Source organism: Papaver somniferum, chromosome 6 (assembly GCF_003573695.1).
Source record: "Papaver somniferum cultivar HN1 chromosome 6, ASM357369v1, whole genome shotgun sequence".
Taxonomy (NCBI): domain Eukaryota; kingdom Viridiplantae; phylum Streptophyta; class Magnoliopsida; order Ranunculales; family Papaveraceae; genus Papaver; species Papaver somniferum.
In genome coordinates this window covers 81,643,921-81,711,065 of record NC_039363.1, presented here as the reverse complement: position 1 = coordinate 81,711,065, position 67,145 = coordinate 81,643,921, and the positions used below count along the sequence as shown (strand labels likewise).

At 37.9% G+C, this 67,145-nt stretch overlaps 1 protein-coding gene across 1 annotated transcript; it reads left to right on the top strand.

Moving 5' to 3' along the window:
* Window positions 1-14,665: 14,665 nt before the first annotated feature.
* LOC113288160 (skin secretory protein xP2-like) lies at window positions 14,666-16,258 on the top strand. Its single transcript, XM_026537120.1, has 3 exons — window positions 14,666-14,807; window positions 15,167-15,251; window positions 15,353-16,258. The coding sequence occupies exons 1-3, from the start codon at window positions 14,796-14,798 to the stop codon at window positions 16,036-16,038; spliced, it is 783 nt and encodes a 260-aa protein (XP_026392905.1). The 5' UTR covers window positions 14,666-14,795; the 3' UTR covers window positions 16,039-16,258.
* The last annotated feature ends 50,887 nt before the right edge of the window (window positions 16,259-67,145 follow it).

The following is a 67,145-nucleotide window of genomic DNA, read 5'->3' as shown; positions in this document are numbered from 1 at the left end:
CTCTTGGATGTACTTTTCTTAAGATTGAATTTGATTGTCTAGTTGATTTTCTTGAAAGTGTATTGGAGTTAGTACATACAGATAGTTAAGCGATATATTGGGTGTGGTTGTTAGACCCCCGATTTTTCAATTGGTATCAGAGCAGACAAACACGTTTAAGACCTCAAAAGTCTGTGTTTGCAGCGATCTGACTATGGACGATAATGTCTCAGATAACGCATCACCGGCTCAGAAACTTTTTGATTTGGTCCAAAGCCTTGTGTCTCCTGAAACTGTGTATAACTAGGAATCACACCTAGATGAACAGTTGGATGATCTTTCAGATGGAAGTGATTCAGATGATGGAGAAGATGTTAATGAGGAATTCTCCCAATACTTTAATCTTTTTGACCATCTCATAAAAAATAAAAAGTAAACATCTTGTTTGGCTGAGTTTCTGGATCCTCTCTGTCAAGAAAACAAGAAGATGAGAAAACTCTTCAAGGGTTATGATTGTGGGTATACTATTCTTCAGTAACTTCTTAAAGATCATGATGAAGATGTGCGTTGTAAGAATTTGGAATGTGAAAATCTTTGTAGAAATATCTTCATGTTGAAAGAAGAACTTGTTGAATCTGAAGCTAAGTTTGTCTCTCAACAAAGTTGTTTTAACGATACAGAAAGTGTTTTTCTCTCTAGAGAAAAATAGTTTGAGGCTGATTTAGCCGCTGCTCTTGATAAAATCAAGATGTTGGAGGATGACTTGAAAAAGTTCAATACTAGTTCAAGCAAATTAACCACTATGCTAGGAGCAAGTAAATAATCGTGATACACGAGGATTGGGCTATAAGGGAATAGATGCTCCAAGTACTAGCAAAGAGGTAAAATTTGTCAAGGCCACTTATTCTTCTCAACAAAAAGTTTCCAATGATGAAAACAGTGAAATTCCTTCACCGGCAGTTAGGCTCGAAATAACAAAGTATATCAACCTCGAAAAACAACACACATGAATCCGGGTAAGAACATTCCTTATATTTGTCATTATTGCAGAAATAAAGGTCATCTGGAAAGGAGATGTCGTTTCGTATAAGGAATGATAAACTTCATGATGTTCTTGTTTCGGCATCAAAAGAAGTTGTGAAACCAAGATATTATGTTAAGGATAATCCCCTTAACATTACAGGTTGTAACTATCCAACCTTTAGGCAAAGGAATCGATGTTGTGATAAACCTAGATTTGCCTATAAACGTCATACGAATCCTTTTCACAATCGTAATGGTTATCAAGTCTTATGTCAAGGATAATCCCCTTTCGATCTAACAGTTGAAAGATATTAGCTTGAGTCTAATTAGGTTTTCATCTAACGGTGAATATTGAATGCTTTGTTACCAAGGTAACATTGATTGCAAACCCTGATTTGAAGACTATATAAGGGAGAACTCTAGCAATTGGGAAACCTAATCGTCACACCTCCTATGTGATACTATTTATGATTAAGATGATTGTGAGGTGATTGATATTACTAGGTTGTTCTTCAGGAATATAAGTCAGTTGTATCAATTGGTTCGAGTTCACCTTGATTTATCGAAAGACGGAACAAAACTCGTAGGTATATCTGTGGGAGACAATTTATCTATTCAATAGACATTTCTGTATGAGACAGATTGGTTTATCAAGTCTTCGACTTTTGGTCGTAGCAGCTCTTAGTTGTGGGTGAGATCAGCTAAGGGAATCAAGTGAGCAGAATCCGGCGTGGTTCTAGAGGCGTAAGGAACGCGACCGTACCTTGATCGGTGTGAGATTGGTTAGGGCTCAACTGCAGTCCAGTCCGAAGTTAACTTGGAGTGGGATAGTGTCTTTAGCGGCTTAATACAATGTGGTGTTCAAATCTGGATTAGGTCCCGCGGTTTTTTGCATTTGCAGTTTCCTCGTTAACAAAATTTCTGGTGTTTGTGGTATTTCTTTTCCGCAGTATATTTGTTTATATAATCGAAATATCACAGGTTGTGCATAAGTTCAATCAATTGTGAATCCAACCTTTGGTTGTTGATTATATTGATTGACACTTGGATATTGGTTTTTGATACCGTCCAAGTTATTTCTTATATTCAATCGGGCTCGCAAATTCCCATTTGTTTGATTGCAGATTAAATTGAGAAATTGAGATATAACTCTTGGATATACTTTTCTTAAGATTGAGTCTGACTGTCTAGTTGATTCTCTTGAAAGTATATTGGAGTTAGTCCATACAGATTGCTAAGCGAAATATTAGGTGTCGTTGTTAGACCTCCGTTTTTTCAAGTTGTCTTTTCTTAAAGCCTCCTTGAAGCCCATGTTATAGGCTGCCACATATCACGTCATGCACCAGAGGGTACGGGTGGTTACGGTGTCATCAATGAGACCGCTTTTCCTATATATATATGATTTACAGTTTCCGATTCGGCCGTCTCTTTCATATTTAACCTTTTCTCATGTAATCCTCCCATCGTCGACACCTCGCCTAGATGGCTCATTCTCTTCATTGTTATGTGTTAACTTTAGCAATCGTCCCCGCGTTAGCCACTACGTTGTTTAAACATCATGAATTAGCTCGGTTGTTGCTAGTGAAGGCTGCAAATACGAGGGTACCCAAATATACCTCAATCAAAAAAATTTCCACCTATAAGTCCTTTCTCCGAAATTGATTGTCTATGGACTGAGTCGAGACAATACAACTAATCGGTTCACACTTCGTGTGATCGTCTATGGATACGAGATCGAGAAAATACGACAACATGATAACTTGTGTGATTGACTATAGATACAAGATCGAGACAATGCAACAACGAAGTATGTTTACTGATAAATCCAGGACCTTGTCAAGAATTGAACACTCTCAGGATTAAGCCGCTATACAAAATCTAAACAAACTTCGTATAATTGAGACCAAGCAATTAAGCCTATAGTTCACCTAGTTCCGTATGTATCCCTGTGCCTCCAACTTGCAATAAGTCACGCACTTGGAATAATTCCTTTGGTTCGTATTCCAAACAGTAAAGGAACAACAAATCTGTTCGGTAACAACTCTTTTCAAACAACGTGATATGAGTTTGACAAAAGGCTCTTCTGTTTATCCCAATAAACTACTTTGTCAGGTCCTTAGATCTATCAAATAACAACTACCAAAGTAATGTCAATATTTTGCAATCAATACTCTGAATCACAAAGAAACGTATTGATGCCGATATACTCAACTAATCAATCAAACCTATCACATTTCCATCCGAAACAAGTTTTCTGCACACCAAAGATTATGAACCCAAATATATTTTTTGTCTTCAAATCTTCTTTGATCTTCAATAAACACCTGCACACAAACAACTTGAATCTCTTGTGATCAATCTCACATAGAACGGAGTCTATTAACAATGGATAATCACAAGACGTCTTTAGAACTAAAAACAGTCTAAAGATCCCCGTCAAAACTTGGATTTAGTTTGAGTGAATCTTATATCAGAAGAGAAGATTCTCAAGCATAAACAAACTAGGTGCAATCAAAGTTCAACAACCGTTAATCAATCAAATCAATCGAAAACTAATAATAAACTGCAATTATCTAGTTTCCCACCAACAGTTTTCGTAGAGCTTCCCAATCCCAAAGAAGTTTTTAAAACGAGCAGTCGTAAGAGATTTCACCTAATTAGGGTACTTTCCTCTCCGAATAGACGGCTCCACCAGTAACAACACAACTAGGAAGTTTTGCTGGCTGTGAGGATTAGTTTGCTAGAAATGCAGACTTCAATATTTATAGACAAGGAAGTTTGGACACCAAGGAATTTCCAAAACCGAATATTCTCAAAGATATGCAATAAAGGCAACGGTTTTCATAATTCCTAGAAATGCTTTGTCCAAATATTGACCGAAATCTCAGTAGAAAATCTCCAACTAGTAAACGCACATTACTAATTTTTATTTTCTAATGATATGCATTTTAACTGCTGGATATTAAAAGCATATAAAACTAAAAACCTTAATTAAAAGATTCTCAATTTAATTCAATCCGGGATTCTCCTTTAGCTATTAAGGATTATCTTTGAACAATAAAAGATAAGAATTACTGCACATGTTCAAAGTATGTCGATATCTTTACTTTGTAAATCCTTTTTCATACTTACAATCTTGGAACCGATTTGCCACACTTCCAAACAAGTTTAGAATTGGTTCATCTGACTTCCAAGAACTATGTGATTGATTATCCTATCAAATCACCATTAATGGGTTTCACGGTTCTACCTCAATGTAAATTTTCGGCTCTACTTCCAAGTGGGTACTAGGATCGGTTACACTAGTTACCATAAAATGGCTAACTAAGTACTAGGATCGATTACCACTTCTTATGGTAAACCTTGTGATTGGTTGACCAAGTTATAGGATCGATTACACCAACTTACTAAAACTTGTTAAACCTCTTACAAGGATCGATTACACTCTTTCTTGTGATCAGACACACCTCTTACTAGGATCGGTTACCCAATGGATAGTATTTAGTTACACCAATTTCAAGATATTGATATTACCATCTCAGGTGATTATTTAAGATCAATTTCACTAATAAAAGTCATATCAATACAAAAGTCAGGCCTTGTGAATAGTTTTACCAAGATACATAAACAAGTTATGAGCGTTATACTAAACACACATATTGGTAATTCAAAATATTTGCAATGAATAACAATACCAATAAGCCTAGCGATCTACCTTTTGATTCACAAAACAAGTTTATGAATTTACTTCCTTTAAACGAATGTAAAACATTGTTTCCTAGGACGAAATATTCACCCATACCCATACATAATCACAATAACATTCATACGATTATGTCGATGTCTTATATACAAAGTTCAAAATATAAGCATTATAATTTGTATTGTATTCCTTAATACTATGTCTAACTAGAGTATAATATTCACAGCTTCGCAGTTATGTTTTCAATATGCACGACTTGAAAGATACGTTAGAGAATGAAACAGTTCAAGTCAAATATTACTAACCTCAAGTGGAAGGATGGTGTCGTCGTTGTAGCTCCTTACTTATTCACATTCTTCAAGTCTTCACGTAATACTTGTAATGTCTCATATCCTAATACTTTCAAGCTAACCTATACGAAGTTGACTCTAGTAAATAATAAAGCGACTCTTTAAATGAGTTTTGGTTCACTAACATATGACATACCAACGCTTGGTGAGTTCAACCGAGCTATGCTCTAACAATCTCCCCCTTTGTCAATTTTAGTGACAAAACTCTTACATCATATGGATAAAGAAATTACAAGAATTCATTACACATACGCTTGATTCCCAAATTCAACAACACAATAACCTGTATGCATTCAATTCATAAATTCCGCTGTTGACATTATAATAACAAAGCTAATACTCCCCCTAAAGGTAAGATAGGTAGATTTTCAATCCGCGCGTCTTTGTTATTTCCTTTGTAGTCCATGTAACTACAAGTCGTTATGATATGCTAATCCCCCTTAGTCTATGCTTTACTCTTTCGTTAGATATCACGTTTAAGTACCATTGTCCTTTCCCTTAGTGATACCAAATCAATACAGATCAATATCAATATCACTTTTTTACTCCATATATTTCTCCCCTTTTTTGTCATAAAATGACAAAGGTACGAGCAAATAAAGGACAAACCGAAAGGATCTTACAAATCTCAAAAGACTTGCAACCTATAAGAGTTAAGCATGAGGGTTCCACACACCATTTTTGATAACCAATATCAAAACCGAAACTACAAAGTAATTTTGTTTTGATATGTTACCAAGGAAACAATTGGCCGAAGTAATTTTCCCTAATATTTTAGCAAACCAAACATCGACTAATCACTTTAGTTCCTTTGTTAAACAGATTGTACAAATACAATCGCTTGTTCGATAAGACCAAAATAAAGATCAGAATTAACTCTATTTTTCTCATCAGGCTCTAGTTATTCTCATCAATAACTTAGACCTTTCACTTTTAAACAAGACAGGTACTAGGTTAGTTAACTAGCATTTCTTGTTAAGGCATTCGATTAGACTTGAATAACCGAAACCTCCACTTTGATAAGTCTAACTAAGATCAGAATTATATTAGTTTCTCTTATTCGGAATCGAATTGGACTAAACAATTCATCCCGAAAATATTTTCTTTTTGTTAATCCATAAAAAATTCGTACAAACCAAATGAATCAACTTGTATAATTATTTATCTCAACCGGAAGCAATTGAAACAACATAGACATTAAAGTACCGCAATTGCACCAAAATTTTGTAAGCCTAAACAATTGATACCAAACAATAAAGCAAGATAACAATAGTTTTTCTTAACCGGAAACAATTGAATCACACACACATCCATACACAAATAACAGAATAAACATCAATTGTACTGAAATTTTTGTTAAGCAAAAGCAATAAATATATGCAATGAAATCAGGCTTTTCTTAAACAGGAATACGATTAACTAACAAATTCGTTACCTCAAATTCCGCATCCTCTTCTCCTTTTTCTTCATATCTTTCAGGGGAGAACTATCATCATGTTGTCATCCTCTCGCTATAACAAAAGAACAACAACAACCAACCTTTACCAGAGAAAGGTTGAAAACCGGTTTTAACTAATGCAATGCAAAAGTTGAAACCCCGAAACACATACGTTTTTAAGCTAAACCAAAACGATTCAACATATCGTGACTTTTTCACATATTGTTTCAATCGGAACCCCTCATGATCCTTTTTTTATAAAGCCCACCAACATGGGCTAGAACTCAATCTAGCTAAATCAAAAAGTCACTCAAACCATAAGGGTTCACACCATATGAGATCGAATATTAAGGTTATGAAACCGAAATCAAACATCCCATAAACATACATAGCAATAATATAAAGCATTCAAGCACAGACTATGTAATCAAAAACTATCACAAGAAAAATTATAAAATAATAATTTTATTCATAAATACTAAGAAAGTTTTATTCAAAATAGACCTTATACAATTATTGAAGGAAATCAAAAACTAATGTCTATTTTTCTGGATTAAGTATGACAGCATATAACTTAATCTCTAGTGGTGCTCTTGTTGTTCACTGAGGTTTCTTCAGTGTTCAAACTTTTGAAGCATGTCTCAAGAGACTTGTCTACAACCACTTCTTGTTTCTCAAGTTTTTCAACTTGAACCTTCATATCAGCCAGATCGGCTTTTGTCTCCTCAATTTTATCTATAAGCCAATCTTGATTTCGAACCGTCATTACAAGGTTGGTTCTTAGTTCTTCAAAACCTTGGACATGCTCAATCATACTATCAAAACGAATCCACATGGTTTTGGTTGGATCTTGTAAATTGTAATCCAACAGACATGACTCATCTTGTGATCCAACTGAACTATCAGAATCTTAATCAAACATGATTTTTGATATGTTTTTCTTCTTACTTTATGTATTGATTCCTTGAAAATCGTTAACATTTTGAGCTTCCTTCTTATTAGCCTTTGAGACACTGCGAGTTACTGGAGGCATGCTCGGTTATTTAAATAGGGATTAATCAGGGTTTCAGAATACATGCAAGAGATAGTTTCTCTTTAAGAAGAGACAACTTTTGGACCGAAAAATATCAGGAAATTCCAAAAATATAAAAAGAATATATTTTATTTCCTTTGTCCGAACTTCTCATGCTAGAAGGTTTATTAAAATTCGAAATTCTAAATAAAACCTATTTTTGGAAGATCATGTTAAACATGAACCAATTTTTAGACAGACATGGATTTGCAGTTATCCATAAAATGTCACAGATTTTTCTGATAAACAAACACAAAGAAAATGTGCTCTCATTTTATTGTGCTTTTCTCATCCGTAATTAAGAGCACGGAGCTGGATGAGAGCGCACAATTTTGATACAACTAAGTTGTATCGAGGTAAGATTTTTCTAGCTTATAGCGAGTATCAAAGACATAGTTCATGTTTATCTTTGGGAACGTCTGCCCAAAATATTTTCTCCCAGGATAATGATCTTTTCTAGCTCTAGAGATATGATCATGTGGAGAAGATGTATTGATGTGAGAATTTTCACAGATAGATAAATCTCTCTTAATTCTGTCAATGAGATTTTCATAAAATTTTCTCATTCTAAGGATTTCCTTATGATGCACATCAGCATGATTATCTGAAACAATTATGGGAAATTCCTGATTGTTTCCTTTGGCAGAGATTCTCTCTTTCCCTTTCTTCTGGAATCGTTCTTCATTAAAATTACAATTGTTTGGATATGGGAGGGGAGGAACCTTTTTACAGAAGCGATTATCAACTCTTTCTTCTGATTCTTTTGAGTTGATCTTATCGGGTAGTGGTATATTCTGTCTTTCTACTGAGGAATGGTCTTTCAGTTTTTTAAGACAAGAAACTTCTTTCAATATCTTTACCACCATGTTTTGAAGAAGTATAAGTTTCCTGTCAAGTGACTGAAAGTTGTATTCCTTAAGATCACGTTCACGGAATCGGTTCAAAGTTTCCTTTGGACAAGATTTCTTCTGATCATTAGTAGATGTAGGAGATGGTTTCTCACCCTCTTCTGACTTGATGTAGTTAGGCAAACTATCTTCACTTTGATCTATTTCAGATGTGACTAAACCGGTTTTATCACAGTCTGTAAAATTCGAGCAATGACTTTTAGTTTCCTCAACATCAGAAGAAATCACAACATCATCATTAGTCAGAGTCATTAGGACGCGTCTCTTTATCTTGAGTAAGAGATTTACCAAGAGATTCTAATTTGATAGTGAGATCCATATTATCTTTGGCTATTCAGTTGAATGTCTTTATATCTGATCTCATTCTTAAGAAGATTTGACTCTGTTTTTAATATCAACACTTTTGTAGACAGAGATTTTATAGGCTTTAGGAGTTTTACCAACTCTTTATCAACATCTTCTTTTCCATCAGAGCACGATACAGATGTTTTCGCAACTCCTGGATCATGAGTTAACGAAGTGGTAACATTTTCAACTTTTGAGTATTCATACTCTCGCATAACGTTAACTGAATCAAACATAGATTCAACATCTTATAGGTTGGATCGCACCAAACACAGATTATTATATCTTTTCGTGTTTTCCTGCTCTGATACCAATTAAAAATACGAGGGTACCCAAGTATACCTCAATCTAAAAGTTTTCCACCTATAAGTCCTTTCTTCGAAAGTGATTGTCTATAGACTGAGTGGAGACAATACAACTAATCGGTTCACACTTCGTGTGATCGTCTATGGATACGATATTGAAACAATACGACTACAAGATAACTTGTGTGATTGACAATGGATACAAGATCGAGACGATATAATAACGAAGTATGTTTACTTGATAATAAGTTCGGACTTAAACAAACACAATAGGATTGCTATCAGGGAAATATGAATTAACGTTTGTGTATTTTACTTCTAATTATAATAAAAACAATTATAATTGTGGAAATAGAAAAGTAAAAGAAACTGCAAGATTTTGTTAACGAGGAAACCGCAAATGCAGAAAAACCCGGGACCTTGTCCATAATTGAATACTCCCAGGATTAAGCCGCTATACAAAATCTAAACCAACTTCGTATAGTTGAGACCAAGCAACTAAGCCTATAGTTCACCTAGTTTCGTCTGTATCCCTGCGCCTCCAACTTGCAATAAGTCAAGCACTTGGAACAATTCCTTTGGTTCGTATTCCAAACATTAAAGGAACAACAAATCTGTTCGGTAACGATTCTTTTCAAACAACATGATATGAGTTTGACAAAAGGCTCTTCCGTTTATCCCAATAAACTCCTTTTTCAGGTCGTTAGATCTATCCAATAATAACTACCAAAGTAATTTTCAAGATTTTGCAATCAATACTTTGAATCACAAAGAAACGTATTGATGCCGATCTACTCAACTAATCAATCAAATCTATCACAAAGATAAACCGATTATAGTTGGATCTTTTTCCAGCCGAAACAAGTTTTGTGCACACCATAGATTATGAACCCAAATATCTTCTTTGTCTTCAAATTTTCTTTCATCTTCAATAAACACCTGCACACAAAAAACTTGAATCTCTTGTTATCAATCATACACAGAACGGAGTCTATTAACAATGGATTATCACAAGATTTCTTTATAACTACAAACAGTCTAAAGATCCCCGTCGAAACTTCGATCTAGTTTGAGTGAATCTTATATCAGAAGAGAATATTCTCAAGCATAAACAAACTAGGTGCAATCAAAGTTCAACAACCGTTAATCAATCAAATCAATCGAAAACTAATAATAAACTGCAAATATCTAGTTTCCGACCAACGGTACTCGTAGAGCTTCCCAATCCCAAAGAAGTCTTTAAAACGACCGGTCGTAAGAGATTTCTCCTAATTAGGGTACTTTCCTCTCCGAATAGACGGCTCCACCAGTAACAACACAACTAGGAAGTTTTGCTGGCTGTGAGTATTAGTTTGCTAGAAATGCAAACTTCAGTATTTATAGACAAGAAAGTTTGGACTCCAAGGAATTTCCAAAACCGAATATTCTCAAAGATATGCAATAAGGGCAAAAATGGTTTTCATAATTCCTGGAAATGCTTTGTCCAAATATTGACCGAAATCTCAGTAGAAAATCTCCAACTATTAAATGCACATTACTAATTTTTATTTTCTAAAGATATGCATTTTAATTGCTGGAAATTAAAAGCATATAAAAACTAACAACCTTAATTAAAAGATTCTCAATTTATTTCGATACGGGATTGTCCTTTAGCTATTAAGGAATATATTTGAACAGTTAAAGATAAGAGTTACTGCACATGTTCAAAGTATGTCGACATCTTTACTTTGTAAATCCTTTTTCATATTTACAATCTTGGAACCGATTTGCCACACTTCCAAACAAGTTTAGAATTGGTTCATCTAACTTCCAAGAACTATGTGATTGATTATCCTATCAATCACCATTATTCACGGTTCTACCTCAACATAAAGTTTCGGTTCTACCTCCAAGTGGGTACTAGGATCGGTTACACCAGTTACCATAAAATGGATAACTAAGTACTAGGATTGGTTACCACTTCTTATGGTAAAACTTGTGATCGGTTGACCAAGTTATAGGATCGGTTGCACCAACTTACTAAAACTTGTTAAACCTCTTACAAGGATTGATTACACTCTCTCTTATGATCGGTCACACGTCTTACTAGGATCGGTTACCCAATGGCTAGTATTTAGTTACACCAATTTCAATATATCGATCTTACCATCTCAGGTGATTACTTAAGATCGGTTTCACTAATAAAAGTCATACCAATACAAAAGTCAGGCCTTGTGAATAGTTTTACCAAGATACATAAACAAGTTATGAGCGGTTATACTAAACATACATATTGATAATTCAAAAGATTTGCAATGAATAACAATACCAATAAGCCTAGCGATTTCCTTTTCGATTCACAAAACAAGTTTATGAATTTACTTCTTTTTAACGAATGTAAAACATTGTTTCGGAGGACGAAATCTTCACCCATACCCATACATAATCACAATATCATTCATACGATTATGTCGATGTATTATATACGAAGTTCAAAAGATAAGCGTTACACTTCGTATTGTATTCCTTAATACTATGTCTAACTAAAGTATAATATTCACAACTTCGCAGTTATGTTTTCAATATGCACGACTTGAAAGATACGTTAGGGAATGAAACAGTTCAATTCAAATATTATTAACCTCAAGTTGAAGGATGATGTCGTCGTTGTAGCTCCTTACTTCTTCACATTCTTCAAATCTTCACGTAATACTTGTAATGTCTCATATCCTAATACTTTCAAGCTAACCTATACGAAGTTGACTCTAGTAAATAATCAAGCGACTCTTTAAATGAGTTTTGGTTCACTAAAATATGACAACCAAACTTGACATATCAACGCATTGTGAGTTCAACCGAGTTATGCTCTAACAAAGTCTGAGATCGAGGCGCTTCAGGATCAAAGAGTAGCGAACAAGAATTCTATGCGCGCCAAATTTGATGAACAGTATGCAGCGTACTAAACCGCTCAAAAAGCCGATCCATCCGGACATGCATCGCTCAAAGTTCAACGCGCATTAGATGACGCGGTCACAGCTCGTCACACGGCAAATTCGTTATTTATGGAGTCTAGGGTGATACATTATCTTGAATAACCTCTATTACCAAAGGCATTATGAAGATACCAGAGAGAGACTCATAAGACGCCATAAAGAGAAGTTTGGAGTCACTATTAGCTTAAGCATCATGGGTGTGAATTCCACAAATGCTAATGGTGATATATATCTTTATACTAACTTCGCTCTTGTTCTTATGTCCTTTTTGGGGAACTGTATGGAGCAAAGAACTCCAAATAACACATCTCTGGAGATAACATAGCAGCAAGAGGAGCTGAACTAGCTCTGGAATGGGGGAAGGAGTTACACAAGTCCAACATCAACTTTCAAGCTCAGGATGATGCAAATCTAAATGAAATAAAGGAAGCCTACAACAGAGAAGTTCAAGGCAGATTTTACTAGATGAATGGTGGAAATTTTGAAGCTATTGATTTTGTCTTAGGCACCCGAATCAAAGTGGGGCATGATCAAGACAATTCGGCGATTAGATTAACAAAAATTTCAGTTCAATCTTTGTATTTAGATAATTGAAACTCTTCAACATTTTCCATTCTATTGACATTAGTGATATTAATGACACTACTACAATTATGTATCTTCACGATGGCGCTTTCTATGGTGTTGTGCCTAACCCTGCAGGCCATCTTGATGTATTTTGAGTTGGCTTCTCCTTTGTAGCTCTCTCAGTTTTTCTACAAAAATAGATATTTGCGAAATACAAAGCATATTTTGACAACTCGTTTATATAAATAGCTGGTGTAATTGGAGAGAAATAATTCAGATCTTAGGTTGTGATTCTGGTTAGCCACTTTTAAAACCAAATATATTGTATGTCTACGGGACACCGTAAATTATTGCTTTTCGAGACTGGTAAGATGTGCCTATATACGTTTTAACGAAAATGCTACTTATCTACTAAAATTGTACCCCGCCTGTGTGTCAACCTTACATTGGTTCATTCTTTATAAGTGCCCCCTATTTTTCCCGGTGGGATTGGGTATGGAAACAATCAATTGTGGATATCAGTGCCATATATCTATCCGGTGTATGAAACCGGTAGATATGTAGCAGCTTCGACGTTTTAAGCAGAAAATCGGAGTGTATGAATATTCCAATTCCACTTTTGTTATATAGACTAGCTAGGTGGTCCTATAAGAGTTTAAAGGAAATGGTTTAGCATTGGTTTCATCGGGCGGTCATCTAGTATAATGTTTTTGTGGATCACATTGTCAGCTTTAGATTTCAGCACAGGCGGTATAGTATAGCCCATCAAACGTGAACTGTACTTGAGGATTCGTACAGTAATCGACCAACTTTCCCCTTGGATTCTTGAGACCGCCTGAACCTGAATCTTCTCTCGGCTGGATTTGTCAAACTTGAAGCTTAATTTGAAATGAATAGGTAGAAAAGACAAACTTCTTTTGTACCCACTCAAAACAGAATTGCATAAGGAGAACGTCACTGAAAGTGGGAAATGAGAAATGGTTATTTTGAGCCAACCGAGCAACGCCAATAAACTTCCTGCTATAGGGATTCCGTACAAGGATCACTGACTGAAATGATCTCATCGTTTTTTAGATTGTTCAATAAATATGAATTCAATATGTCTCCCATACCTAAGAAAGTCGGCAACGCCATAAAGACAATCTTTCCCCTTTGAAAAAAAGCAAGCTTTCCACCATAGATTCTGCCCCCACAAAACACTCCATATTAATAATAAATAACCTAATTTGATGGATCTTACTTTAAGACGATGCTTCCTTCTCAAGATTTTCTTTTTCACTTTTGGAGTTATGCTTCACGCTATTTGAACCAAAGAAATGGAAGTGTTATGCTCCTCCAATCTAGCGGATCGACGTAAGGCCTGGGTGTTAAGGACAAACAAAGGATAGACATTCGGACCACTTGGCCATCAAACATGCCCCTTGCTGTTTTTGCGAGTGCTTCACACCTTTTGAGCCAAGCCAATGCAGCTTGTTGTTTCTTTCTGGTGGTTTTTGGGCTTCTCAAATTTTGGTTCAAATATCATTTTCGGAAACTCTTGTCATCAACTCTTCATCCGTGTCATGATTCTCAAAGTTTTATTCCTCTTCCTAACTAGAAATCAAAGTCTCAACAATCACCAAATGATCCACCAAAGAGACTGACGGACACGTTGTACTACTGTTTCATGTGAGTTGAGGAATCAAATCAAATGAAGTGGCATGACCCATTCCAATCATAACCTTGTAGTAAAAGTGAAGATCTATCTGTAAAAAGTTTGCATGCACAAATTTCAAAGCAACAGTTGAATAGGACGGTTTCATGGTGGAAACCAACATGGATACACGCCTTTCTGTTAATTAGAATCAGATTTTAATTATGAAAATAATTCTTTAAGGTCGAAGTCATACACTAAAACATGCTTAATTAATAAATTAAGTAATTATCAATCTACATTTTTATGATTCAACGTACTAATATACACGTGTCATGATCTGCTTTTTTTTAAATTTACGTCCTTTAATGATTTTTTCCCATCTTCTTCCAAGTAGTTAAGCTGTATTGTATTCGATTTCAATCATCACACCTCTCTCTGTTTCTCTCGGTTTTTTTCTCTCTCTCTCTAGATTAATTTTTTAGAGTTCAATTTGATTCATGGCAGAAAAGGTATGTGATTCAATTATCTTTCGTAATTTCTCATACCCTTTTGGTGATTTCTATGCTCTTAAGTATATTTTCATTCAAAACTTTGGTTTTTCAAGTTATTCAACTTGATTGAGCAAAAATGAGCAAAAATGAGTTAGCTCTCGATAATCTTGATCATAATAAAGTTCTTAATAATCTTTTAGTGGTTCAATCAATCTGAGTGTTCTCTCTTTTGACTGCACAAGTTCCTTACATATACTTGCAAATTTGGGGTTCTCTTAGGGTCTGTGTTTCAACATTTGTATCGTTTAGAGACTTAGATCATTGAATAATTCTGTTAACAAAACTTGGATATTGACAGAATTTATTTGTTGTTTCAGAATTCAACAATTGTGTTGAAGGTTGATCTTAATTGTTCAGAATGCTGCAAGAAAATCAAGAAAACTCTATGTAGACTCAGTTGTGGTAATCTCTTTCTCTACGTCTGTGTGTGTGTACCTTTTGACATTTTAATGTTGTTCAATTTGGAGAACTGAAATTTAGTCTCATGTTGTGTTTTCCATTAGAAATTCGGAGCCAGATAATCGATGAAAAGACGAACACAGTGGTGATCACTGGTCCGTTTGATCCCAATTGCATGGCCAGTAAGCTATGTTGCAAGGCAGGAAAAGCGATCAAAAGCTATGAAATCATACTTCCTAAACCGGACCCACCGAAAGAGCCTGCTCCTGCACCAGAACCAGCTCAAAAGAAACCAGAAACAGCACCTGCACCAGCTCCAGCGCCAAAGGAACCAGCACCGGCACCTGCACCAAAGGAACCAGAACCAGCACCGGCACCTGCACCAGCACCAGCAGCAAAGGAGCCAGAACCAGCTCAGAAAGAACCAGAACCCACACCAGCACCGGCACCCGCACCAGCGCCTAAGGAACCACCACTACGTGTACCAATTATATTTGAACCTGAACTGATGACAGTTCCTGGATTTCCACCAAATTTCGGGACATGTTGTGGGCAATGTTATCAAGGACATGGTGGAGGGCCATGTTACAATGGTTTTGGAGCACCACTACCCTTTTTCGATGATTATAGAAGGCCACCATCACAACCACAGCCATGTTTTGATGGTTTCGGAAGGCCACCACCGCAACTACAACCGTGCTTTGATAATGGTTATTATGGAAGAAACAAGGGTTATGTTCGTTGTGATTATTTTAGTGAAGAGAACCCAGCTAGTTGCACAATCATGTGAGCAAACTTGGTGGTTGGTCACTTATATCTTCAATTGAGTTTTGGTCACATAAGATGCCTTATCTAGCGCAAATGATGATCAGTAGATACTTTTTAATATATAAATTGTATGTGTCGTGCAAGGATGCCCTACATACGAGAAAAGCTCGATTTGTTGTGCCCTTTTGGTTGAATTTAAGAGATATATCTGTCGACAAAATATTCGTGGGTCTTCTTTCTTATTTTTATGGGCATAGAAGAAACTCTGAAACTTATCATTTGAGGATGAACCATAATATTGGGCATACCAAAATCTTTCAAGGCATACTGAATGAAGACAAAAAAGGTTGTTGAATAGCAAAATCAGATAACCCCCTAACCCAAATTTTTTTAATGACAAATCTGCCCTTTACGTATTAGTGTTAATAATCTTGATTAGTGATTAAATATTTTGTTTAGTGATTAAGATAATTTTCAGAATTATAAGAGTTGTTTAGATGAAAAATTTGAGGAAAAAAAAAATCAAAGTTTTGGTTTGGTTAAGAAGGAGAGAAAGAGAAGGAGAAAGTGAGAAAATTCTAATTCTTGATTCAATGGAGGATGAGGAGGGTCATCATTCATCTAAAAAACCTAGGAAAATACACATCAACTACAACAATGATCCAGAAATGGCTGATTTCTTAGATTATGAGAATGATTTTACACCCACTCAAACTCAAACACAAACTCAAGATGATGATTTTTATGAGCCAAATCCTGATGATGAATACATTGATGAGGAACCCAATTCTTCTAATACACAGGTACACTTATATCCTATACTTAATCTCACTTCTATAGCTCTCAATTATCAAAAGTTAGGTTTTTTGAATCATTGTTCGGCGAAACAGGTTGAGGTTCGGCTCACATCTATGAGCCGAATCTACCATTGATGAACGGTTCGGCTTACTGAATCTGTTTACTGCATGCGCCGAACCTATAATTTCCAATTCCAACCCTTTTGCTAGACACTAGTTCGGCTTATATGAAAGTTTCATAGTAAGCCGAACAACATCCTGAATAGCCCGGAATAGAATCATTACTAATTCGGCTTACATATCCAAAATCGTATGTGCCGAACATAATTTTTTAATTTCTGGGTTGAAATATTGTTACTGGTTCGGCACATATGGAGAATATCGTATCAGCCGAAACCTCTTATGTTCAAGTTTCGACACATAATTTGATTATAGTATGAGCCGAACATAAATTTGTAAATTTTTGGGTTAAAATATTGTTCGAGGTTCGGCACATATTGAGGATATCGTATAAGCCGAAACCTCTTATGTCCAAGGTTCGGCACATAATATGATTATCTTCTGAGCCGAACATAAATTTGTAAATTTTTGGGTTAAAATATTGTTCGAGGTTCGGCACATATTGAGGATATCGTACAAGCCGAAACATCTTATGTCCAAGGTTCGGCACATAATATGATTATCTTCTGAGCCGAACATGCATTTGTTAATTTTTGGGTTAAAATATTGTTTGTGGTTCGGCACATGTTGAGGATATCGTAGAAGCCGAAACCTCTAAATGTTTATAGTTCGGCACATAATGTGATTATCGAATGCGCCGAACCTTGTTATTATATTCCATCTCTAGTGTTTAACCTTGTGATATTCTTTGTAGATCGTGCTTGGACCCATGGAAAATCAACCTGATCCAGTAGACATAATTCACGAGGATACCAAGGATCACTTCCAAAATTATTTGGTATGTAAGAACCTTTTGCTTACCTTAATGTTGTCGGAATATTCCTAAGTTTTGCTTACTAATTACTTATTTTGGAATGAACGTAGATATGGAAAACTAAACCAGAAGTTCTGGATTGGCTTGAGGAACACGCGATGAAGATAAATTGTGTACTAGTTAAAGGACAACAAATCCGATGGGATCGGTTTGAAATGATTTGTGAGCATAGTGGAACCGGCGCTAGCAAGGTTAAAAAGGATACTGTATACGTTGGGAAGACCGGGAGAAAGAATAGGACGAAGACGAAGAAAAGAAATTGCCCTTTCAAGATCGTTTTCAACCTCAAGAATAAGTCCATGAACAAAGAAGATCAATATTGGATAATGAATAAAGATATGGATTGTCGTCATAACCACCCACGTCCCAAAGACCTTCATGGACATGCGAAAGTAGCGCGATTCAAACCCGACGAGATGCTAGAAGTGGATAAAATGACACGAGCACGTTTGCCACCTTCTAGGATTCTTAGCAAATTGAAGGCGGACAACAACAATAACAAGTCGACTATGCAAACTATCTACAATGCAAGACAAAAGATTAGAATACTCAATTTGCAAGGTAGGATGGTGATGCAAAAAGTAATGTGGTTAGGGGTGAAGAATAACTACGCTTGCCAAAAGAAGTTGGATGACTTCGGTCAAGTCACACACCTTTTCCTTGCCCACCCGGAATGCGCCCAATTGGATCTATGCTTCCCACAAGTTATTATATTGGATTGCACGTACAAGACTAATAAATATGAGATGCCGTTGATGAACATTGTGGGGCATACTTCGACAAAGGCACCGTTCACCGTGGCTTTTTGTTTCATGAAAAACGAGAAGAAAGAGAGTTATGTTTGGGGGTTAGAACAATTGAAGTTAATCTTCCGGGAGGGTGCTCTTCCTAAAGTGTTCGTTTCCGATCAAGATTCATCGTTGATGTATGCTATTAAGAAGGTATTTCCGGATGCATTCAATTTTCTTTATACGTTTCACATATGGTGCAATGTGAGGAAAAAATGTCAACCGATAATTCAACCACTTAATTTTCTTTAACCACGACCCCTCTTCTTAGTGGTAGGCTTTTGTCCGGGTTCCTCGGGTCCTTTTCCTTTGTTGATGATTGCATCCCACTTTTTGTAGAGGTAGTTTTGTTCTTCCACGGTCATTGGTGTTTTGGAATCAATTTTGTCCTTCATTTTTTTCAACATCTCCCTACCCGCGGCATTGGTCCTGACACAAGTATGAAAGTTATAAGACTAATTCGGCGCAAGTATGAATCATGTCTTGAAATTTTTATTAGCTTACACAGAGAGTGGATCGTCTCATACCACAAAATAATTATACGCCGATCCTAAATATTCGGCTCAAAACCTATATTGTCGAGTAAGCCGAACCCTGTATTCGGCTCACAACCGATATTGTCGAATAAGCCGAACCTATGATTATGAACTCAAACATGTATTCAGCACAACATGATATCATATAAATAAGCCGATCCTACACACTTGTAAAATTTATGAAATTTTAACAATGATATTCGGCGCAGCCCTAATACTATCGAATAAGCCGAATCTAGACTTATGAATTGAAACATTTATTCGGCGCAAAACTAATACTACCATACAAGCCGATCCTAAGCACATGCAAAAAATTTGAAATTCAAACAACATTTATTCGGCACAAAACTAATACTACCATACAAGCCGATCCTAAGCACATGCAAAATTTCTGAATTTCAAACAACATTTATTCGGCACAAAACTAATACTACCATACAATCCGATCCTAAGCACATGCAAAATTTCTGAATTTCAAAAAACATTTATTCGGCACAAAACTAATACTACCATACAAGCCGATCCTACGCACATGCAAAATTTCTGAAATTCACAAAACATATTCGGCACAAAACTAACACCATCGAATAAGACGATCCTAAATATAAGTCTCTGTTTTACTAAGTTCGGATCAAAACAGATTTCAGATATACGCCGAGCCGTTCATATGCACTTTCAGGGTTCAGTTTCAAGAACAGCTCGGCGCACATCTAACATTTGTTTTACGGCGAACCATACCCTGTAACCGCCGCAGAACACATGATTTTGACGAATTAAATCGACCAAAACAATCAAAAACATCAAATATGAGATGGGTTTGTAGAACTAACCTTCTTATTTTCATTTCCGGCGTTGGTTCTTTTTCAATCTCTTCTTCCGATTGATTTTGTGGTTGATTTTGAGTTTGTTCTTCACTCTCTAAATCTTCTTCTTCATGAATAGGTTGTTCAATCGATCGATTTGAACGAGATACTGCCTTACGACGATCCATTATATAGTTTCACAAATCGACAATTAAATTTCCGCGATGAAAAAAAAAGAAAGGGAAGGGTGGAGTTCGGCTGTGGAGAGGAAGAAGAAGAAGGTGAATGAAACTGATTTTAGGTGTAGTTGATTATAGGTTTTGTATTAGGGTTAGGGATAGATTAGTAGTAATTTAATGGATTTAAGGGCATATAGGTAATTGAACCACCCCATAGGGTACCCCTTATAAGGTCACCCAAGTTAGGACTAGTCCTTTGTATGCCTTGAAAGTTTTAGGCATGCCCAAAATTGGTGTTCTTGAGGATTGAGGTAGAACGTAATTCGGCAATTATTTTATTTCGGTAGTTGAGGAAAATGATACAAGCCATAGCTGTTTTCCCATAAGCTTATGGACTATGGACTACTTGGAGAAAAAAATGACCTGCATTTTATTATAAATTTTTGATATAGCTAAAGCTGAAATAAAGTAGATATGAAAAAAATGGTGGATGCATGAGCATGACCAAAGCAATGCTGATAAACAAAGTGAAAGGGAACGTGAAAGAGATCAAACTTTCTTCATCACTGGCCTCTGGGTATAAGAATTGTATGGCCCCATTGGACCTAAATTACATCTTAATAAATCATACATGTGGGATGTATTTTTCATGATTTATAAAGGGAATACCAGTTCTACTAAGTGCTGATACCGTTTCATATAGGACAAAAAGATCATACCGATCCTGGTCGTTGGATCGATGAAATGGTATCAGCACTTAGTAGGACTGGTATCCCCCTTTATAAATCGTGGTATTTTTAGAGTTTTTCTCCGTTTTCTTCCCTGTCAAGATCGCTAATTAGTATTTTCTCTCCTGCCAAGATCGCTAATTAGCGTTTTCTCCCAAAAAATATTGAAATTAATGAATCTTCCCATCGTTAGGAATTATGTCCGCTGTTTGGTTAGCTGAGCCAGCTGTTGTGTACGCGTGGCAAAAACTGTACAGTGTTTTCGGACCTTCCCAAAATAGATCTCTGATGAGTGCCAAATATTGTATATATTTATCCCTTTTTGTTGGCATTTTAACTCATCTTTTATGCATTAATTCTACATTTTACCCCATATTCTGTATTTTCATTGTTTTCAAGAATAAATATTTTTATTAATTAACTTTGCATTTTTAGGTAATAAATAAAGTTCGGATGAGTCGCGGAGCGAAAAGAGCAGAAAAGTAGTGAAAAGCCGGGAGAAATTACGCAAGGAAGCCGCGAAGAATGGTGCGCACAACCTCATTTTCTACACACAAAAGCGCCTCCGTTCTCAGCCATCAGATCAGTTCTCAGAAGCATCCGATGGTCGCTCCTTCATAGAGCATCAAAATCTGAAGTCTCTGCCGAGCACCACAGCGCTGAAATTCCAAGCCTTGGTTATTTGCTGCTTCTTTTAGCTGTTTCTTTGCTGCTTTACTTTCCAAGCTTTGGTTCATATCAGTTACATGTTTTGCTCATTGCCTTAATGCATTGCCACTCTTTTTAGCCTAGGAAAACTTCTTATATGCTCCTCTCCCTGTGGACAAACCCCTACTCATCATTATATTATAAATCTTGACCTTGTATACTTGCAAGTGTATTGTGTGTGTTTGATCATACACCAAGTTTTTGGCGCCGCTGCCGGGGAGCTGGCTGCCATCTTTTTGAAGTTTTCAAGCTGCTGCTAGTGTATTGTGTGTGCATCAAAGTTTGTTGTTGCTGCCAAGCCTGCTGCAAAGCCTGCTGCTGCTGCTGCTGCTGTTGCTGCTACTGCTGGTGCCTTCTCTGCCAAGCTGTGCTGTGCTGTTGCTGCCAAGCCAAAGTCTGCTGCTGCTGTTGTTGTTGCTGCTGCTGGTGAACCAAAGCAACTGCTGCTGCCAACCTCTTCTGCTGGGCTTGTGCAACAATCTCTGAACTGGGCTTGAACCAACTGAGCTGGGCTCAGTAATCTCAAATTCTGCTGGGCTTGCAACTTCTGCTGGGCTTGCAACTTCAGCTGGGCTCCGTCGCTGCTGCTGCTGGGCTCTGCTACACTTGCTGCTGCTGGGCTTGGACGTGAGCTGCTAGGACGATCCTAAAGCCCAACTGGGCCTTGCAACTAAAAGGGGACTAAAAGCCTATTTTTGGGCTTCCCTCCAAAAACAAGTAAGCCTAACCCATGAGTTAACCCACTTGGGCCTCATTTAAATTCAAATTTGGGCTTGTAATAATTTATTTAATTATTTATTTTGGGATTGTAATAATTTTTATTTTCTTTTTCCTTTTTTTTTATTTGGGATTGTAATAATTTTTTATTTTCTTTTTTGTTTTTTTTTATTTTTCTTTTATTTTTCTTTTTTCTTTTATGGGTTTGTTTAAATTATTATTATTGTTTTTATTTTCTTTTATGAGTTGTGATAATTTATGATAGGTTTAGTTCAAAAATTTTCAAAAACCCAAAATTTTTAAACCAAAAACAAAACCCCTTCTTTAAACCAAAACCCATTCAAAACCAAATCTTCATAACCCTTGGGCCAAATTGTTTCCGATTGCTCTGTCTGACCAACATGTTAGTTAAGGTACCTACTAGGACATGATTGTGACCTACAGAGACCAGACAAACAGACTTGTTAGAATTAACCCAGACGAACCTATCGAAATTCTAAGTTCTGAGGGAGACAGTCCAGATCAACCAGAAACAATGGGAGAACCACGTACCCTCAAGGATTATATGTACCCAACTAGAGCCAGTCAACCTTCTGTATTTGCTGCCCGAGGCTAATGGCCATTATGAGCTGAAATCTAGCACAATACAGATGCTTCCTATTTTTAGAGGTGTTGAGAATGAAAACCCTACCACCACGTGAGAGAATTCGAGGAAATTTGTGGAACTCTGCGTTTCACTCAAATGACCGACGAAACCCTGAAGTTAAGGCTTTTTCCTTTTCTCCCTGAAAGATAAGGCAAAGGCCTGGCTCTATGCTTTACAGCCTCAATCCATCATGACATGGGATGACCTCAAAGGAGTTTTTCAAAAAGTTTTTCCCGAACCACAAGACTGCGACAATTCGTCAAAGTCTGAATAGCTTTGTGCAATTAGAAGGTGAGACCTTAGCTAGATACCTGGAGAGATTCAATGAATTATTGCTCCAATGTCCCCATCATGGTTTTGAAAAATGGAGACTTGTGCAAATTTTGTATGAAGGTCTAGATGTGTCCACCCGAACAACGGTTGAGTCGATGTGTAATGGTCTATTCGTAGATAAAACTGCTGACGCGTCTTGGGACTTCTTATTGAAGTAGCTGAAAAGACGCAACAGTGGGAATCCATCCGTGAAACCAGAAAGACTACATCCGAAGCAAAGGCTTTTAGGATTGAAGCGGATTTTGAGGGTAGAGCAAACATGGCATCAATAGTTAGGAGATTAGAAGAGTTAGAACTACATAAAAATTCAAAACCTTCCACCACTACTCTCCGAGAACATGTCGCTTCATCTGTTTGTGCTGCTTGTAACGACCCCAACCATCAATTCCAAAATTGTCCAGATTTGCTTGCAGTCCAGGAGTCTAGGCTTGAACAGGCACATGCCATGTTTCAAAACCAGAGCATAACCCTTATTCACAGACCTACAATCCAGGATGGAGAAACCACCCTAACTTTTCATGGTCAAAAGGACCCACTCAAGGAGGACCATCTCAACCCAATCAGAGCTATCAATCAGAGCTATCAAAACAATCAGGGATATCAGAACAATCAAGGTTATCAACACCCGAGAAACCCTCAACAACAATCAAACTCTCAACAACAATCATATCCTCAACAAATACCGACAAGAGATTGTCCACCTAGAGGAAATGTTCCAGAGTTTGATGCAAAGTCAGAAAAATCTAGATCAAAAGATGGATCAAATATGTGAGAGAGAAAAGGGTAAACTTCCGAGCCAACCCCAACAAAATCCAAAGAGGATATTTCAAACAGGCACAACATCCTGCACTGAAACCTCACCTGATCAAATCCATGCCATTACCACCCTCCGAAGTGGTAAAGTCATCGAGAACAACGTGGCGAACCTAATGAGTCTGATACAAATTCCACGTGTCTCCACAACCCCAGAAAACCAAAGAATCTGAGCAAGTTGGAAAATCTGACAATTCTACTGCTGTGAATGTCCCTTTGCCAACTCATCTTCCTGTTGCTCCATTTCCTCAAAGATTGATCTATCAACAGAAAAGTACCCATTACAATGAGATGTTAGATCTGTTCAAGAGAGTCAACATCAACATTCCTTTTCTTGAAGCAATCAAGCAAATCCCTGCTTATGCCAAATTCCTCAAAGACTTGTGTACTCAAAAGCGCAAGCTCAATGTGCAAAAACGTGCTTTCTTAGCTGAGCAGGTGAGTTCCATCATTCTGAACAAAACTCCACCCAAGTTTAGGGATCCAGGATGTCCAACAATTTCTTGCACTATAGGAGAACACACGGTCAATAAAGCGTTATTAGACCTAGGTGCAAGTGTTAACCTACTGCCATATTCTGTTTATGAGCAGTTAGGTCTTGGGGAGTTGAAACCAACATCTATCACTCTACAACTGGCAGACCGATCTGTCAAGATTCCTCGTGGAGTGGTGGAAGATGTTTTGATCAAGGTTGACAAATTCTATTTTCCCGTAGACTTCATTGTCTTAGACACTCAACCTGTACAAAACCCAGACTGTCACATTCCTGTCATCTTAGGACGTCCTTTCTTGGCTACGTCCAACGCGATCATCAACTGTCGGAATGGAGTGTTAAAACTGTCTTTTGGTAACATGACGGTAGAATTGAATGTGTTCGATATTAGTCAACAACCTGTGAATCTTGATGATGATGATGTACATGAAGTTAATATGATTGAAGGATTAATGCAAGATTCGTTGACTAACATTCTATCCGTTGACCCCTTTCAAGCATGTATGGAGAACTTTAACCCTGATTTCTATGATGATGCATACTGTAGTGACGTCCTATCTCTGCTCGAATCTGTACCTCAAATGGACGTCACTGAAAGGAAATATGAAGTGGAACAACCCCTATTCTCTGATTCCAAGCTTATTCCATCCATTGTTGAGCCACCCAAGCTTGAATTGAAACCATTGCCTAGTACGTTGAAGTACGCATTCCTAGGTTCTTCTGATACTTTACCTGTCATTATTTCATCATGTTTAGACACGGAACAGGAAAGTAAGCTTTTAGAAGTACTTAAGGAACACAAAGAGGCCTTAGGATGGACCATCTCAGATCTCAAAGGAATTAGTCCCACCATTTGCATGCACCACATTAACCTTGAAGAGAATGCCAAACCATCGAGGGAAATGCAAAGGAGACTTAACCTAACATGAGAGATGTAGTCAAAGGAGAATCCTGAAACTACTTGATGCGGTATCATATACCCAATTCCCGATAGCAAATGGGTTAGTCCCATTCAAGTTGTGCCTAAGAAGTCAGGCATTACTGTTGTTCAGAACGACAAGAATGAATTAGTCCCTACTCGTACAATCACAGGATGGCGAGTATGCATCGACTACAGGAAGTTGAACACAGTAACAAGGAAGGATCACTTCCCGCTCCCTTTCATTGACCAAATGCTAGAACGTGTGTCTGGACACAGTCACTACTGTTTTCTAGATGGCTTTTCCGGTTATAACCCCATTTTGATTGTGGAGATTTTTGATGTTTGGGGGATAGACTTCATGGGTCCATTTCCCATGTCTGACAGCAAGTTGTACATCCTAGTCGCAGTTGATTACGTTTCTAAGTGGGTAGAAGCCATAGCAACCAGAACAAATGACCACAAGGTGGTACTTTCATTTCTAAAGAGAACATATTTTCACGTTTTGGTACCCCTAGAGCTATCATCAGTGACGGCGGTTCACATTTTCGTAACAAGTACTTTGAGTCTTTAGTACGCAAGTATGGCATAACTCACAAGGTTGCTACTCCGTACCACCCTCAGACTAGTGGACAAGTGGAAGTGTCTAATAGGGAAATTAAGCACATTCTGGAGAAGACGGTCAACCCGTCCAGGAAAGATTGGTCATTGAGATTGAATGATGCTTTGTGGGCCTATAGAACAGCTTATAAGACACCAATTGGCATGTCCCCCTATCGTCTAGTGTATGGAAAGCCGTGCCATCTACCTGTGGAATTAGAACATCGTGCCTACTGGGCAATCAAAGAGCTGAACTTTCTCTGGACGAAGCTGGAATTCAACGGAAACTTCAACTCAACGAGTTGGAAGAATTGAGAAATGAGGCTTATGACAGTGCCAAGCTGTACAAGCAAAGATGAAGATATTTCATGACAAGCGTATTCTGCGCAAATCCTTCACTCCTGGTCAGAAAGTCTTGCTGTATGACTCCCGATTACATCTTTTTCCAGGAAAACTGCGTTCCAGATGGAAGGGTCCGTACCTAGTACGCACAGTTTTTCCTCATGGAGCTGTAGAGTTGGAGGATGTCTCCAACAAGAACGTTTTCAAAGTCAACGGGCAGAGATTAAAGCCATTCCTTGAGCCATTTCCACCCGACATTGAAACAACCGACCTGGAGGACCCAGTCTATGTGGACTAAACTGGTCCACTCTTTCCCTAAATAACCAAAAAGTTTTCCAAATCTTTCCCTAAAAACCAAAATTTTTCGTTTTCCCATCAAAACCAAATGTTTCCCAACAAAACCAAATTTTTTCCAAAAAGTCCAATCCCATTAAAAACCAAATTTTCTTGTAGATAATGTGTTAGTTAAATTTCCTTTTGTGTATATTTTGTGCTCATCCATTGTGACTCCTAATATGATGGATTTTTGCCTTGAATAACGGAGTTTTAATCGAGCTGCCGCCGTACAATCGGGTATTCTCTCTCCTTTTACTCTACTCAGCATGTCCCTTTCCATATGTTGCATTTTAATTCTTTCCATATTTTGAAACATTGAGGACAATGTTTAGTTTAGGTTTGGGGGTATAGAGTAGATACCATGATAATATGCCATAATTGAAAACGAACTCCTTCTTCTTTTTGAAAAAATTGAAAAATTCCAAAAAAATTAAAAAATCAAAATTCAAAAAAATTAAAAAATGAAAAAAATCAAAAAAATGGAGCTCATTTACCTTGAAATGCTGACTCTTGTGCAAATATGTATTTTTATTAGGAGTCTTAGTCTAGATATTTAGGCACCCTGATTCTAGCACAATTCACATAGTGATAAGAAATTTGCACGCGCACGATCTACCAATACATGTATGGCCTCGATCTTCAAGGTGTTGGATAGGAAGTTACGATTGCCAATCACTTTAGAATACTGAACGAAACTGGACTAGCTTGTTCTTTGGTTGGTTGGGATAGAAGGTGGAGGTTACATTAAGAAAGACAACCATCGAATTTAACTGGGTGCATCAAAAAGGGCTACCTCTTGCAAAGTGTCATGTAATCTTTTGTTTCCTTTTGTATTTGTATCAAAAGTGTTTCCTTGTTCTAAAAAAAAAAACGATGTATACATTCAGAAAAATACAAAAAAAAATAAATAAATAAATAAAAAAAAATCAAGTATTTATCAATTCCATCCTCTCTTATTCCAAAAATAAAAAGAGAGTAATCAATGTAAATAAGAGTCATGTAAAGAGTCATTTTGTTGTTTCATTGTAATAAGCAAGGAGGGTGTATGCCGTTGATGTACAACGCGAGTAATTGTGAAATACCTCCAACTCATTCACAATTCTCGTAAAGTCCGGACAGCTAGCTAGATTTCGACCTTGGTTCTTAGCCTGAGAAACTATCTCTTGGTGATTAGTAGTCATAACTTCAGATCTTTCTTTACACATGTGTAGATACACTTTACACTCTTATCACATGTCTTTATTTGTTATCAGTGCTAGGATTGTGCCTTCGATAGCTAGATTGACATCTCCATTTTGCTGTGAGCTTAACTGACTTGCACATGTCACATTTGATGGAATCTGAGCTTATATTTTGTCCTTAGGTTTTGTAGGCACACCTCTGGTAAACCTTCACGAGACTTCAACTCGTCCACTAGGGACACTTAGTGGTTTAAAAGGCTTAGTGCATACGCTAAATGCATTCGAGTGACCAGCGACAGTGGTATAGTTAGGATTTCCTTAGTTTTGTTTTACTTGAGGACAAGTAAAATTCAGGTTTGGGGGTATTTGATGAGTGCCAAATATTGTATATATTTATCCCTTTTTGTTGGCATTTTAACTCATCTTTTATGCATTAATTCTACATTTTACCCCATATTCTGTATTTTCATTGTTTTCAAGAATAAATATTTTTATTAATTAACTTTGCATTTTTAGGTAATAAATAAAGTTCGGATGAGTCGCGGAGCGAAAAGAGCAGAAAAGTAGTGAAAAGCCGGGAGAAATTACGCAAGGAAGCCGCGAAGAATGGTGCGCACAACCTCATTTTCTACACACAAAAGCGCCTCCGTTCTCAGCCATCAGATCAGTTCTCAGAAGCATCCGATGGTCGCTCCTTCATAGAGCATCAAAATCTGAAGTCTCTGCCGAGCACCACAGCGCTGAAATTCCAAGCCTTGGTTATTTGCTGCTTCTTTTAGCTGTTTCTTTGCTGCTTTACTTTCCAAGCTTTGGTTCATATCAGTTACATGTTTTGCTCATTGCCTTAATGCATTGCCACTCTTTTTAGCCTAGGAAAACTTCTTATATGCTCCTCTCCCTGTGGACAAACCCCTACTCATCATTATATTATAAATCTTGACCTTGTATACTTGCAAGTGTATTGTGTGTGTTTGATCATACACCAATCTCACACGTGTAAGGTTGAAGATGAATCATCCAGACGGTTGGAAATATTTTTAAAATTGTGTTGTTGGTTGAATAACGACCACTTTCTCTTCATTTCCTCTTCCCATATGTATATAGAGAAGAAGAACGATTGATGAAACACATTACCATTAGTTTTCTGAAAGTGCACAATCTGAAGAAAGAAATAGCTTAAGTGAAGATGGAAACACGAATCAATGGGGGATTCATCATCCAGCTCCACCTGTAAGGTAAGTGATTCCGCCATTAGGGGAGGTAATGCTAATTAGTATATTTACAGTGAGGAGGAAACACTAATAAAATTATACATTTCCAATATAGATGCAACTGCCAAATTTGTAAATCACCTTCACACTCAGCCATGAAGTGCCCATTCCTGTACTCAAAATGCAGAAAATGTGATGGTATTCGCAAGTTATGGGAAGCAAATATTGATGCTAACAAAGGAAGGAGATTCCTAAAGTGCCTAAATCAACCAATCTGTAATGAATTTCAATGGTTAGATCAGGCTGTGCAATCACCAACAAGATCCACACAATAATTTGTAGATGGATGTTTCAAGTGTGGTGGTGATTCTCATTGGGTTTCAAACTGTCCAGAAGCTTCACCTACATCCAAGAAACAAGTGAAACCTATTGATCGGTGTGATGTATGTTTTCTCAAAGGGAAATATGCAACTGAAGAAAAACATGACATGAAAATGATTCTTGATTCCGAAGTCAGTGATGAGTTATTTGATGAAATTTGTGTGAGATTCAAAGTGTGATTGTAGAAAAGGCTGGAAAAGAAGCTGAAAAATGAGACTGTAATATTTAACAAAATGTATTTCATTACTTAGATCAAGGATTTCATGTTTTAAACTATTGTGTAATACTCCCTCCGTTTCAAAATATAGCCAGGTTTGTGTGTAATACTTCCCCCATTTCAAATTTACACACAAACCTGCCTATTATTTTGAAACGGAGGTAGTAGTATCTAGTAATGAAATAAAAAACAAGGCATTCATAACTAATCCTCAAACTAAAACAAAAGGAATGCCTAAAAACAAAGTGTAAAAGTTTTCTTTGAAATAACAAAAAACATGACAATCTTACTGAACTAATTCCTCCATCTTGGTGGCTTGAACACCTGGGACTGTGGCCTGCTTGGTTCTCTCATTCCATCTGGATGAGATCCATACAAATGCTGGTAATTTCCAATTGTTGCAGACTTTGTGACTGAGATGCGGACCTGCCTCTACCTTGTGTTGGTGCAGTTGTAGTTGTACCAAAAAACAAATATTCAAAGCATTTGCCCCTGCTTTGTGCTGGTGGTGGTGGTGAAGAAGCTCCTCTTCCTCTTCCTTGTGCTGGTGGTGGTGTTGCAGAAATACAATGGGTGCAACACATCTTTGCCTTATTATATGACTCTTGTCCTTCAACATCAGATCTTATCCTATTGGTTCTAGGTTTGCTCGCCTTTGACTTGAACTTTGGTCTATTGACCTCCATTCCAGGCTTAAATGCAACACAACAACATATTCAGTACAACATTATTGCAACATAACAACATATCCATTACAACATAAATGCAACACAACAACATATTCAATACAAATTTATTGCAGTTCAAATTCAATGCAAATTAAATTGCAGAATTCACCCCAATCCATCTATCTTGACTAGCACATGGTTCCATCCTTCCACCATATGCCTTTTTATATGCAGAAACTTTATGGTATTCATCAAAAAAGCTAACAAAGGTAGATAAACTAGATAAGTTATTGGATAAACAAAAAAATAATAGAAGTGATGGACAACCAAGCAACGTCAGGAGTTTGACTGACCTATTGAGACCCATTATTAGATGACATTTTGGGAAGGTCCGGAAACACATGTACAGTTTTTGCCACGCGTGAACAATAGCTGAGTCAGCTAACCAAACAGTGAACAGAATTCCTAACGATAGGAGGATTCACTAATTTCAATCTTTTTGGAGAGGAAACGCTAATTAACAATCTTGGCAGGGGCGGAAAACGCAAAGTAGCTTTTTTGTTTTTTTTTAAAGTTAGCATTATGGTATTCTCGTTACTATTCAGTAGTATTTGTATTCTCGCAATATCATAAATATGCGCAATCACAATCCTAAAACATATACCCACATGTAAGTCGAGAATCTACAATCACTTGTGTAAAACTACAAGATTGTTAATATTGGTTTCAAATTTTTTTTTTGCGGTGTATCAAAATATATATAAGACAAAACATTTATTGTCTTTGGATTGGTATACTCTCAAGCAAATTGGCACCCTAATAACAGGCTTGCAAAACCACTAATAAGATTATGCACAGTGCACTATATAAACAAATTCTTGTGAAAGTGTTATTCAACGGATGCATATGTGGTTATGCAATCATTGCATGACCTTACATGCCTGGAGAACCCCATGTAAAGGTTTGGAAGGAGCTCGTCACGACGCCATTGATGGTCCCTTCAATGGTGCTTCAACAGATTTTCTCATACACAGAATTGTTAGGCCTGCCTTGTCTGTTTTGAATGATGATGTTGCTGTTAATGAGGCTGTAGCTAGGTGTGTTGATAGTGTTGCACTAATTGAATCTGCTGAGGTTGATGCTTCACAAAAACTTGTACCAGATGAGTCTTTCTCTCTTTTGCCTGACTTGCTCAACGCTGTCTTCCAGAGTTGTTTTACCACGGTCTCCAATATACCACATCAGTGTAGGTTAGGTTTCTCTCGAGCCTTGAAGACATACCTGGATAATGTACTTTGTAAACCTGTTGATTTGTCGGCCTGGATTATTTATTGTTGCTTCCCATCTGCATAGTAATGTTGTATAGACCTACACGATCGGCTGAAGAGAAGTCTTCTAACAGGAAGCGGCTTCAAATTGCAGCCATACAACATGCTTTACTTACTTGGAAGGAACCAATGGTGTTAGAGCACTGCTCGGTCGAACTCGCATGCGTTGTTATCTCAAGCATATTTGTCAATGTTAGTGATCAAAACTATAAGTCTTGATTTCTAGTCTACTTATAGCTAAGTCTCGGACTAGGATAGAAAGTGTAGTTGAGCTCTAGACTCCATGGCGATCATCATACAAAGACGAAGAACTACTCAAGAAACTAGTGGAACTTCATCGGCTAAAAGGTATGTGGAGACTTGAACTTACCTATCACTCAAAAGTATATCTACTCTATCTCCTATCTTGAGACAAAAGTCGTATTTCTATATAGACTTTGATTATATACATTTGCTATTCGAGCCCAGTTTATCTCGCTTATCTATTTCTCGAAATATGTGTTGGTAAACTTTCGCTTTGGCCAAGTTTATCTTTACTAGTAACGAAAGTCATATTAAGTTTCAATTACTTGAAAATTGCTTTGACGAAAAATGCTTTGTGAATAACAACTATATAACGTCCTCTAAGAATGTTTCAATGATTGAGATGAGAGTTTACAATATATAACCATTGTTGGATATAAACATTGTGTGATAACTCATAGGTGTGTAAGTCCTTATTCCTTGAACCAAAGTATGCGTACTTTGCTGATCAAGAAGACCGAAACTAAAGTCCGCGTACCAGTACGCGCACCATCGGAAGTTCACGTCCCGTGAAAATATATTGCAGTTTGTGAACTGAAAACAAACTTATTCCGGGTACTTAAGTCCGCATACCAGTCCGCGTACTTAGTTTGGTTATTTTCTAAAAACGATTATTCGTGAACTTAAACTTATATAAACTAAAGAATGCATAATTGCAAACCGTGGATATAAAGTTCATGAATCGATTCGAGTGAATCAAATCGTTTTTGCTTCGGTTGTGTCTTGTATACTTCTATAAGATCTAAGCAATTGAACAACTCTCTAACTAGTTCATTTGATTCATTTGAACTAGTTATGGTAAAGAAGAATATGGTTGATATGAAAGTGCTCATATGGCTAACCATTTGGTTAACTGTTGTTGAACCAACTAAATGTACATATTTGGGTACGGTTGAAAAAACCTAAATAAATGTGCATTTCATTTGTGTGTAACAAACTAAGTTTCGATCTAACAGTTGAAAGATATTAGCTTGAATCTAATCAGGTTTTCATCTAACGGTGAATATTAAATGCTTTTGTTACCAAGGTAACTTAGATTGCAAACCCTAATTTGAAAGACTATATAAAGGAGAACTCTAGCAACTGGGAAACCTAATCCCCAAACCTCCTGTGTGATACCAGCTGTATAAGCTAGAGTTGATTCTCCTTTAACCTTAGGTTTCTACTGAGACCCTGTAGGTTAACGACTTGAAGACTTCATTAGGATTGTGAAGCCAGACCCAACTATTTTCTTTGTAGTTGCGTGATGTGATCTTGCTGTTTCTATCGTACTAAGTACAATCGTAAGATTGGCTTGAGATTGATTTCTCTGATAAGGAAGATATAAAAGAAGTCATAAACATCTTCGTCTCATCGTTTGTGACTCCGCAATATCTTCTTTCGCTAGTCGATTAAGATTATTGTGAGGTGATTGATAATTCTAGGTTGTTCTTCGGGAATATAAGTCTGGGTTATCAATTGGTTCCTGTTCACCTTGATTTATCAAAAGACGTAACAAAAACTCGTAGGTATTTCTGTGGGAGACATATTTATCTATTACACTAGACTTTTATGTGTGATACAGATTTGTTTATTAAAGTCTTCGACTTTGGGTCGTAGCAACTCTTAGTTGTGGATGAGATCAGCTAAGGAATCAAGTGCGTAGTATCCTGCTGGGATCAGAGACGTAAGGAGCGCAACTGTGGATCAGTGTGAGATTGATTGGGGTTCAACTACAGTCCAGACCGAAGTTAGGTTGTATTAGGCTAGTGTCTGTAACGTATACAGTGTGTGTTCAATCTGGACTAGTTCCCGGGGTTTTTCTGCATTTGTGGTTTCCTCGTTAACAAAACTTCTGGTGTCTCTGTTATTTCTTTTCCGCATTATATTTTGTTATATAATTGAAATATCACAGGTTGTGCGTTGAATCGATCAATTGGGAAATCCAACCTTTGGTTGTTGATTGAAATTGATTGATCCTTGAACATTGGTCTTTGGTACCGCTCAAGTATTTTCTCTTGTATTTAATTAGACTCGCAGATTTCTATTTGCTTGAGTAAGTATTGAATCGATAAAGTGATATATAACTCTTTGATATACTTTTATTAAGATTGAGTATGACTGTCTAGTTGATTCTTTTAAAAGTAAATTGGAGTTAGTCCATACAGATTGCTAAGCGAAATATTGGGTGTGGTTGTTATACCACCGCTTTTTCAATTGGTATTAGAGCAAGGAAAACACGTTTAATGACCTTATAAGTCTGTGTTTGTAGCGATCTGACTTTATGGACAATAGTGGTATCTCAATAAATGCACCACCAGATCCAGGGATTGCAGAATTTTCTTCTATGACTGATTTAATAAAATCTTTAGAAGAAATTCTATCTAAACCTCCAACAAGTTTAAAATCCCTTGAAGTGTTTTCAGGACTTGAAAGTATATCTTCTGATGTTGATTTATTTCTCCAGAAAGAACAAGAGTCTCTTGACATACTAAATCAAGTTATGATGAATAATATTCATGTTGAAGTTGATATTGATTTGCTAATCAGTGAGTGTAATACTCCTCCTCTGTGTAATCCAACTAGTTTTAACAAACTGAACGAATTACAAGAGGAGTTTAAATCTCAGTTATCTGAGTACATCACCTCAAAGGATGAATTGATTCATTGCTCAGTCCCTGATACTTCGTATCAAGATAGTAGTATTGTCTTCTTTCATGAAGAACCTAGGACGTCTCTTTTTATCAAAAGAGTTTCCCTTCACAGTAATATAAACTATATGCAGAAGTTCCTTTTATAAGTTGGAAAACAAGAAATAACAAACTCATCTTTGTTTGGGATATCTTGATGTTCTGTGATAGTCTTATAAAGACAGTTCCTTGGGTGTCTCTCACTACTAGAAAATGTGAAAGTTGTTGGAAAGAAACCCTCTCTTGGTGTCATGGTGTACAAAGAGATGCTCTTGTGAACGGTGGAAAAAAGTTTTGTTGAGCCTTGCTCCAAACATCCTTGATTATTTACAAAACAAACGTGCCCCTGATTCACACGTGCAATTCACGAACTCTGAACTCATATGAATAAGTATTGTTCTAGTTCGAACATATCCGGTTCGAGTTCCACCGTTTGTCACAATAAAAGAGAAAACTTTTCTCTTTGTTCTCTTCACCTTCTCTTTTCACAGTTCGAGTACAATTGAGAAACCCATCTGTTCATGTACCATTTTTTCTCATCCTATCTTTTCATAACCAATCTTTGATTGGTTTGTACCTTTAGAACCAGAAGAAGCTATTGCATGTTGGGTCAAGAATGCTTATTACTTTGCTCACCGATTTTGGACTCCACCATCAACAACAGTTCACGAACCAAGTAAGTTGTTCATCTTCTCTGTTGTGTTTTTGTTCAAAAGATGGCTTCTAGGAAAAGGTTAAGCCGTGGTGAAAGTTCAAGTTCTCAACCCAATCAATACTTAGGTAGTGATAATGAGTTTGAATATGATGAAATCGGTTTAGACGTTTTACAACCTTTTTATGACCATGCTCTTCAAATTAGCTTTAATAGTCTTCTCGCTAGGAATAAATATGTCAAGTTCCTTAAAGGGAAGTTTTTCATAGAGAGGGTTTATGATCGTTCTGTTTCACCAGTTTATGAACCAACATGAGTGGGTATATATTCATGATGGTCTTGGGTCTTCTTATCCTGAGATGACGTGTCAGTTTTATGCTAACCTGCATGTTGCCAACAAAGCCAATTGTTGCTTCAAGACAATGGTTGGAGGGATAACATTTGAGGTAAATCGTGAAGTGATTTCATATTTGTTGAACTTATCACTTGATCGCTCATTTGCAATTCCTCAACCTGAGAATCACAGAACAACTCAGGGTCAGCTATCTGAATTGCTTCTAAATAGAAGTGAATCGTGGTCCGGGGGAAAGTTGTATGTTGACAACATTAGATCTCATTTGAAAGTCTTTAGTAAATTGGCTGTTGCAAATCTGATTCCAAGTACACTTGATAAGAATCTATGGAGCAGAACCCTTGATTAGATGGTTTGCTACCTTATCTCGGGTGAAGAGATTGATTTCTGTGGTATGATTATTCGTCAGATGATTCATATGGTTTCGCAGAAAAAGAATCTTGGGTTTCCATGTCTTATCAGTAGAATCTTCAGTAAATTTAAGGTTAAACCTATTGGCACCTGCACTGGTTATGCTTCTCCTCTTTCCCAGACAGACATCAATAAGATGAAGAAGCCAGTCAATTCTGAAGACAATCTTCTTAATGAAAGAATCGAGTGCCTACAGGAACAATTGAGCTACGTGTTGGGAATTCATCCTGAATTAACTGAACATGTGTGAAAGATTGCTGAGAAATATAATCGCAATAAAGCTTAGTTCCTTCTTTTTTCTGTTGTTAAACTTATTTTGTTTGATACTTTAAGGGTTGTAATAACTTTTTTATGTAGCTTTGAATGTTTTTTTTCTTCATGCTAAAAGTATTACATCCATGAGAAGTTTTTATACCTTGTCAGAAGTTAAGTCTTTCATATGTCGATATGCATGTATTGGTAAAAGAATGAATGAATTTTTGACATTACAAAAGTTTTAAGCCTATTGTATGTCATTATGGAAATATTGATAGAAGATAGGATGAACTTTTGTTTACGAGGATTATGTCTATTGTATGTCATTGTGAAAATAGTGATGGAAAATAGAATGAATCCTTGTCTATTCTGCAGTATTGATCTTCCCTGATCCATATTATTATGTACATATTGTGCGGCTCCGTAAGTTCTCTTATGTTGATCATTTCCGATTAAATTAATCATGGGTTTTCTTGTGGTTAATTTGGTTGAGTATTTTTGGATTCAAATTCATATTCGTATGTAATTTGTTATGTCCAAAGAAATCCTTCTTTTCTTGTGAAAGTAAGGTCGCTCTTGTTGTTCTTTCGGGAATGACATTTTATGGGGGAGAGTTCTTAATTGAACTTGTGCTTAATTGCCAGATCTTTGTGGGGAGTGTGTCTGTGGAATATTATAGGAGTTATCTTGTATCTTTATAAACTCCTTGATGAAAGCATTTAGCTTCGGCTATATTATTGCATCTAAAAAGTTGATATGTGCTTGCTTTTAGTCATGAAATGTCTCTATGGAAATTTCATTAGGATTCCACTAGTGCTCGTACCTTTGCCAATTTTATTGACAAAAATGGGGATAATTAATGTGTAGTTCACACTACAAATACATATGGTTTTCGGATCATTATGTAAGGGGGAGTGGTTTCCATGTGAGATGGAGTATTGACTAAGGAGGAGTGATACATATCAACACAGTATTGTTGTCGAAGTTGTGGTACAATTGAACTTTGATGTTGTGTAATAATATTGTGACACTGTGCAACAATGATTGAGAACTCTTGTTTTCTCATTGTTGTGGCTACGGATTTTCAACAACGATGATACTAAACTTACAACCTTTGGGATAATTGGAGTACTTGGAAGTGACGAAGATTTCAAGTAATGTTTAAGAACCAAGAAGATCAGGCATGTGGAAGAGAAGCTACAAAAGTTTATATTTATTTTTGTATTTCATATGTATTGATAGTTTTGTCATTAAAATTGACAAAGGGGGAGATTGTTAGAGCACTGCTCGGTCGAACTCACATGCGTTGTTATGTCAAGAATGTTTGTCAATATTAGTGATCAAAACTATAAGTCTTGATTTATAGTCTACTTATAGCTAAGTCTCGGACTAGGATAGAAAGTGTAGTTGAGCTCTAGACTCCATGGCGATCATCATACAAAGACGAAGAACTACTCAAGGAACTGGTGGAACTTCATCGACTAAAAGGTATGTGGAGACTTGAACTTATCTATCTCTCAAAAGTCTATCTACTCTATCTCCTATCTTGAGACAAAAGTCGTATTGCTATATAGACTTTGATTATACACATTGCTATTTCGAGCCGAGTTTATCTCGCTTATCTATTTCTCGAAATATGTGTTGGTAAGCTTTCGCTTTGGCCAAGTTCATCTTTACTAGTGACGAAAGTCATATTAAGTTTCAATTACTTGAAAATTGCTTTGACGAAAAATGGTTTGTGAATAACAACTATATAATGTCCTCTAAGAATGTTTCAATGATTGAAATGAGAGTTTATAATATATAACCATTGTTGGATATAAACATTGTGTGATAACTCATACGTGTGTAAGTCCTTATTCCTTGAACCAAAGTATGCGTACTTTGCTGATCAGGAAAACCAGAACTACAGTCCGTGTACCAATACGCGCACCATCGGAAGTTCACGTCCCGTGAAAATATGCTAGAGTTTGTAAACTGAAAACAAACTTATTACGGTTACTTAAGTCCGCGTACCAGTCCACGTACTTAAGTTGGTTATTTTCTAAAAACGATTATTCGTGAACTTAAATTTATATAAACTAAGGAATGCATAATTGCAAACCGTGGATATAAAGTTCATGAATCGATTCGAGTGAATCAAATCGTTTTTGCTTCAATTGTGTCTTGTATACTTCAACAATTGAACAACTCTCTAACTAGTTCATTTGATTCATTTGAACTAGTTATGGTAAAGAAGAATATGGTTGATATGAAAGTGCTCATATGGCTAACCATTTGGTTAACTATTGTTGAACCAACTAAATGTACATGTTTAGGTACGATTGCACAAACCTAAATAAACGTGCATTTCATTTGTGTGTAACAAGCAAAATTTCGATCTAACAGTTGAAAGATATTAGCTTGAATCTAATCAGGTTTTCATCTGATGGTGAATATTGAATGCTTTGTTACCAAGGTAACTTAGATTTCAAATATTGTTTTGAAAGACTATATAAAGGAGAACTCTAGCAACTGGGAAACCTAATCCCCGCACCTCCTGTGTGATACTAGTTGTATAATCTAGATTCGATTCTCCTTTAACCATAGGTTTTTACCGAGACCCTGTAGGTTAACGACTTGAAGACTTCATTGGGATTGTGAAGCCAGACCCAACTATTTTCTTTGTAGTTGCGTGATCTGATCTTGTTGTTTCTATCGTACTAAGTACAATCGTAAGATTGGCTTGAGATCGATTTCTCCGATAGGAAAGATATAAAAGAAGTCACAAACATATTCTTCTCATCGTTTGTGATTCCACAATATCTTCTTTCTCTAGTCGATTAAGATTATTGTGAGGTGATTGATAATTCTAGGTTGTTCTTCAGGAATATAAGTCCGGGTTATCAATTGGTTCCTGTTCACCTTGATTTATCAAAATACGGAACAAAAACTCGTAGGTATTTCTGTGGGAGAGAGATTTATCTATTACCGTAGACTTTTATGTGTGATACATATTGTTTATTAAAGTCTTCGACTTTGGGTCGTAGTAACTCTTAGTTGTGGGTGAGATCATCTAAGGGAATCAAGTGCGTAACTGCTGGGATCTGAGACGTAAGGAACGCAACTGTACCTTGGATCAGTGTGAGATTTATTGGGGTTCAACTACAGTCCATACCGAAATTAGTTTGTAGTAGGCTAGTGGTCTGTAGCGGATCAATACAGTGTGTGTTCAATCTTGACTAGGTCCCGGGGTTTTTCCTGCATTTGCGGTTTCCTCGTTTACAAAACTTATAGTGTCTTTGTTATTTCTTTTCCGCATTATATATTGTTATATAATTGAAATATCACAGGTTGTTTGTTTAATCGATCAATTGGGAAATCCAACCTTTGGTTGTTGATTGAAATTGATTGATCCTTGAACATTGGTCTTTGGTACTGTTCAAGTGTTTTCTCTTGTATTCAATTAGACTCGCAGATTTTTATTTGCTTGAGTAAGTATTGAATCGAGAAAGTGAGATATAACTCTTTGATATACTTTTATTAAGATTGAGTATGAGTGTCTAATTGATTCTCTTAAAAGTATATTGGAGTTAGTCCATACAGACTGCTAAGAGAAATATTGGGTGTGGTTGTTGTACCCCCGCATTTTCAAATGGGCTGCTTTACGCTGATCTGCAAGATTTTACGCCTCTCATGCCAATAGTACTCAGCTAAACGGGATAGCAAAAAGAAGCCAGATGTGGCTAATTTAAGCGCTTGCCGGAAGAAGATTGGTTACGGGCATTTTTCAGCTGTGATTCGCATATTTTCTTTAAATGGGGTTGCACCTCGCAGCGAGATTACTTTGACCGAATTGCAAGCCAAACACCCTGCAACTCTTCCATCTTCTATTCCGGATGATGTTGCTAGTGGTGACCCAATAACTATTCACTCAAAGCCTTTCCTTGGTACCATCAAGAGTTTTCTTAGAGGTACTTCTTGTGGTTGTGATGGTTTGCGTGCACAACATTTAGTCGACGTATTGAGTGGTGCAGCATCGACAGTTGCGGACGAGTTAGTGGCTTCGATTACTGGGGTTGTCAACCTTTGGTTGGCAGGTAAGTGTCCTAAGGTTTTAGGAGAGCTTATTGATAGTGTACCCCTTACATATTTACTCAAACCCGGAGATGCTCTTAGGCCAATTGCGGTTGGTAATATTTGGCGTTGTTTGGTCTCTAAGGTGGATGCCTTTTCAGTTGGTAAGGACATACTATCTTACTTTGGGGATTATCAATTTGGTGTTGGAGTTCCGGTGGGGGGAGAAAGTATACTTCACGTTGTCAATGGTTTTCTGGAGTTGAAAGGTCACTCGGATAGTATGTCAATGTTGCTTATTGATTTTTCGAATGCATTCAACATGGTGAGAAGGTCTTATCTTATTAAAGAGGTCCGACTTCATTTCCCAGGTATTTCTCGTTGGGAAGAATTTTGTTATGCTAGGCCTGCTAAACTTTACTATGACCAATAGATCTTGTCTTCTGCGCTCGGTGTTCAGCAAGGCGATCCTCTCGGTCACCTTTTGTTTTCTTTGACACTTCACCCTCTTGTGAAGTTCATTGCTTCTCGTTGTAAGCTTGATTTGCATGCCTAGTACCTGGATGATGGAACTATCATCGGTGACACAATGGAGGTTGCCAGAGCTTTGAGTATTATTGAATCTAAAGGACCGAGCAGAGGTCTTCATCTTAATATCAAGAAAAATGAGGTCCTTTGGCCTACACTTGATCCACGTAGCATGGAGGAAGGTGTTTTCCCTCGGATATTGGTAGGGTTAGCAAGGGAGTTAAGCTTTTGGTTAGACATGTGAGTTTGTATTTGGACTTCATGAGTGACATGGCGCTTAATAGGGTGAATAATATTATTCTACTAATGTCTGTTATCAAAAATCTCAAGGACCCCCAAAGTGGGATGTTGTTACTCTGTAACTGTGTTGGTGTATCCAGACTATATTTTGTTATGCGTACTACTAATCTGGTAGCTCTGCAACAGGCCTCTGACGTCTTTGATGACCACTTGTTCCAATATCTGAGGCTTTTAATCACGAGAGATGGAGCTGGATTTGGGCCTTTGCAACAGAGACTGGATACTCTTCCTATCAAAGATGGTGTTCTCGGCATATATACTATGGTATACACTTGCACCTATTGTTATCTTTCCTCTCAGAGTCAGACTACCTCGGTGCGGAAGGTGATACTTGGTAGCTCTTTCTCAACGGATAATGGGGTTTCCTATCAGTTGGGTCTTCAGAAATTCATTCAGGTATGTGGCTTGCCTTCTACTTATTGTGTCGATAACACTTCCACCCCTTCTATGCACTCCATGGAAGTCACTTGTTTTGATACAGTTAAGAAGCAAATACCCGACCAATTTACTTTATCCGAAAGAGACTTCATTCTTTGGCAATGCAACCAGATCAAACATGTTCAAGATTACCTTTTGGATGTTCCGATAAGTGGTTTAGATTAGTGCCTTGGTCCCAGACAATTCAAAGCAGTAATTCTTGGTATCCTTTTATTTGTTGAGGATGGGTTTTGCTCTTGTTGCAATAGGCCTATGGATATCTTTGGTGATCACGCGCTTCACTGTGCTAAAGTTCCGCCATGACTTAGTACGTGATGTAATTGCGAATATTTTTCAAAGATGGTGTTCCTGCACAAAAGAAAGTTGCTTTGGTTTTTTGTTAGATAATAACAAGGATTTACGTCCAGCGGATATCCTTGTTCTCAACCGGGAAACCGGCCAAGATGTGTGTATGGATGTCATCGGTGTCTCACCCATTACTAGAGATGGTGTTCGTGTTTTCGTCCCAGGCCAGGCTATTTCTAAAGAAATTTCGCGTAAACATTCTAAATATTTCAATGAATGTGCTTCACATGGTTATGGTTTGGGTGTTCTAGCTTTTACTACCTTAGGGGAACTTAGTGAAGATACTATATGTTTTTTCAAGAGTCTGAAGAATTGTTTAGTTAGCCATTACGCTGGTAGTGGTCTACGTAGTTTTATTTTTCACAGACTGGGTGTTGTCATTCAAAAAGGGATTGGTGCTCAGCTTGTTGCTCGGCTACCAACCAAAAAATATGTATTAAATTTCTTGTATTCTTTTGCGAACCTTAATATTTGAAATCATTCTTTATTTTTGTTTTTTTAAAAGTGTTTTCATTTTCATTCATGGCTTCAAATCGATTACATTGTGGTTAACAAAATCAAGAACAAAATTACAAGTAATAAAAACTACATTCAAATATTCCTTTGTGAAGAGAGTTGGAATACAAAAAAAAGTTTCAAATACATGTAGAGATTCGATTAAATCGGAAAGAGGATGGTAATTTGAATAAAATCCCACCATTTGATAGATATTCTTCTTAAGAAAGAGATGACTCTAAAAAAAAAAGAGTGTGATGCTCATATTAATCTTGACAACTTCTAAAACCAAAGGAATTCTTAGAACTCTTTTGTTGAAAACGAGATTCAATTTTTGCCGGTGTGATTCGAAGAAGCTCTTCACCATAATATACCCAACATCAAGAAGGCCATGAAGACCAAGAAGAAACGTTACAAGAACGCATATAACGTCATTATGAAAGCGAAGGAGAAATCCGAAACAATAACAAAACAATGAAGAAAAGTGATAAAACTAAATCCTAATCCTACTAACCTACTTGAAAACAAGAAATTGTGAGAAACCTGAAACCTGCTCAGATCCAACTCCAATGAGCTAGATCTGAGCGGGAAAGGGGACGATGACTTAGATTTTTTCTAGGATTAGAAAGGGAAGAGAGAGAGTTGAGAGAAAAAGAGGATAACTTTTTGATGTTTTTAATATTGTTTTAAATTAAGATACCGAATACGAAAGTCGAGTCTATATGCGCTAAGCACACAAAAATCTTAACAACCACAACCTTGTATATGCTACAAGTCGTAGTCCTAGAAACGTTACTAAAGCTATTCTGTGTGCACAATATATTGCAATATTGTTGAGTCGGTTATACTTTCTAATTATACTCCAACGAGTATCATGAAAAATAATTACAAATCCATTGTGATTTAATTAATGCAAGCTGTTACGAAAATGAAAAACAAGTATAGCATTAAAAGAATAATATTCAAACTGTACCGAGCCTTTATGTCCTTAATACAATTGGAACATCCATAACGATGTCGTACAGATAAACGGTGTTTGTCTCGTAGGATTTCAATAATTTTACCATTTTAATTGATGCAACATTTAAACAAAACTGTGTCGTAATTTTTTTTTATGACACTTGAAAACATTAATAGAACGTAAAATTCTTTCGGTGGAAAAAAACCAAAAACGATATTTAGATATTAGATTCATGACTTTCACAATATCGCCATGTATGGAAACCCATGAATAGTTATGTTTCAACAATGACTAATCGATTCAAAACAGATACCATTTTCAATACATTTGTAAGGAGTTATTTTGGGTGTTTCTATTTCATTCAAACTCAAAATACGAATTGTTGAGGCTAAATCTCTTCAAATGGGTAGGAATTACGGATCCAATCCGACCTAGCCTGGGAGTGGTATGCAAACCAAAGGACATCTTTATATAATAAATTATCCTAAAAGGGGAAGTGAAAGTAGTTTCACATGATCCTCTAATATGATGACGATCTAACTATAACCTTAATAACCATAAAAAAAGCAGCTGTAGAGTTTCCTACAAATGTTTTTAACAATCGATCAATATAAAAGATAAGGTAAAGTGATCTCATTTAGTGGTTGAATTAATATTTCTTCTTTCAATACAAATTCTCCAACTGGTTTGCACACAAGTTGGAACTCATTCATTTTTTTTTTATTATGCAGGAATGTGACTCCTGACTTCTTAGGTACCAATTCTACTAGGTTCACCCACTTTCCACTATATATGGGGTAGACCACTCTTGCATCTAACAATTTGAGATTTTCAATCGTTACTACGAGGGTTTAAATGAAATTGAACTTCTCTAGTAGGATTTTCTCCCTCCTTGATATCAGTGAATGAACTATATGGTTGTTTTGTATTTTCGCAACACACGAAGAAGTCTTTCATCTCATGGAGTTTTAGGTATTTCGCCATAATTTATTGATAATTTTTCCTTATCATCTAATTACATCACATGTATTAAAGGTGATCTGGAAGAGTTTCCTAATATATCTTTGGAGCATTGCAAGATAGGTGATAAAAGCATTTCACTAAAAAGTGGTTAAGAAACATATTAAAATATTCTACTTCACTAATTATTATTGTAATAAATTAAGAGAAACGGTGGCCTCATCAGTTTCATCACTATTATCAATATGCTCTGTTATGACTACCTGTAAAGTGTTCTCACCTCCCAACTCGAACATATCTGATAAGTGGGAAAACAAGTATGTTCATCATTAAAATATTATATTGTTTTAAATCAACTATGTCCATCAGACCCATTTATCACTGTTAGAGCACTGCTTGGTCGAACTCGCAAGCGTTGTTATCTCAAAATTGTTTGTCAAGTTTAGTTGCCAAAGTTATAAGTCTTGATTTCTAGTCTACTTATAACTAAGTCTCGGATTAGGATAGAAAGTTTAGTTAAGCATTAGATTTCACGACGATCATCCATTGAAGACGAAGAACTATTAAGGGGAGCTTGTGGAACTTCATCAACAAAAGGTATGTGGAGACTTGAACTCACCTATCACTCAAAAGTCTATCTACTCTATCTCCTATTTGAGACAAAAGTCGTATAGCTATATAGACTTCAATTATGCACATTTGATATTTCGAGCTGAGTTTAACTCGCTTACATATTTCTCGAAATATGTGTTGGTAAGATTTCGCTTTAACCAAGTTCATCTTATATTCTTGACGAATGTCAAAAGATGATCATGTGAAAATCTCCTTGTAACATCTTACATGATTTGTGTGAGACAGTCATTTGATGTAGACTCGGAATGGTTCATATTGATCATTCGATCACTTGAAAATTGCTTTGAAGCTAATAGTTTGTGTGAGACAGCTATTGTCGTCTTCCGAGAATGTTTCAATGGTTGAAATGAGAGTTTAGAACAATTGGATATAAGCATAGTATGCGTACTTGCATACATGTGATCCAAGTTCGGGAACCATAGTATGCATACCCGTATGCGTACTGGTTGGTTAATGAAAGTCCAAGAATCTTGTACGCATACCGGTAGACGTACTGGCGTGAGGTTCAAGTCCGAGAATTTTTGTTGAGTTTGGTGGTATGCGTACCCGTTCGCATACTGGCGAACCCAAACTTAGTCCGGGTACTTAGGTATGCGTACCCGTATGCATACCTGAGTAAGTTAAGTTCTAAAATCGGTTTGTTCATGAACTAATACAATTATATAATAAGGAATGAAATCCTTTACAAACAGTGGCTATAATGTTTATGACTTGATTTGAGTGAATCAAAATCGATTTTGATTCAATTGTGTCTTGTATACTTCTATGAGAATATTAACAATTGAACAACTCTAGAACTAGTTTCATATGAGTCATTTGAACTAGTTATGATTAAGATGAATGAGGTTGATATGAAAGTGTTCATATGGCTAACTTCGGTTAACTATTGTTGATCCAACAATAGTGTACACTTTTAGGTACGGTTACTCATATCTAAATGAAGTCACTTTTCATTTGAGTGTAACAAGCTAAGTTCGATCTAACGGTTGAAAGATATTAGCTTGAGTCTAATCAGGTTTTCATATAACGGTTAATATTGAATGCTTTGTTACCAAGGTAACATTTATTACAAACCATGATTTAAATACTATATAAAGAAAAACTCTAGCAACTGGGAAACCTAATCCCCACACCTCCTGTGTGATACTAGTTGCGACTAGAGTCGATTCTCCTTTAACCTTAGGTTTTTCCAAAACCCCGTAGGTTAACGACTTGAAAACTTCATTGGGATTGTGAAGCCAGACCCAACTATTTTCTCTGTAATTGCGTGTTGTGATCTTGATGTTTTATGTAGTAATTGAGTACTATCTTCTCTAAGATTTTCTTGAGAATTAATCTCCGATAGGCAAGTGTTTGTACCCTATTAAAATAGCGTACGTGCGTGTCACATGAGGCTTATAATGGAAGCCTAAATCCGGTTTATTATGGAAACCGGTGGGCTTGTTATGGAAACCCACAAGGCTTATATGGAAACCTGGGGTTGGTTTATCATGGAAACCGGTGGGTTTGTTATGGAAACCCACAAGGCTTATTATGGAAGCCTGGATTTGGTTTATTATGGAAACCGGTGGGTTTGTTATGGAAACCCACGAGGCTTATTATGGAAGCTTGGATTTGGTTTATTATGGAAACCCACAAGGCTTATTATGGAAGCCTTATTTTGGTTTATTATGGAAACCGATGGGTTTGTTATGAAAACCCACAACTCCATGGATTAAAAGATCTTAATAAAAGAGGTTAAGATTTTTATGGAATAGTTATTATAGATAATTATTAAATATCATTTAAGATAAATCCTGATAAAATAGGATATTTATAATTATTATTCAAGTTAATAATTATTTGGGATAAGTGAAGATTATGATAAATATTAGAATTTATCATGAATCTGGTTGTTATTTGGGATTTATACAGATGAGGGAGGTTATTTGGATAACTATCAAAACCTTAAAGCTACATCTATTTTCTGCCTATATATAAAGGCAAAATCTCAAATCAAAAGGTACAGAATTCTATTATTTTCACCATAATACACTTGCATAGAACATCCGCTGATTTTAGCATCGGAGTGTTTTTGCAGGTACCCCCACCTCTTTTGATCAATTCTTTGGAGATTTTTCATCAACGGTAGCGATTGGATCAACTTTCCCGCATCTCGAAGATTGTTGGAGTGATCATTTTTGCACCCAACATCTTTTGGCGCCGACTAAGGGGATACGAAGAAAAGATCGTGCTCCCCATTTGATAGAAGTCGTTCTCAAACGATTTTCGAAATCAGGGTTTCAAAATCATTGTGAACAAAAAGTTGCTGAGAGTTTCTGAACTTTTTCAGAAAGTTGTAAAAGGTTTCTGAACTCTTTCAAAAGGTTGCAGTAAGTTTCTGAACTCTTTTCAGAAAGTTGCAGAAGATCCAGAAAAGTCACAGAAAGATTCTGAACACTTTCAGAAAGTTGTAGAAGATCCAGAAAAGTCGCAGAAAGTCTCTGAATACTTTCAGAAAGTTGCAGAAGAACCAGAAAGTTGCAGATAGTGTCTGAACTCTTTCAGAAAGTTGCAGAAAGTGTCTGAGCGTTTTCAGAAAGTTGCAGAAGGTGTAAACGTTTTCAGAAAGTTGCGTAAAGATCCAGGAAGTCTCTGAACGTTTTTAGAAAGTTGCAGAAGGTTTCTGAACGTGTTCAGAAAGTTGCGGAAAGATCCAGGAAGTCTCTGAACTCTTTCAAAAAGTTACAGAAAGTTTCTGAACGTTTTTCAGAGTTGTAGAAGATATGAAAAAGTTGTTGAAAGCAAAGTTAACAAAGAAAGAGTAACTTATGAATTCTTCAGGAGCAAATCAACTTGAGATGGACTTTGATGCACCTACCGGAAATCCTTCAGGTCAACATGCCAACAATCGAACCTTAAGGAGCGCTTTCGTCCATACTCATCAAGACCAAAGGGACGGAATGGAAACATCGCTCTCATCAACGCATCAGCCCCTCGTTCTGTGAGATCGACTCCAAGTCTCAGGGGAAACAATGTTCTCTTACGTAGATCACCTCCCCGGACTATTAGCGAAAACCTCAATCGTCAAAGAGGGACTCAAGGTCAACACCCAAGCATCCAGCAGCTTCGTGAGGAGGACATCGCTAATAGAGAAGTACGGGCTAACCAACAGCCTGCGCAAGCTAACAACCCACAGCCTGCGCAAGCTAACAACCCACCAGCTGCACAAGTTAACAATTCGCGGGTGACTCCTATCGAATTGACGCTACGTGAGCGTTTCCAGGAATTGGAAAGGGAAAACAAGCGACTCAAGGTTGCATTGGAGAAAAGAAAGGAGCTTGAAGAAGAATCTATTCCACATTTCGAAAGTAATAGGTCAAACTGTCGTTCTCATCGAGAACGATACGACCCACGCAAAAGGGACGAAGTTCTTGACGGTCTTCGTCTCAGCCAAAGTGATGCAAGAAGAAGCGAGGATTTCAGGAACGTTTATCAAAGTCGCGATCACCATGATGACGATTATTATGATCGTTATGTGCCCGATGATGATCATTATTACACGGCCGAGCAAGATAGGCGAACCATACCAAGTCGCAAGAAATATAGACAAAGGGATGATCATATCAATGATGATCACTCGAAGAGGTCTAGACGTGATAAAGACCTTTCTAAAAGGAGAAAGGAGTCTAACAGGAATGAGCGGATTCGCAGAGAAACTGAGGGAGACTCGGTGAGAGGCGAAGAACTCAGCAAAAGAAGGCTTAGTGAAATGATTGGTGAGCTGTTAGCCCAAAAGCAATCCAAAGATGAAGAGCAACAAATTTTATCAATGAAAAAATCGATGAACTCCCCATTTGTTGAAAAGATAAGGCGCTACCGCCCACCCTCGAATTTCAACCATCCTCAATTCAAGGAGTTTTTCGACTGACGCAATGGAAATCCAGTGGAGCACGTCCAACGATGTCAAGCCTCAATGAGTTTGTGGAGCTTCAACGACGAGCTACTCTGTAGAACCTTTCCAATGACCTTGACGGAGAGCCTGGCGAAAGTCTTTTTGATTTTAATAGGAGGTTTCGTCAAGAATTTAATGAAATTGGAAAGGTGGACGAGGGATTCTTAATAGAGGCATTTAAAATGCAATGGATTACGATGAGTTTGGAATTTACAACTCGTTAGCAGTTCAACCAGTCAAAAACCTCAAAGAGTTGTATGACAGGGGTGATAGGTATGCCAAAGCGAAGAAGGAAAAGAAAGCAAAGTTGTCACGAACAACAAAAAGGTTCGGAACCGAGGGACACGCCACACCACGACAACATTTTCAGGCGATTTTAAAGGAAAAATCACGATGGAACCAGAAATAAGATGGCAACGGAAAAGATACCTGATCATAATCCCAAAGCCATCTAGCAAGTGAGGAACAAATATAATAGATCTAGTTCCTTCTTCACATGGGGGCGTCTTTTCTAATTGGGAATATCTCTACAGATATTGGGGGAGGCTAAAGAGACCCCGAGCATGCAATCAAACCAACTTGTTTAAAGAAGTCGAATAATAGAAGACATCTTTTTCAGTATCGTGGCAAATACTGGGGGCGAATAAGATGGAAGGAACGAACCCCCGAGGAGGTATGTCCTCACTAGTTGTTACATTATAAAAGCGAATTTATAATCACAAATGAGAACTTTTTGCATGTATTTATTAAAGAAATACGTCCAATGTTTTTCTAATAAAGAGGAAGACAAGGGCGAAATATTTTACTTATCAAAGGCGAAGTATTTTAATTATGAAGGAAATACTTGCAATGTCTTTCTATAAAAGAGAAAGACAAAGGCGAAGTATTTTGGTTATGAAGGAAATTGTTGCGATGTCTTTCTAGTAAAGAGAAAGGCGAAAACAAAGTATTACAATATAATTTAGCTGAAGCTATAATGGAGCGAAAGGAGCAAAGGAAAAATGTTGAAGAACACATGCGGAGGAAATGCTTGCAATGTTTTTCTAATAAAGAGAAAAACAAAGTGTTTTGCTTATTAAGGAAATGCTTGCAATGTTTTTCTAATAAAGAGAAAAACAAAGTGTTTTGCTTATCAAGGAAATAGCTGCAATGTCTTTCTAATAAAGAGAAAAATAAAACGAAAAGCGTTTAGTAAAGGAGGTGGAGCGAAAGAAAGGAAATGTATGACGAAAAGCTAGAGACAGTCAACCTGTAGACCAGAGATTGTCGTATATTATTCACGGACACACGATCATTGAGTCGGCAAGTTCTAGGCCAGTATGGGAACAAGTGGGCAACCAATGTGCCTAGCAAATTACGGGAGAAACCTGCATTCAAGTGAGGTATGTTCTCAAAGTCGAAGTTGAATTATTAATTTGATCCTGATAATTTTTCTATTAAAGAGATAAATTGGAGCGTTTTTCTATCAAAGAGAAAAACCAAGGAAATGATTCATTCACCATAAGGGTGGGAGATAAGATTAGAGAAGATTTACAAGACCAACACTTAGGTCATATGTTAGCTAATGGAAGAGCAAGAGAACATAACATGCTGATCTGTTTGGCGTTTGGGTAATACTATATGGAGTTTTAAGTACGTTGTTGGTACTTTGAACGTGTTTGGTGATTAAAGAACAATGGCTTATGAGATGATTGAGTACATTTTTGGTGCTTCGAATTATTAAGCCAACTTTGGGGAAAATCCACACAACAAGCTGGCCAAGGCCACGAAAGTTTATCGAATAAACATCATATGACGAATTTGAACAAGCCGCGAAGGTTAGTTCTTCTTTTGATTTTATTAATCCGCAGAACAAGCTGGCCAAGGACACGAAAGGTTATCGGATAAACAACATATAGCGAGCCGCGAAGGTTAGTTCTTATTTTGATTTTCTTAATCCATCAACAAGTTGAGAATTAAGAGGGGGCGATGTTTGTACCCTATTAAAATAGCGTACGTGCGTATCGCATGAGGCTTATAATGGAAGCCTAAATCCGGTTTATTATGGAAATCGGTGGGCTTGTTATGGAAACCCACAAGGCTTATTATGGAAGCTTGGGGTTGGTTTATTATGGAAACCGGTGGGTTTGTTATGGAAACCCACAAGGCTTATTATGGAAGCCTGGATTTGGTTTATTATGGAAACCGGTGGGTTTGTTATGAAAACCCACAAGGCTTATTATGAAAGCTTGGATTTGGTTTATTATGGAAACCGGTGGGTTTGTTATGAAAACCCACAACTCCATGGATTAAAAGATCTTAATAAAAGAGGCTAAGATTTTCATGGAATAGTTATTATAGATAATTATTAAATATCATTTAAGATAAATCCTGATAAAAGAGGATATTTGTCTTAAGTAGTTATCATTATTATTCAAGATAATAATTATTTGGGATAAGTGAAGATTATGATATATATTAGAATTTATCATGAATCTGGTTGTTATTTGGGATTTATACAGATGAGGGAGGTTATTTGGATAACTATCAAAACCTTAAAGCTACATCTATTTTTTGCCTATATATAGAGGCAAAATCTCAAATCAAAAGGTACAAAATTCTATTCTTTTCACCATAATACACTTGCATAGAACATCCGCTGATTTTAGCATCAGAGTGTTTTTGCAGGTACCCCCACCTCTTTTGATCAATTCTTTGGAGATTTTTCATCAACGGTAGCGATTGGATCAACTTTCCCGCATCTCGAAGATTGTTGGAGTGATCATTTTTGCACCAACAACAAGATAAAAATTAGTCACAAACATCTTCGTCTCATCGTTTGTGATTCCACAATATCTTGATTCGCTTCCGTACGATTAAGATTATTGTGAGGTGATTGATATTTCTAGGCTGTTCTTTGGGAATATAAGTATGGTATATCAATTGGTTCCTGTTCACCTTGATTTATCAAAAAGCGGAACAAAACTCATAGGTTTATCTGTGGGAGACATATTCATCTATTCAATAGACTTTTCTGTGTAAGAAAAATTGGTTTATCAAGCCTTCGACTTTGGGTGGTAATAACTCTTAGTTGTGGGTGAGATCAGCTAAAGGAATCAAATGCGCAGAATCCGACGTGGTTCTAGAGGCGTAAGGAACGCGACTATACCTTGATCAGTAGTAGATTGGTTAGGGCTCACTTACATTCCATTCCTAAGTTAACTTAGAGTAGGCTAGTGTTTGTAGCGGATTAATACAATGTGGTGTTGAAATATGGACTAGGTCCCGGGGTTTTTCTACATTTGCGGTTTCCTCTGTTGATGGTGGTTTTTAGTTTAGGGTTAAAATCGTAAAACATTACATTTGACATGATGTCACTACGGCCACTAGCGCATTTATTGAATCATTCAACATGCCTACGTAAGAATTACCAGGGTACCTTTTTTTCACATGTATCATGTTCCACGACAGAACCCTTAGTATTGACTGACATCATCTTCATGCCAAGCCCTAGTTCTCACACCACACGTGTCAATGGCAAACTATGCCAGCCACGTCTCCGCGCCAAGGCATGCCAACCATGCCAGTCACGTCTCCGCGCCAAGGCATGCCAACCATGCCAGCCGCGCCACCATGCCAGCCATGTCTCCGCGCCAAGGCATGCCAACCATGCCAGCCGCGCCTCCGTGCCAATGGAAAACCATGCCAGCCACGTCTCCGGGCCAAAGCATGCCAACCATGCCCAGCCGCGCTACCGTGCCAATGGCAAACCATGCCAGCCACGTCTCCGCTCCAAGGCATGCCAACCATGCCAGCCGCGTCACCGTGCCAATGGAAAACCATGTCAGCCACGTCTCAGCGCCAAGGAGTACCAACCATGCCAGTCGCGCCTCCGTGCCAATGTCAAACCATGCCATCCACGTCTCCGTGCCAAGGCATGCCAACCATGTCATCCGCGCTACCGTGCCAATAGTAAACCATGCCAGCCACGTCTCCGCGCCAAGGCATGCCAACCATGCCAGCCGCGCCACCGTGCCAATGGCAAACCATGCTAGCCACGTCTCCGCGCCAAGGCATGCAAACCATGCCAGCCGCACCACCGTGCCAATGGAAAACCATGCCAGCCACGTCTCCGCGCCAAGGCATGCCAGCCGCTCCACCGTGCCAATGGGAAACCATGCCTGCTACGTCTCCATGCCAAAGCCATGTCGGCCCTACTACATGCCGCTAGCTGCCAAAACGAAGGGTTGCAACAATCAACAGCCACTCTTCCATCTAAGATGCAAATCTTAATCGTTCAAGGTCGCCAGCTAACGCGTGGTAACCTTTGTCCCAACGTCAAGCCCAAACTTTGGCCACGCCCAAACTATGCCAAAACCCTAGTTTTTGGCCGCGCCTAAACTATGCCAAAATCCTAACTTGGCCACGCCTAAATCATGCATGACCGACCTTTCCTTCACAGCTGCAAAAACTAAGGGTTGCAACAATCAACGACCACTCTTCCATCTAAGATGCAAATCTTAGCCGTCCAAGGTCGCCAGCTAACGCGTGGTAACCTTTGGCCCAACGCCAAGCCCCAATTTTAGCCACGCCCAAACTCTGCCAAAACCCTAGTTTTTGGCCGCGCCTAAACTATGCCAAAATCCTAGCTTGGCCACGCCTAAACCATGCCAGCCGCACCACATGTGCCAATTTCATGCCGTGCAACCTTTCCGCGCCAAGGCATGTCAACCGTGCCACATGTGCCAATGGCGTGCCGTGCAACCTTTCCGTGCCAAGGCATGCCAACCGTGCCAAGGCATGCCAACCGTGCCACATGTGCCAATGGCATGCTGTGTCAGCCGCATCTCCACGCCAAAGAATTCCAGCCGCACCACATGTGCCAATGGCATACAGTGCAACCTTTCCGCGCCAAGGCATGCCAACCGTGCCAATGTGCCAATGGCATGTGTTGTAGTATTTTTCGTGCGGTAAATAAGAGTTCGTTGCTCGGACTTGAAAAGATTTATAAATAAAAATATATACACAATATTTGTCACAGGATCAAGAGACACTAGGACTCAGGATTCCACCATTAATCATTCACACAATTCATATATTTATTCCAAACAATTATAGCTCAAATGATATCGACTCTTATTCTTGCCAAAGTAGATTTTTAGAAGATTTATTGTATATCACTAGCATGACGCATCAAAAGCACTAAGACCAAGCATACATCATCATACAATATCACAACCAATTAAGAAAAATCATAAAACAATTTATAAAAAGTGCAAGTAGTCAAAAAAGAATTAAATATAATTTTTATATGCGTGAAATATGGCTTCCTCAATCATCCCAGTATTGGGGTTTAGCTATTCATCATGAAAACACACTCAAAAAAATATAATTATAGCTCAAATGGTGTTTTTATTGAAGAAAAACTAATAATAATGAATCTGCAACGCTGTATATGCGTTTCAGAAGTTACCGTTACAAGAGACGTTGCAAATTCAAATTAAGCGTTCCAAACTGACCGTTCTCAGCGCTGTAAACAGCGACACTTCTCGGCTGCAGCTGGAACTGTTGAAGAACGACGCTTCTGGAGCGTCAGTTCTTCATCTTCTTCCTCCTCTTCGAGCGCAGCAGCAACAGCAGGAGATATTTCTCCAACTCGCTTCTCTCGGCTCCAAGCTTCCCCAAACTCTTGATAACCTTTCTCTGACTCCTAAGGATGTTATTTATACACAGAATCTCCCAGAAATCTTCACGCAATCTCGCATTTAATCTTCACAGCACTTCGTATCTTTTCAAATATTTTTTTTCTGTTTTATGAAGATCGTGTCCCCCAAATCTTCCCTTTCCTTGTACGCGGCTTATTAATCTCTGTTAAAACTTCCCTGACTTGGATATATTATCTTCTCTAATTGCGCAAATCTTTTCCAACAGAAACGATATTATTCTCTTCTCTGTTTAAACTTTGATCCTCTCTAACGGATTGTTTAGCCCAGGTTTTTCGATTATAACACTTGCATATGGTCTGTTTAGCTTAACCAGGCCTAGCCCAATCAATTTCGGTGATTGAATCTCTTCAGAAGCCCATCAAAAATCGAAATGAAATATTACCAGTTCTTGCATGCATTTTCCCGCCAAAATAGAGTTTGAAAATTTGAATAAGAAAAGGGTGCCTTTATCAATTTTTCTTTGGTGCCTTTAGCGATTTTTCTGAGGCGTTTTCCGCGCTTTCTCGGGGTTCCTCCGGGACATTTCCGGGGTACTTCCGGCACACTTCTAGGGCGCTTCCGATACACCGTCAACAGAGCTCCAAACGCCGCATTTTTAACCAATTTCGCCCAAAATCTTATTTTTCCAAAAACACCTATAAATAAATAAAACACCATAATGAGTACAAAAACGGGCACTAACAGTATATACAAATGAGATATATTAGACACATAAATGCGTCTATCAAATACCCCCAAACTTATTATTTGCTAGTCCCGAGCAAATTAAAACTACAAAATAAAATCCTAACTCACTTTCGCAGGCATCGTCGATTGCATTTAGCGTATGCAACAAGCCTTTAAACTCCTAGGTGGCCCTAGTGGCCGAGTTATACTCTCGGGAGGGCTTACAAGAGATATACCCACAAAACCTTAATACTCCAGACCCTAGCTATCTACAACGAACCTTGGAAGGCACTAACGAATCTCCTTGGTTGGCATACTTATTGACTACAAGAGGAAGTACCCTGATGCGAAATTCCAATTGATGTACACGAGTTTGCACTCAAGCATACTAAAATTCATATATAAGTGACAGATCTCTACTCAGATAGTTGCACTATGGACATCATATTCGGAGTCAAACTAATCAATGGAAAGATTAAGAGATGGATATAGAAAAACATAGATGGTTTTGATGTTTACTGAGTGAACGGCGTTTCCCATATCTGTCTGAAGGCCTCCGCCAAAATGAACCTATCCTAATGGATTGAGGTACTAGTCTGACTAATATCAACACACTGGCATATACAAGGGAACCAGTGGTCAATAACTTAAATCTAGATCAACAAACTGGAAAATACAAGGGAACTAGCAGTTGACTACACAGAACAATAACCATTTTTTTATTTTTTTTTAACTTAACGGCATGAATAGATCTTTTTGATCCAAGCGCATGCTTCTTGTTAGCAGATTACACGATAGTTCCCACTGGTCCTGCATTCCACGCTTGCTTAGGCGACGGAAACAGGGAGAACACACGCATATTGCTATCCAAGTGTTAATACTTATTCCAATTGGTCTAACTGGTCTAGTTTATCTTCTTTTTTTTTAGTAACTCAGTCACTCTAATTCATCCTAGCAGTGGTAACAACTTGAATCGTGTGCCCCACCTAATCACTTAGAGAAACATAGTTTAAAATAAAATAAAATAAAAGAAATGAAAAGGACTCAACGAGATATGGTGCAACTATCATGTTATTTCTAACACCTGAGCTCTATGCTTTTATGAATAGACTCTATAGATGTTTCCATCTAATCAGATTAGTTCATCAACTCCTACAACCAAGATGCTTCCATCCACTTAGATTAGTTAGTGCCATCCTGAATACGCATAAATTTCTAGGCTCTGGAGTTTATTAATTGCAACTAAAAAGTTTCTCCCATACCCCCAAACTTAAATCTAACATTGTCCTCAATGTTCTAAAGATGAAACTAAAAGCATGAACAAGGAGAAACTGTTACCATTTGAAGCGAAAGAGTTAAGGAAAGATATTACCGTGTTGCATGAGCATGGGATACCTCCCAAGAAGTGCTAAGTTTAAAGTCTTCAGCCAGACTTAGAAAAGGATTGGTCAACTCGAACCATAAAGTAACAGTCGAAATAACTGTGGGTCTTCAAAACCAAATAGAGATGACCATAGGAAACTGCAGTGAACCAAGAAAATGGACAAGAATAACATGCCCTTACCTAGTTTCCTGATTAATATACCTATGTCCCATTGTGTTTCAGGTTCAGGTTCTATGAAAGGATCTTGATAGAATATTTTCATTGGATGCACTTCCTCATAGCTAAGATCCAACAGTTCAAGTTTAAAAGTCTGAAAAAACTCAATTAAAAATAGTAATAACCTAAATAACTGAGGATCCTCTAAGTAAATAAGATTTGACTTACATAATTGACCACAATGAGAGTAGTGGTCTTCCTTAAACAGATGTGTCGACCCTAATCTCCTAAAGTAATTAGGTTTAGGCTCAAAACTTAATAATTGACACATCTGAAATTTATATGTTCCCACAATTGGTAGAAAAATTTTTGGTGGGAAAACAAAGTCAATCTTGGTATTATTTCCTGGTTAACCTCATCAACCAGAGGATGGGTTTCTAACAGTTGAGACTCGTGTTGAATATTATTAAGTTCGGGAAAACGAGTACGAAGATAGTCTTGTAAGATGGTTGAGGCATTGATGTCAAGTCCCACGTGAGGGATTTTTGTAAGAGTTAAAGAACATGGAGAATGATAATCACCCCCAAACTTAGAGTTTTCGGCGTCTCTAGGTAGACTGGTCATAATCTCCCTAATTTCTAGGTCATCAGATTCCTGAAAGTGGGCGATTGATTTTTCTAAGTCAGGTTCATCTCCGCTAATCTCTACGAGTTCATCTAAGACTATTGTTTCTAAATCTTTTGACTCGAAAACAGTACTCTCAAGATAAACTGGTTCCTCTAAACCATCATCGGTTCCGTAATCATCGTCTAAAACGGGGGTATTTCTAGTCAAATCCTCGTCCTTTTGAATAGGTAAATAATTATTAAAATTATTTGGATTTTAACTAGAAATATCATTATAATCATCATCGCCATCCTCCTCCTCATCATCATCACAATATAATTTTTGATATTCACGAATTCTCAAGCTTTGTTCCCAACTACATGGTCTATGTTTATAATATTTCTCATAGATCGTTAGAGGTGATTCCTCAATAAAAGTTGGAGTATCCATATATCGCTGCCCACGCATATATTCACCAAGAGTCATTTCCGAAGACGTCTCTTGATAACGAGAATTTCTAGACATATATTCTCGTAACGTCATCTCAGGTGGCGTCTCCTGAAAAGGATTCATCACCGAGGAAACACAAACTACATAGGAATTCTGCACAATCACAAACAAGGCTGACTCGACCAAATCAAACCTATAAATTCTAGCAAACAAAAATCATGATGGCTCCACTTAGATTGTTTCTAGACCAGCTTCTATCTTTCGAAAGGGAATTCGTTGCAATATGAGCAAACCCCTCTGGAATCAATCCGAGTCAAAGTAAGTTGAATAGAGGAGAGGGAAGCTTAGTGGAGCTTTGATACCCAAGGCCTCACCGCTATCACAAGGCGGCCCAGTCACGCATTCAACTCACAGAAACCATCATGAACTTCGAGGTGTGCTTAAGAAAGTAACCAATATCCTTCGAAAATTTTTCCTAATAAGCGCGATACCCTATAGGTCTCTTTCTAATCAGATTTTAAAGCTTGGGTTCGCGTTAGGTTTTGTTCTCCTAAAGCGGGAAAGAAGGGAGCGGTGATGAAATCCGAACCCTTATCTTGTTTAGGCCAGGCCTTTCCCTTTACTAGGAAAATAAAGACAGTCCAAATTCGTCCTCAATCAATGATCACCTTAAGGAATACAGTAACTCGCTTACAGGAGATTCACGAGTGTTTCGATTGGACTTACCTCCCGTACCAGACGGGGGATGAAACGTTGTCGTCGACTCGGGCCACGACTCCTATGCCGTGTGCGAACCCGAGGGGCCGAGGTGATATTGTAATCACCGTCCTTCCCTGCACACAGTTTGTATTTAAGGGTACCCTTCCGTAGGGTTTAAAAATTAAAGTCCAAATGTCCAGTCCAATTTAAAGTTCAAAAAGAAAAAAAATAATAATAAAATTACAGTTTTCCTCACACACTCAAAAATAATTAAAAATTAAATCCTAAAATTGTCCTCTTTTCTTCTCTTTTCGCTTTTCGCTTTAAGCTTTTTCCTTTCCAAGTCCTTAGTTTTCACTTTGAACCTGCAAAATAAAGACAAACAAACAAAGTAAAAAGGAACAAATAATAAAGAAATAAAAATAAATAAACCTAAAAATAAATCTATATACAAGTCCGCGTCGGCGGCGCCATTTTTGTTGTAGTATTTTTCGTGCGGTAAATAAGAGTTCGTTGCTCGGACTTGAAAAGATTTATAAATAAAAATATATACACAATATTTGTCACAGGATCAAGAGACACTAGGACTCAGGATTCCACCATTAATCATTCACACAATTCATATATTTATTCCAAACAATTATATCTCAAATGATATCGACTCTTATTCTTGCCAAAGTAGATTTTTAGAAGATTTATTGTATATCACTAGAATGACGCATCAAAAGCACTAATACCAAGCATACATCATCATACGATATCACAACCAATTAAGAAAAATCACAAAACAAATTATAAAAAGTTCAAGTAGTCAAAAAAGAATTAAATATAATTTTTATATGCGTGAAATATGGCTTCCTCAATCATCCCAGTATTGGGGTTTAGCTATTCATCATGAAAACACACTCAAAAAAATATAATTATAGCTCAAATGGTGTTTTTATTGAAGAAAAACTAATAATAATGAATCTGCAACGCTGTATATGCGTTTCAGAAGTTACCGTTACAAGAGACGTTGCAAATTCAAATTAAGCGTTCCAAACTGACCGTTCTCAGCGCTGTAAACAGCGACACTTCTCGGCTGCAGCTGGAACTGTTGAAGAACGACGCTTCTGGAGCGTCAGTTCTTCATCTTCTTCCTCCTCTTCGAGCGCAGCAGCAACAGCAGGAGATATTTCTCCAACTCGCTTCTCTCGGCTCCAAGCTTCCCCAAACTCTTGATAACCTTTCTCTGACTCCTAAGGATGTTATTTATACACAGAATCTCCCAGAAATCTTCACGCAATCTCGCATTTAATCTTCACAGCACTTCGTATCTTTTCAAATATTTTTTTTCTGTTTTATGAAGATCGTGTCCCCCAAATCTTCCCTTTCCTTGTACGCGGCTTATTAATCTCTGTTAAAACTTCCCTGACTTGGATATATTATCTTCTCTAATTGCGCAAATCTTTTCCAACAGAAACGATATTATTCTCTTCTCTGTTTAAACTTTGATCCTCTCTAACGGATTGTTTAGCCCAGGTTTTTCGATTATAACACTTGCATATGGTCTGTTTAGCTTAACCAGGCCTAGCCCAATCAATTTCGGTGATTGAATCTCTTCAGAAGCCCATCAAAAATCGAAATGAAATATTACCAGTTCTTGCATGCATTTTCCCGCCAAAATAGAGTTTGAAAATTTGAATAAGAAAAGGGTGCCTTTATCAATTTTTCTTTGGTGCCTTTAGCGATTTTTCTGAGGCGTTTTCCGCGCTTTCTCGGGGTTCCTCCGGGACATTTCCGGGGTACTTCCGGCACACTTATAGGGCCGAGCTAAGCAGGGGACTTAATGTTGATGGTGGTTTTTAGTTTAGGGTTAAAATCGTAAAACCTTACATCTGACATGACGTCACTACGTCCACTAGCGCATTTATTGAATCATTCAACATGCCTACGTAAGAATCACCAGGGTACCTTTTTATTGCATGTGTCATGTTCCACGAAAGAACCCTTAGTATTGACCGACATCATCTTCATACCAAACCCTAATTCTCACACCACACGTGCCAATGGAAAACCATGCCAGCCACGTCTCCGCGCCAAGGAATGCCAACCATGACATCCGCGCCTCCGTGCCAATGGTAAACCATGCCATCCAGGTCTCCGCGCCAAGGCATGCCAACCATGCCAGCCGCGCTACCGTGCCAATGGCAAACCATGCCAGCCACGTCTCCACGCCAAGGCATGCCAACCATGCCAGCCATTCCACCGTGCCAATGGCAAACCATGCCAGCCACGTCTCCGCGCCAAGGCATTTCAACCATGCCAGCCGCGCTACCGTGCCAATGGCAAACCATGCCATCCACGTTTCCTCGCCAAGGCATGCCGACCATGCCAGCCGCGCCACCGTGCCAATGGCAAACCATGCCAGCCAAGTCTCTGCGCCAAGGCATGCCAACCATTCCATCCGCGCCTCCGTGCCAATGGGAAACCATGTCAGCCACGTCTCCGCGCCAAGGCATGCCAACCATGCCAGCCACGTCTCCGCGCCAAGGCATGCCAGCCGTGCCACCGTGCCAATGGCAAACCATGCAAGCCACGTTTCCATGCCAAGGCATGCCAACCCTGCTAGCCGCGCCACCATGCCAGCCACGTCTCCGCGCCAAGGAATGCCAACCATGCCAGCCGCGCCACTGTGCCAATGGAAAACCATGCTAGCCACGTCTTTGCACCAAGGCATGCCAACCATGCCATCCACGTCTCCGCGCCAAGGCATGCCAACCATGCCAGCCACGTCTCCGCGCCAAGGCATGCCAACTATGCCAGCCGCGCCACCATGCGATCCACGTTTCCGCGCCAAGGCATGCCAACCATGCCAGTCGCGCCACCATGCCAGCTGCGTATCCAAAGCCATGTCAACCCTACTACATGTCGCTGGCTGCCAAAATGAAAGGTTGCAACAATCAACGGCCACCCTTCCATGTAAGATGCAAATCTTAGCCATTCAAGGTCGCCAGCTAACGCGAGGTAACCTTTGGCCCAACGTCAAGCCCTAATTTTGGTCACGCCCAAACTATGCCAAAACCCTAGTTTTTGGCCGCGCCTAAACTATGCCAAAATCCTAGGTTGGCCACGCCTAGATCATGCCATGACCGACCTTTCCTTCACGGATGCCAAAATGAAGGGTTGGAATAATCAACGGCCACCCTTCCATCTAAGATGCAAATCTTAGCCGTCCAAGGTCGCCAGCTAACGCGTGGTAACCTTTGGCCCAACGCCAAGCCCCAATTTTGGCCGCGCCCAAACTATGACAAAACCCTAGTTTTTGGCCGCGCCTAAACTATGCCAAAATCCTAGCTTGGCCACGCATAAACCATGTCAGCCGCACCACATGTGCCAATGGCATGCCGTGCAACCTTTCGGCGCCAAGGCATGCCAATCGTGTTACATGTGCCAATGGCATGCCGTGCAACCATTCCGCCAAGGCATGCCAACCGTGCCGCATGTGCCAATGACATGCCGTATCAGCCGCATCTTCACGCCAAGGCATGCCATCCGCACCACATGTGCCAATGGCATGCCGTGCAACCTTTCCGCGCCAAGGCATGCCAACCGTGCCACATGTGCCAATGGCGTGTCGTGTCAGCCACATCTCCACGCCAAGTCATGCCAACCATGCCACATGTGCCAATGGCATGCCATGCAACCTTTCCTCTCCAAGGCATGCCAACGGCATGCCGCGCCACATATCTGCGCCCAAAGTATACCAACCATGTCGGCGCTCCACATGTACCAATGGCATGCCATCCACATCTCCGCGCCAAGGCATGCCAACCATGCCATCCGTACCGCTGTGCCAAAGCCATGCTAGCCTTTCTCCATGCCGTTGGCTGCCAAAACGAAGGGTTGCGACAATCAATGGCCACCCTTCCATTTAAGATGTAGATCTTATCCGTCCAAGGTCACTAGCTAACGCGTGGCGACCTTTGGCCCAACGCCAAGCTCTAATTTTGGACGCGCCCAAACTATGCCAAAACCCTAGTTCTTGGTGGCGCCTAAACTATGCCAAAATCCAAGCTTGGCCACGCCTAACCATGTCAAATCCATGCCGGCCATGGTTTCATGCCGCTAGCTACCAAACGAAGGGTTGCAATAATCAACGACTACCTTTCCTCTCAAGATGCAAATATCGACTGTCGAGGGTCACCACCAATCCGGCAAGTCTCCCAAGCTCAACTTTCCAAACAGCAACAATATGCTACATGTTTTCCACGAAAACACTCGAGACATCAACACATGTCACAAACTGGGGGATACTCATTAGGGTATCGGTTTGACGGTTTACAGCGTGCGGCGTACACTACGCCCGTTACAAGAAAGCGTCATAAGAATGAGGCGGTTAGTAAATACAGGGAGTAATGGTGAAACGCTTTCCTTCATTATGGAACATCAATTCTAGGCTTACCAGTTACCACCTCCTCCCATTTACTCATCCGTTTCCATTTCTTACGAGATCAGAGTATGTTTCACTTTGACTTGTATAAATAGGTCTTACCTATTACCGCCGAACAACAAGTTTTGGTCAGGAGCATACAACACTCAGAAATCACCTGTTAGCTTTCCCATCTGTTAGCTTACGCTTTCTGATACAAGTCAAAAACAACTACTCTTCCAGAATCAACTATTATGGTCTCAACACTCTCTTCGCTTCCCTCCCCAAAACCAACCCTTCTCCTTCACTTTGTGACCGAAGAAATTCTGGAACGACCATTTCTTGGTTTAGGCCGGATTTGTATAGATTGATCTCTCGAATCTAAAGTACTCCCTTGCAGTACATTGTTTAGGGTTTAGACTCGTTTCTCACTCACAACACATGAACTTACCGAAACCAGCAGAAACAGTTTTCACCCTCAAACATCCTCGTTAAAAAAACTTCTGGTATCTGTGTTATTTCTTTCTGCATTATATTTGTTTATATAATTGAAATATCACAGGTTGTGCGTAAGTTCAATCAATTGTGAATCCAACCTTTGGTTGTTGATTTAATTGATTGACACTTGGATATTGGTTTTTCCTTTGGTTGTTGATTAAATTGATTGACACTTGGATATTGGTTTTTGATATCGTCCAAGTTATTTTTTATATTTAATCGGGCTGGCAAATTCCTATTTGTTTGATTGCGGATTGAAATGAAAAATTGAGATATAACTCTTTGATATACTTTTCTTAAGATTGAGTCTGACTGTCTAGTTGATTCTCTTGAAAGTATATTGGAGTTATTCTATACAGATTGCTAAGCGAAATATTGGGTATGGTTGTTAGACCCCCGCTTTTTCAGTCTCATCCTGTTATGCATACATAGTTTAGTTATTATTATGATCACGAATGTCCTTCCAAGTAGCAACGATACATACGACCCGTCATTCATTTTTATGACACATAATTCAACCGGAAACATTAACCTGTACTAAAACATCCTTAATAAATTCCTTAGGTAAGCATTATATTGATCAACGGGTTGAAGAGCTAATCCAGTTGTTTTTTTTTCCAAGTGCAGCTAGGTCTATAGAATCATAAATCGATGTTGGATTAACATTAAGACATGTTCAAAAATCAAACATATGTATAGCTTTTATAAACATGGTGTTACCAATTATAAGTTGTATGTCAAAATTACTAGGGTCCCTGCATTTGAGAGGAAATTTTTTTTTTTTTTTTTTACGCAGTCGTGCGGTAAGCACACAACAAACTTTTTTTTTTTTGTATGATAGCCGAAACACATTTCCCCTGACACTTATAACTTGATTCTTGGTTAATTATTGCTTGTACATAAATTTTTCAAAAACTTTGTGTAATTTAGGAACTTGCTTGATTGCACCAATAAGTTGAATATTCACTTGAATATTTCTAAAGACATCTAAAGATTTCTACTTTCCATCTTCTTGGAATTTTCAAACCTGCAAGGAAAAGGAAGAGGAAGAACTTCAGAAGAAACAAGAGGTTTATTATTACTAAATCAGCCTTATTAAGCGTTGTGTCATCCTATTCTTAGTGAATTTTCTCTTGGGGGCTCCATCTAGTTTCTTTGTTCTTGTTGCTCTGTTTTTTTTTTTTACTTCCACTTTTCAGTATTACAAAGCTCAAGTTTTCTCTTGGATTCACTAAAGGTTAAGATGGAAGTTCCTCTAACTTTTGTGATTTCGACTGACTTAATTCACCGACTGTTGCTCAACTTGTGTATGTAGTTCTTTGATTTCATCGATTATTGCGCAACTTGTGTGTGCAATTATTTGGTTTCATATCGTTCATTTATATGTATTGAGTTGTTATATTTGGTAAATTCCTAATCACCCCTTTATAAGATGGGTTATGGTTATGGCTATGATTCAGTTGCAGTTGTTGAATTGTTTCAAAACAACTCCAACGATTACAAGTAGAATTTGGAGTTGCGGTTTTATTGTTGATGTGGCTGAAGTTGGGGTGATCTCTCCATCCTGATTCATATATGTTTGAGAAAGGATCAGAAATTTTGCTTTGATAATAGCATTGGCATGTTCCATGCTTTGATTAAAAGCTTTAGTATAAGTGGTTGAACTACCACGACTTAATTTGTTGCATTATTGATATCATCCTGCCCATTGGTTATCGCAACTCATAATTTTTCCCAACTTTATTCAATGAGTACGAGATACTACTTTTGTTCCTAAAAAAGAGTTACTATAGCTTTTTCAATTTTGCCTAAAAATTGGCCAAATTGAAAAAGCTACAATAACTCATTTTTAGGAACGGATGGAGTATATTACGAGTAAATATCCTTAAGAAATGTATTTCGAGTAGTTTTGCTAACAAAATAACTATGTTTGCTAACTAGTATTATTATATTATTTTTTGCATGTATTTAGAGGGAAAAAATGTAGGGGTACCAAAATACACCACCATCTTTTTCTTAGGCAACCTGTATGAACAAACTTAAATACAATTCCGAGAGTTCAACTTAATGAATCTCAATCAAGGAATAATATTGAGAGTTATATCTCTTTCTCCTACAATCAAAAGTTTACAGAGACAAGTTCGTGATTTGCGAGTGAGAGTACTTGGACGATTCCAAAAATCAATATCCAAGAATAAATTAAGTCGTATCCAACAAACAAGGATGGATGTATCTACTTTGATTGATTTACGTACAACCTGTGATATTTCAATTGTAAAGATAAACAATATAATGCGGAAAAGAAATAACACATACACCAGAAATGTTGTTAACGAGGAAACGCAAATACAGAAAAACAATGGGACCTAGTCCAGATTGAACACCAAACTGTATTAATCCGCTACAAGCATTAGCCTACTACCAATTAACTTAAGACTGGAATGTAGTTAGAATCGAATTAAACTCTCACAACAATTCAGTTAAAGTTGCATCTCTTGAATCCCAGCAGAACTCCGTGCAATTGATTCCATTAGCTGACATCCTTTACATACTAAGTGTTGCTTCAACTCAATTGGAGACTTTAAACCAATCTTCCTACCACAGATAAGCCTGTGTGGTAATTTCCTTTTTTTTTTTTATCGTAGATCAAGTGAGACTGGAAATCGATAGCAATAGGAGAAGTATAGCTAACCTCAAAATACGGACTTATACTTCCCGAAGAGCAGCCTAGATTATTATTCACCTCACAAGTATTAAACTTGTGGAATCACAAAGTTTGAGACGAAGAGAAGTTTGCGATTTCTATCTATCTTGTTTGAGTGAGTGGCTCAATGATCAAACAAGATCAGGATATGAACTACCAAGATAAAGATAGTTGGACCTGGATTCACGAATCCCTGTGAAGTCTTTTTAGTCACTAAACCCTAAAAGGGTTTTAGGAAGAGAAAGACTCTAGTTTACAACTAGGATACACAAAGATAGTGTCAGGATTCAAAGATCCCAGTTGCTTGAGGTTCCCCTTTTATAAACTTTCAAAGCATAGTTTGCTTTAGGTTTAAGCTAAGATAGCTTTGAAACCAGGCAAACAATATCCACCATTAGATGAATCTTTGAAATGTGATTGACATATCAAGATATACACTCTGGTTAGGATGAACTGTAACCGAACCGTGTACAAAGACATTGTTCATAAATGGTTAGCCGAAACTAGTCGATTGAACTATAAGCTTAATCAACTCATTTAATATAACAAAATGGATATATATGCGTATTATATCATCAAAAATTGATTTGAAAATTAAATCATTATTAATGCATTGCTCGGTCGAACTCACAAGTGTTGCTATCTCAAGATTGTTGTCAAATTTAGTTGATCAAAACTATATCTTGATTTCTAGCCTACATTTAGTCAAGTCTCGGATTATGATAGAAGTGTGAAGTTGAGTACCATACATCACTGCATTCTACCGTTTGAAGGCGAAGATCAACCGAAGCTTTTGGAGAACTTCATCAACCAAACGTAAGTGAAGACTGAACCACTTAT

Bases quoted from the DNA above. Each gene is read 5' to 3' on its own strand.
- LOC113288160 (XM_026537120.1), top strand. The intron at 15,252-15,352 runs GTAATCTCTTTC...GTTTTCCATTAG, and splicing joins TCTATGTAGACTCAGTTGTG to AAATTCGGAGCCAGATAATC.